At 46.2% G+C, this 60948-nt stretch overlaps 1 protein-coding gene across 1 annotated transcript; it reads left to right on the top strand.

Annotated features, from left to right (window-relative positions):
• The first annotated feature begins 6129 nt into the window (after nt 1-6129).
• On the top strand, nt 6130-25911 carry CYTH4 (cytohesin 4). The gene is made up of 13 exons (XM_062569300.1): nt 6130-6208; nt 12036-12118; nt 14424-14524; nt 14784-14850; nt 17160-17278; nt 17653-17733; nt 18174-18286; nt 18874-19022; nt 20948-21059; nt 21545-21621; nt 21986-22057; nt 24482-24636; nt 24960-25911. Exons 1-13 carry the CDS (start codon nt 6190-6192, stop codon nt 25030-25032), a joined length of 1221 nt encoding a protein of 406 aa, XP_062425284.1. The 5' UTR covers nt 6130-6189; the 3' UTR covers nt 25033-25911.
• Nucleotides 25912-60948: the final 35037 nt, after the last annotated feature.

The following is a 60948-nucleotide window of genomic DNA, read 5'->3' as shown; positions in this document are numbered from 1 at the left end:
CTGGGTAGAAGTGGTGCCTCCATCCCCCTCCTGGACAAATTACCTTTGGAAGATAAACACCTCCTACGGCAACTGACAGTCAGTTCTCTTACAAGTCGGAGGTCTGTGCTGTGAATTTATAAACATCTCTCCTCTACCAGTGTCTCTGCAGAGGGACAATAGGGTTTTATATGAAGCTTTTTGTGTAAGGGTTTTCTTACCATCATATTTAAATTACTAAAAAATGGAAAACTACATTCAAATAGCACACACTGTAACAATAAAGCTGCCAACTCAAAAAATTCAAAATCAAGGAGAGGCTCTGAAAACAAGTGGTACCTGCTACCTTTACACCAGTCAGTTGCGCTTCCTGAAGAAGGGAACTGCAGGCTGGTAATCCTTAACAAGGGCATACAGATCTGCTGCTGCTTTGATCTGCTCTCACACCACCAAGAGGTGCTGTTGACATGGGTTCCTTTCTGCACATGCCGCAGAACTGAGAAAAGGCAGGCATCCATCTGGGGTTTTTTGTTCCCTTTGCTGAGTCTGAGGAAGATGTTAATAGCTGAAAGAATTGCTCAGTGAAACAGCCCTGTTCTGAGAAATTTCCAAGGCCCCTGGCTATGTCACCTCTGAGGCACTGTGACCCACGAGTCATAGGTTTTCACAGCCCCCATGTGGAAATGTAGGCAAAGGAGGAGGTGCGTGCCAGATGCAGCATGAAGATCCAGAGCAGAGAAGAATTTGAGTCACCCCATTGCTCCCCCTTTTTCTATGATGTTTTGCTCCCTCACAGAGAGGAAAAGGCTAGGGGTGGGTCTGTGAGTTTGCATCTCACAGCCCACCACCAGAGGGCAGGAGCAGAGCAGTAGGCTTGTGCTCTAGCCCAGACGAAGGGTCAGGAGAATCCTTTCTTGGGGGATATATGAGGCTCATTTCTTTGCACAGGGCATGGTCACAGCAGGTAGTCTTATTACCCTGGGCCCTGATAGAAGCTACTTTATGTGAGTTATTGCTCAAACAATTCTATGTGGCCCTGAGACCTTTCCTGTGTGTGCTTGCCCTCCAGCAGGGAAGGGAGTATTGCATTTAAGCCAGACTGGGCTGCAAACTGTCCCCTCTGGCTTTATTCCCCTTTTGTGACTTCTCACTTCCCTATTTGCTCAGCTTCCTACCATCTGCCTCCTGCTTTTAGTTCTTGCTTTGCTCCTTCTCTTCTGCAAATTTCCCACCCCTCCCTTTTGCTGCCACTCTTTCCCCTCACTGCTGTGGTTTTTCACTGACTGCCCTGCTCATTTGAAAAGCCTGGCCTTCAATTCAGAACAGAAATCATAACTAAAATGGGTGTGATGCAGCTCAGGCCATGATGTCCTGCAGCCCCTGTTAGAAAAGTTGTGGAGCTGCTTCATTCAGAGTCTTGTTTCTAACATGGCTGTATTAAGAGTTTCTCTAATCTAAATTTTAACTCTCAATCAAAGCCCAGAAAAATGGAGTTTCCAGTCTTCCTGCATCCCCCTCCAGCCCCCTTGAAACATAGTAACAACAAATTATCTATGTTTACATTATACAAAATTTCACCTTCCTAGCAAAATTTAATTCAGCTTGCAAATGATATTTAAGTAATCTTGGATCTACCTTGCCCACGAGCTTTTCTGAAGACCAGCTCTACTGCAGTCAGGAGACAGGTCATCCCTGATCCATTGTGTCATGGAGGCTCATCTGTCTTCAGCACATGGCTGCTCTCAATCTTGCCCTTTTTGGACAAAAGAGTTGGCCCATGGTCATCTTCCTGTCTGGAGCACTGATAAGGGTTCGCCTCCTCCAGCTCTTCTCCATGAAATGCCTGGGTAAGCAGAAGGTCATGGCACAGCCCTTTGGGCATCAAGGTCTCTGCAATGGCTGATTCCTTGCACTTTCCTCACTTGAGAAGTTGTTCCTAGAATCCTAAAACATACTGAACTTCTTTTTGGTTTGGCTTTATTTTTTTCTCTGTATTTCTGCAAGTCCCCAGTGACTCTGATATCAGTTTCCATTCTTACAGTTTGTTCTCAGCAAGTGACAGCCTCCACCTTGCTGATACCATTCTGTTTTTTTAATGCTGATAAATACAGATCAGTATCTGACTGTGCATCCTTTCTCACTAAGTGCTCAGTTAGTTCAACAGCATTTTCCACCTGTGTGTTGTAGTGGGGGAAGTAACTGGGACTAGAGATTATACATGTAAACTCTAATTTGCGTGTAAACTGCTTGACTTGTCTCCTGAAGACCAGGAGTCCTCAGATGTTATCAGATGTTAGATATTTTCTCTTTAGTAAAAACAGATCTAATATATGTCTAGCATAGTAAGCTATAGTATCTTCTAGGAAAGCTGCAGTAGAGAAGTAAGAAAAGCTATTTACAGTAGTAAGGATTACTAACGCTACTCTGTTTTACAAGACTAATATTTCCTGAATCACCAAAATGGGCATTTTTGACTGACTACTACTTTTTTTTTGCAAATATACAAAACTTCAAGCTTGCTGCATATCTGAGCCCAACAAAAGCTATCTCTGGCTCTTAGTTCAGATCTATCAGAGTCTAAGTGACCATCCATAATCTTTATAACATTTTTTTTTCATGTGGCTTTTTATAATCCCTGTCTTTCTACCCTTAAAGAAAAAACAGACTCCAATTCCTTGAGTTAGTACAAGCACATGGTAATAGGCTATTCCTGCTACTCTGCTCTAGAAGCTTTACTCCCTGGCTGCATGTTCTCATCCTGAGCTCTTGTTCTAGCAGATTTCATGTTGCTCCTCACAGTGGACAAGGATTATTTTATTATAATTGTTATATACAAAATTGTGTTACTATGTTTGCTCTCATGCTGTTTTACCTTACATGGCAGCCTTGACCTCCCAAAGGAGCTACTGAATTTGTACAAACCTGTGCTTTGTTTCTGTGAGAATAGTTGTCAGAGTACAGTTGATATGTTCAGCCCAGAGAGATTTTGGCATTGGCTTTGTCACTTTCTTTCTCTCCTAGTATTTATCCTCTTAGAAATTAGTGGAAATATTTATATTTCTTTTTTATATACCTAATCATCTGAGGCCTGTAACAATGAGTAGAAAAGTGCACCTACCCTGTTGGCTCAGTATTTTCCTTTATGACTCCCAGAAAAACAGAACTTTCCAGTTCCAATTTAAATTCCTGTGTAAAGTCAAAGAACTGCTCTGGAAGCAGAGATGATTCATGGCAGAGGCAGGATAGGCAGCAGCCAGAAGTAGTGGCCTGCATCTGACCATGCATGATGAAATGCAAACTGCTGGTCCAGCCTGGATGCCCCTACACACACTCCCACTTCCAGCTTGCACAGCCCCAGCCTAGGGCCACAGGGAGAGACAGTATGTGAGGTTACCACAGCTGGAAAGAAGGTGCAGCAGCAGTAGCAGTTACTGAATCTAACCCCAGGCCTGTGCCAGAAGCCCTGATCTCCAGAGATCGCCTGCCTCTTCCTCTCCCTGTTCCAGCAGCTCTGGAAGCATAGGAGGCATTCTCTCCCTCTTTCTGTCTCTCTCTTTACCTCTCTCTTTCTTTCCTTGCTCTTTTTTTCCCTCATTTTTTTTTCTCTTGAAATAATGAAAGGATCATGTTTTAGCCCTCCCCAAGGGTATTTTCATGCCATGACCACAGAAGATGCATCATGTACTTAAGGGCATTTCCATGTTCTTTGCCTGCTGGGATACTGTTGGTACCCACCATAGGTTCAATACATGTCCATACTGTCTGTCTGGGGTGCTCAAGCAAACTGAGGCTGTAATCTGGGTCCAAATCTCCTCTGGAGAGAAACTGTCTGCTTTACTCCAGAAGGGAGCCTAGAAGCAAACTTGTTTGCATGCCATATGAATGAGTGGGGGACCAAGGACCTACGATGTATTAGGGGACAAACCAAGGAGACATATTTATCCTGTATTTTTGAAAGAATGGGAAATGCTTAATTTAGTCATATCATAGAATCATAGAATTAGTAAGGTTGGAAGGGACCTCTGGAGATCATCTAGTCCAACCCTCAAACGAGTGGCCCATATGGAGATCAAACCCACAACCCTGGCATTATTAGCACCACACTCTAACCAGCTGAGCTGAACTTATGATCCTGTCCAAGTTCCCGCATGAAAAAATCTCTTGCATATGTTTCCTTATTACATGAAATAGAATTATGCAGTTTTGTAATAGTGTGCTTCCCATTCAGAGCCCCCTAGCTGAATTAACTGAAAGCATTCAAATTTTATCAAGGCCAATCAGTGTTAAAAATAAGGCTACCAGAACTAGGAGAATGTAAGTAGTGGAGATCATAATTGAAATGAATTAGCAAGATCCCAAAATAGGATAGTCAGGGATACCAAAAGTGAGGCAGGAAAAACTGAGGGGAGAAGGAAGCATCAGGGAGTTAAGAGATTAAGCAAGTATGGATTAGAGTCAAGATGGAGGCCTTGCTTTGTTCTCTGTTGGAGTGACTGAGAGGACTTCTGCAGTGTACATAGGCATCCATTTTGTTGTTTGCAAGACACTGTGGTTTGGCCTGCTCGCAGACATATGGATAAGAAAAGCCCTGATCAAGCTACCTATATATATAAACTACCCTTGCAGCAGGCAAGTTCAGGGTTTTCAGGGAAGTACCCTAGGTTGGTGCGTCTGTTTGACATCGGCTGCAACATTGATGAAACATATTTTTGTGGAAAACACAATGATAGCAGGGACCTTATCCAAAAATTTTCAGGTGTTCATCCTGCTTTTCACCTCACAGCTTTTAAAGTGTCATTTTTTTCTGATGGGAAGATGTCAGACCAATCTGAGTTAATGGGAATGTGAGAAGGTCATAGCTCTTCCTTTGCCAGTGAGTCCAGAACTTTCAGTCTCACAGAAGCCTGTTTTAAGGGATGGCAAGTGTGCACAGATGCCAGCTCTGACTCCATAACATGTCAGAGAGTGCTTTCTTGTTTTTCGACACATACAATGCTGTTGCACTCTCTATCCAGCTGTCCCTTGTTGCACTCTCTATCCAGCTGTCCCATGGACAGAGAGCAGACAGAGGTCTGGACCTGTTTTGCAGTCCTGCTCAAGGCCTGTTGTGAGTGCAGCAATAGCTGGCAGGGTTCAAGTTGTGATTCATGATGTGTTTCAAAGGTAAGTGCTCATGTTTTATGGAAAGGAGTTGTCCCTCAATAGCTTCAGCCCTGCCAGTGGAGGGAAGAGACTTTCCTGGGCCTCATACCTGGCCTGAATTTTACATTGACCTATTTCTTCATAGTCAGCAGTTTTTCTGGCTCTGATGTGGTGCCTTCTTGCACACTTTATTTTTTCACATATCCCCTACATCAAAGATCTACCACATAAAATAATAAAGACAGTGCATATGGCAACCAAGTACAATTAACTCTGTCTCTCACATGAACTGAGTAGCAAAATTTCCCTCAAAACTGTCCTGCTAATGCCAGTACTCTCTACTGGTAAGAGTAGCTCTAAATCTAAGAGAGGACTTCTTTCCTCCTCTGTTCCGTGCATCCTTACTTACAAGGATTCACAAGAAAAAAATTGTTACGGGAAGATGGGAACAGGCTTGGTGTACAGGTCACTCAGGCACTCGGTGGGTAGTGAGGGAAGAAAAGAAGAAGAAAAAAGACCCTTTTATCCCCCCCACACACACACAATCAAACACCCTCAAGTTTTTGAGTACTTATCTCCCTACAACCTGCTGCAGAATTAACACAGGAAGAATATTTATGTTAAGATGAAATCACTTCCCAAATCAGATGGGTTTTCTTAATCAGGAACTTCCTTTTTTTCCTCTCTTATCAGAGTATCTCAGACAAAATCCCTCACTGCCCATTTCAGTCCCCTCAAACACACACAGAGTCTGCCTCCTCTCAACAAAAATGCTGCTGGCAATGGAAATGCATTTGTGGGCTTGCATTTCAGAAGTAGTCAAAGAGCCTCTGTGAGATCCTAGCAGAATACACATAAAGTTTCTTTTACTGATGTTAGCTCGTACAATGTGCTGATGTGGTCGGCAGGACGAGGAGAGGAAGGCGGAGTCACAGGGCAACCCGCCCCCCTAATGCTGCTACGATTTTGGTCACTGGTTACAAGTCACTTCAGTTTTGTGCAGCATCTGAACGAGCAGAAGGCAAGGAGGAACAGTACCTGTGTGAAAAATACACTGGGCTCTTCAGGATGGACTTTTGTCCTGTGGGTAAGCCTTGACCATCTTTTGTCTTGTTTGTTGCTAAGGCTGTTCACTTGGTTTGATGGGGCATAGAACCCATGAAATCCCAGCAGCCAGAGCAGACACTCAGGCTGGTGGCAGAAGGAACCAGACAGTGGAGGATCCCTGGTGGTACAGCTAGTTGTTGTCACATGCAGTCAGCATGGTTTTCTTTTTACTTTTGTCCCCTGAGCAAGTGCCCTTTACATCAGGAGAAAATTTCCCACTGATCTGAATGGGCCTTGCGTTAAAAGTCTCTATGGCTGTGGTCCGCTGTGCTGGTGATTTTGAGCTGATCTGTGGAACTGACTTAGGGCTATCGGGGTATATGTGGCATGTGAGATGAGCTCCCACAAGCTTTGGCTTCTCTTCATGCAACTCTGGCATGGTTTCCAAGCTCTTCAGTGACATTTCCCTACAGCCCCAAGAGCTGTTTTGCCCTTGCAGAACATCTTATGTAGTTGAGTTTCCCAGTTCCACAGGCTTACAAGGCTTTTGGTGGGGGCATCCTTTCTTGCTTATCACCATGTTAAGGTAAATGACTATATTAGGATTCTAGCACTTCCAAGTGATCTGCAGGTGGGCCTGTGTGGTCCAAAAATAATCTCAAAAGGCAGGTGTGGGTAGAAGGGATGAGCCACATCTGAGGAACTGAGAGAGATCTCAGTTTTTATTTCCTACTTTGGCAGGTGGTGGATAAAGTGTTTGGGATTCGGCAGATCAAGGGATACTACTGGACAGGCTGTTTCCAGCCTCTTTCTGGCTGGGGAAGCTTTATGCATGTGTATGTGTGAGGAAAGGCAATGGAAAGGGAAAGCAGAGAGGATACAGGCTGAAGAGGAGCAAAAAAGGGATCATTTTGCAAGGACGCTGAATCTCAATCTTAGCAGGCCTCTGTGACAGAGTGAGGGGAAAAAGCAGTACCCAATTTCAGCAACAGTTCTCCAGTTTTTAGCTTATATCTGGATAGCAAAGGAACAGGCCAAATCAAATCCCATACCCAGCTTGCCTGTCAAGGAAATTAGTGGGACTTGTGCGAGCTGAGCTCTTGTCAGAATGCGTCTATGCGTGTAGGTGAAGGTGAAGGTGGGTGTCTTCACCCTGGCATCTGGCCCTCGCTGCCTGAAAACAGCAGTAAAGAAAGTTGCTGCAGAACAAACCAAGGTGGGGATAAAGGAGGTATCTCATATTTCGCTATCAGTACACAGCTTATTTTAAGGTCTGTTTTCCACAGAAACTGTGGTTCTCAGAATGGTCTGACAGTCACTTGGTTGAATTATGTGTTACTGAGTTAATTATGTCTAAAAATTATGCACAGCAGTGGTGCAAAGGGATCTCACTAAGAGGCGATGTGAGTTTGCTCAGCTCTAGCTAGAGGCAGAGCCAAGAGACAGGCAATACCTGAAGAGATACACTGTTTTTGACCAATGTCTTTGTTCAAATCCCAATCTGTCACTTCACGGTCTCTTTGGGAAGTAGACTTGTTTGATGCTTCTCCACCTTAGGAGCCAAGACTCCCCACAAATGCAGGTTTCCAGTGGACTCTGGAGCCCTGGATGGGTTTCAAGTTGCTCAATTGTAGCATGATTCGTCTGAAGGACATGGATGTACATACTCCTTGTGCTTTTTCTGGAGTCCCTCCTACATAGAAAAGCAATGCCCTGCTCAGGTACCTGCCTGCTCTGGCTGGGTGCAGTAGAGCCCTGTGTCTATGGTGAGGCCATGCAGTGAACTTCCTGTCTCAGCTGCCTTCAGGACCCTTGAGTGACTGCCTGGTAAGACCACAAAGCCAATGTGCCAAATCATTGAGCTGGGCATCAGGAGGTGAGGGAGCAAGCCCATACCTCTCTTTCACGTGCTAGGATGTGTGGGGTGGGAGCCCCAGGTTAAAGTGGCTGGAAACTGTCCTGAGTGCTGTAGGTTTTCATGTGGGATAAGGGGACTGATAGCCAACATAAGATCTTCTTCCTACCTTTCCCCACATAGCAGGAGAGAGCAATTTCTACCTGTGTGAGGTCCCTATTGAATTTCTTCTGGAACAAGCTGACAGAACTGTGGAATGGCTGCAGGAGATAAACAGATTGGGCTGGAGGAACTGAGTAGCTGGTAGGTCCTTGCCCTGGTAAGGGCTGGGTGGGTGGTCATCTGTGCTAAAGATGACACGGTCGTGTAGCCCAATTCAAAAGAGAGAAGGAATTTCAGGTGAAATTCTTCCATTACACAGCCTCAACCAGGCAGAAGGTGCCCAATAGGCTGCTCTGCATAAGGGTTGTCATGGCTCAAGGTGCCTAAAGTCTTTTGTGACCAAAATGGTAAATACTATTTACTGGCAAAAGGGCCAGCTGAACCTCTGCTGTCATACTGCAGGTGTGCACATGGATGCACATGGATGGTCTATAACAGTGCTGCAGACAGTAATTCTTGATAACCCTCCACTGCTGCTTCCACAGTCCATCCTTCCAGTTGTTCTGTGAGTACTGCCCACTTACTTCTATACTCTAAAAGCTACTTTCTCATTTGTATACTTTTGCTTGGAATTGAAGGCCTCACTTTGCACCTGGATAGCTCTGTGCAGTCCACTACAATAGGAAATGAGCCCAGTACCTCTATTACTCTTGGCTGACCACATGAGCACCCAGACTTTTGGGTAATTCCAGGCTGCTCTCCAGATCAGGAGGCTGAAGGTATAAGTCACCACAATTGGAATTGAAGTCTCTGTTCTGTGTTGAGATCCAGTACTAAAAATACACAACTGGGTGATTCATGAGCAAGTGGTAGGTCTTTCTATCTGGGTCTGTCCTGAGAGGGGAAAAGCAATCTCCAGATCACATGTGAATCCTACAAGTGTGGTGCTCACATGCTCTCCCTCCAGATTTTTCTCTGGAAATTAGGTTCCAAGTAGCTACAAGTCCACTTCAGAGGGTACTAGCCAGTATCACAACACACTGCTTATGTGTTGTGTTCTTGAGAGTAGCTTGACTGTCAGCATCTTCCTGAAACCTGTGGGTGTTTTCATCGGGTGCTCTTCAGCAGTGGATGAAATTTCCCCCTGTGCAGAGAACCTTGACATGGGCTATGCACTGTGTGTGTCCTGATCTGACTGTAAAAGGAAGTGGAACTTGGTGGTATGGACAACTTTGATGGTGCTAAAACCCTGCCCCAGTCTCCCTGCACAGGGATGAATTCCCTCTGCCACTCCAAGAGTTTGGAGTGAATCACTGAGAATCTCCTTCTCCTGCTGACTCAGGTTGTTCTGAAAATGGAAAAGGAAGGAAAGGCAAAGCAGTCTGCTCCCATTACCTCATCTGCTGCTTGCCCAGCTGCCTCTGGAGCTTTCTGTGACTGTCTGTAGACGATTCCCCAAACAAGACTTCTGTGTTCACTTCCCCTAATTGTAGACCCCAAGGCGTGCAATAACACTGACAAATAGCCTCAATATATCCTGGAGCAAAGCATCAGGCCTTCTGTTAGAGAAGCAGAGTAACATACAAGAACTGACCTCCGAGTTATTTTTCAAGGCAACAAGGCACTTAAGCTGTTTAGGCCACTTATAAAACCTTACAAGGATTCTGAACCTTTAGGTACCTAAATTGCTCTAAAAGTTTGGTCCATGCATTATTCTTCCTTCCTACTTCACCCTTTCTGTTTTTTTTTATCCTTTGATTCCCTCCCTTTCTCTGAAATACTCACATGCTTTGTCTCCCCCACCCTTCCAATACCTTCCTCATTCTGATAAGTTGGACAGGTAAATCACTTGGGGTTTTCAGATGTTCAGGAGGAAGCAGGACTGAGTTATTTACAGTCTCAGCAGGGGTCATGTGGGTGAGAAAATGTCCTCTGGGAGCCTCATGTCTCTTTGAGATGTCTGAGGCTGCTTCATTAGACACAGAGCAACTGAAGCAAAGCAACCAGCCATACCACTGACTTTGCTGATGGGGCAGGAGAATGGAAGATTCCTCAGGTGAGTCCTGCTGCAGTGCTTTTGTAGAAGCAAGTAGAGGCCAAGGAAATTTTAGTGATAATTTAACAGAGAATGACTCCAGTAATTCCACAATTAGTCCATAATTATTGGACCCCAGGGGTGAGGGAGATAAAGCTGGGGAGACTGAGAGGCTGGCTTCATCTCCTTCCCCCTAGAACTGAGGGAGACATAAAAGTTAAGATGAAAGACCCAGATTTTCTTGAACACTGCTCACAGGCCAGGCTGACATTCAAGAGGAAGTCAGCAACCCGCCCAACAAGCAGCAAAGCCACTGCATGGATTTCATTTATTCATTTTTAATTTCTGCCCCACAGATTTGGCTGTTGCAAGCTACTGGATATCACAGATTTTCTTCCCCTCTTGACCAACTTTAGCAGCAGTTAGCTTCTTTCAGCTCTCCATGGGGGGTCCTTGTAGAGCTAGGAGGGAATATAAGCCCTTCCCAGCCCAGATTTCCCAATGTCTACTTGCCCCATGCTTTCCCCTCAAAGGTGTGGAGCCTCTCTGGGGAATGCAGTGCTTGAAAACATATGTAGGACTGTCAAGGAGAGGCTGCAGTCCAAGAAAGGTGCTAGCGCAGAGTTAGCACGTAGAAACCCATCCAGTCAGGACTGGGGAAAAGTTAGAATTAGGGAAGACAAATCTCTGAGATATTGTGAGTGTAGCAGGAAAGAAGCATATGGACTCCAAGATGACTGCCTTTGTCCCCTTTACTCTCATCTGTCATGACTGGCTCCTTCCCCTTCTCTCCCCACTCATATTTATAGCATTGTTTTGCATGTGAGATTCACACTAAGAAAATTTCCAAGGCAGCTGGTGCCACTTCCCCTTTTTTCGGGAAGATGGGAGGCCCAGGGGTTAGTTTATGAAACAGCGGAGCAGTGTATCCAATGGCCTGACCTGAGTTGCTGGGGGAACTTTGTCTTCCAACATCAACGACTTTGTAAGTTTTGCAGTGATCTCCCAGGAGCTCCTATACTCTCAGCCTTGTGTCAACCCCCTGTTTTTCCTGGGGCTCACCATCCGCTTTGCTTTTCTGTGGCTGCAGCCTCTTCTTTCTCCTTGCTGAAGATGCTGTGCTCCAGCTGGATTATATTTAGTAGCACCACTGTCATCACCCCAATTCTTCAAGGTCTTTTATGAATCATTCTGTGGTCTCCTTGGCTCTGCTGGTATGTATTTGACTTCCTGTACATTACAAGGAAGCCTGCTCATATTTCTGTACTGTTTGTAGTCCACAGTGGGGGAGAAGAGCAGAACAACAGTCTCCCAGAGACACTCCTTCTTCAGCAGTGTTTTCATCCTCCCAGATCCTGCTCTCAGACTTGAAAAATCTGGATTCTCTCTCATAAGCCATTTCTGTCTCTAGCTGTGGTAGATGAAGTCAGTGGCTCTTCATGGGAGGTTCAGATTTAGATGGAGTATTTAGGTCACAGCTTTCCTGTGCCCCAGGTCTCGTATCTAAAGGTGACTGACATAAAAATCACTGAAGACCTTTCAGTGACATCTCTTCACGGTGCTAACAAAGAGTAAAATTGGTTGACTAGGAAGGGTAGGTGGCTGCAGGGGTAGATCAGAGGGCTATTAACAGAGAAGCTGTCAGCCAGGAGGGGCATGGTGGGCTGTGCTGCTGGCTTTGGACTGAAGATCATTTGCAAGACTAATCTGAGGTGTAGCAGCTGCAAAAGCAGGGGAGGCTTGAATATGGGTGTAAGAGGAACTGTGGCATGATCCTAGGAGAAGGAGAGGATGAGCACTGGGAGGCTGATGCAGCTTTGCCTGTGATGTGCTGGCCTCAGTACCATTCTCAAAGCTACTTGTTTGTTCTTCCAGTGTCATCTGACTTGAGTGAGGCTGAACAAGCTGAAATAGAGACAATCAGGCAGCATAGAGAGGAGCTTTTGGAGGACATTAAGGTAAGAATCATCTTGTTTCTCTTTCTGCTTAGCCTTCTTGAATATGCATTCACCAGAGAATCTCTTCACATAACTGTCCAGGCCAGAAGTGCTCCTGCACAGGTGATATTTGCTTTGGCATGATCCAATTTTACTTCTGAGGTTCAGGCAGCCCCAGCATGTGTGTCACCAGTGTTCACCCAATTTTTAGTACTCTCTGCTACAGGAGTCATCAACTACCATAATGGGGCATTTGAGAAAGGCTTCTCAACTCATCAGAAGGGATGAGTTAGGATTCCATACTTAGCATTAAGAAACCTTCACTAAGTCATACTGGCAGAGACCTGGCTCAGCATTTATGGTTATCTCTAATTACTCACTACCCGATAATAACATATAATTCCTAGTTACCTCCTGCATCCCTCCAAGTTTTTCAAAGTTTTATTTGCTTTGTGGACCTCTAACAAGTCCTCCATGACTCTTTAGAAAGGTGTAATGGCAGGACTTTCCACAGAAGTTTCCAAGGTTGAACTTTTCTTTTTTCTTTGCTTTTAGCAAACCTGTGAATTTACTCTACCAACTCCCCAAAAGTCTGCAAGTGACATATTCAGAATTACTCAGTAATACCACATCACACTCATTCATGGTGCTGTGCAGTTTTTATTCTGTTTCTGGCTTCCAATTGAGAGAGGTTATTGAACTGAATCATTGGACTACACTGATTTTCTGACAGCATGAAGATGTTCAGATGCCTGGGGAATGGGTGCACTATTTCCTTTCATAGGATAGAACATTGAGCCAAATACCTATCACTTCTCAGGCTTCCAGACATAACATCTTTGCTGCAAAATCAGAATGATGTCTTATCCCTTCTTGCAAAATAGGCTGTGGTTGTTACCTATTCCATTTCCAGAGTGAAGAGTGGGCAGTGTAGAAAGCAGGATATGTGAATGGGAACAATACATGTTTTTACCCAATATGGCCAGAGAAAAGGTAGACACATATCCTAAACCTTAAAGCTATTGATCAGTGGGGTATCCATTGTTCAGTGGAGAAGGATGAGTTTAGATGAAAGGGTATCTAGCACTAATGAAATTTTCCCAGGGTGGATTTCTTCAAAGATCATCTAGCAATATCCTTTAACACAAAGACCTAGAAAGATGGCTTGGGGGAAAAGGGAAGGAGGGAGAGGAGGGAGGAGGATGGGTCTAAATTTGCTCGTTACACTGAAAAAAAGACAGTAATGAGGAAAACAACAGAACTGCAATAATCATTTGTAATTTAGGAGCTATGATCATGGCTTTGTTACATTTGTGCACCACCAAAACTTATTAAGGAACATCCCCAGTTCTGGCAGACTGATGAAGCAAGACAGAAGGAAAGCAGGAAGCAAAATCAAGGTTCAGATGATCTTTTAAATGGTGGAATTCCAGAGAATTTCACAGTTCCTGTATTTGGGTGCATACTGTGGCTACGTCCTCACACTTTGTTGAGGCAATATCTGGGATATAACATCCCTTCTTCTTATGACCATTCTGGTGTGCATGGAGAAGAATCTGAGTGATTCCTGCAACAGACCTGTGATGCACTCTGACTCCTGGACAATGAGGGGTCCAGAACTGCAGGATGGAAACAAGGAGATCATAGTGATATTGGTTTTCTTGCTAATCTGGAGAATTCAACCAGGAGGGTCGCAGTCTGTCATGGACTTAAAGGAAGCTGAATACTACAATTAACACTCAGAATCAGGCAGTAATTCCTTTCCTTTCCCTTCTTTTTTCCCCACTTAAAGGCAGATATACACTCACTGGTATTTGATTGATAGGACATTAAAAACTCTATTTTACAACTTGACCACTTCAAGTCCATTTCAGACTGCCAGTTACTGGTTCCACTTCTGCTTTGCTGGATGTGTAACAGAGCTATGCAAAGTAAAAGCCGGAAGGAAATGGGCATGATAGAAGGAGTCTCACAACTCCTTTGAGGAGTTGAAATGACACTAGGCTGAGTTCTCTCATTTTTCCATGCTGTATTAGCATGACTTTCTAGCTCTGAATGACAACAGGCCTGAGAACACCTTTTTGATTTTCTCTCTCATTTCTTTCAGCTAGAATTTGTTTTGGATGGACAGGGTCACTTCAGAGCAGTACCCATTTCACAGAAAACCTTAGCTGGTATTTCATCCGTGGAGGATGCAACGAGTTTAACTGACCTGCTCTCTATCAGCAGGGCTTCTCCTATGGCTGAGGGGAGAAGTAAGACACACTCTGTATGTGTCTCCTGCCTTTCCCTCCATCTCCTTCATCCCCTTGCTTTTTTCCTGCAGAAGCTGAAAGAAGAAATTGCTGAAGTGTTTGCAGAGATAGAGTGCTTCCAAAACGCAGAGGAGGGGCGAGAGGCAGACCTTATCCACGGGGAACACACCAGGCAAGTGGGACACGATGGGTATCCCTTTGTTTACAAAGTCTCTCACTGGTTGTTGAGTAACTAAGAGCACCAATGGAATCTGGTCACATCAAGAACAGGGAAATCAGGCCAGGAATTCCCTTCTCTCCTCTGAAATTTCTCTTTACCCTGGACAGTCAGACATCTGTCCTTGGGGTTCCTTGAGCTGTCTTGTAATTGTCCTAAGTGAAACATGTCCTTTTATTCTAAATCTGAGTTTCCTGCACCTTTGTGTCTGCAGCAAATTATCACAGAAGGATAAACTTCTGTCCCTGGGCCGGAAGAAGTTCAACATGGACCCTGCAAAGGTAGGGTTTGCTCATTCCAGCTGTGAAGGTAAAGCTGGGAAGAAGAGCTTCTGTTGGCTACTGGTCCACTTGCAGCTACCTATGCCAAAGGAGCTAGAGCAGGGGACCATGGGGCTCATTTCCTACATCACTAAGACTGGTTAATAACATCCTCCTTCCTTTACCTGAATGAGATCTTCTTACAAGGTGAAGCTTTGTTGCCTCCCCCCATCATGTGTCATAGAGCATCCCAACAAATGCAACCCAAAACTAAGGAGATAAAAAAAGAGGATGATTTAACTATGCCAATGTGTCAAGAGAAACAAATACACCTCAGCCTAGCCCTTCTTGCATACATGAGGCTGAAAACTGCCCACAGTATGGAGGAGGAGAATGAGATAAGGGGAAGGTGAAAAGTTCTGAGACTGTGTCAGGTTCCTCAGCTCATTCCTCAACAGAAGAGGCGAACCTGTCACTGCTGTTTTGGAGGCAAGTGGTACTGTTTGGGCTATGGAGCGAATCTAGGCTTTCCACTTCCTGGGACTCTGACCAGTAGCCTCCAGACTCTATAGCCTTCAGTGCTCTGCAGAAGGCTCTAAAATCAGCAGTAGAGAAGATGTGAGAAAGACAGTTATATCTTCCTTCTTCTTCACTGGTGCACCATCTTTCTGAACTCTGTGAGGAAAACCACAAGCTGAAATTGAACAACTGCTCATCATCAGCTAACCACAGCTAGTGTCTTGAAGGCTGCAGCTCTGAGTAACAACTTTTTATGTTTCCTCCCCTGCCTCACTGAGACCCTCAAGCTTCCTGCCCCAGTGTCCTCATTGCAGCTGGAAGGCATGACAGTCCACTGGCTAGCCCTCTGCCAGTGCGAGCCATCTTAGAGCACCCACATCAGTATTTACAGCCCACATGAGAACTGGCTTACTTTTTGTCTTAAAGTCAGAGCTTGATTTGAGGCCCCAGTGGCATCTCTCTCTCTGTGGCACAGTGCAATGCTGTGCAGAAATACCTGAACTAATTCTGACCCCAAAACAGTCTAGCTTTTTTAGCTCAATGCTGATCTGCCTGGCTGGGATGTCATATTAAGTGCCTGTATTGTTTTTGGTTTAGAATAAGTCCAGTCAAATCTCTGTTTCTTGGTTCACTTTATGCTATTTGCCATAGCCTGAGAGGTGTTGATGCAAAGAACTTTATTTGTCCCTCCCTATTAAGGTTCCATTTAATCCCTGTAGTGCTGTTAGTTTAAACGAGTTCTTACCCCCAAGAGCACAGGCCAGGTTCCTGAGGTGAGGGGAGATAAGGATTAGAAATAAGGCTGAATAAAACCTTTTGGGAGAACCACTCTTTTTCTGGAAAGTAGAGCTGCACTGCAATGTTCTGCAAAATTACATTGATCTTACTGAAATTTCATCTAGGGGAAAAGAAAGAAAAGTACTGTGGAAAAATCCCCTGAACATTTCGATTTCTTCTCTTGAAACTGCTTTTCTTTGGGGCATTTTAGAAATAGGATTTTTTGTATATTACATGCCAAAGTGAATTGATTTGGTTGAAGTAGAACAGTCTGATGGGTCCAATACAATTTTCATTCTTTCATTGCATTTCATACAAAGAATTGCAATGTGTTCTGGAGATTTACAGTGATTTTAAATATTATTATGAATTTGAATAAAATCTCAGCTTTCCTTGATTTTGACAATCAGGAAATTCTCTCTAAAATAGAATGCTGGCTATTTGTGCAGTACAACTCAGATTTTCTGTATTCCTTGAAAAGTGTCTTTACTTGGCGGGGAAGATGGAGCTGAACAGATTGCAGACTTTTCTGTTCTGTGGCTTAGAAAAAGTTTAGGGAAAAAAAATTAAATAATCTCAAGCCAATTTTTTGTTTGAGCGCATTTTTTGATTATATCATTTTATTTTTTTAGAACTATTTTTCTGTAAATATGTAAAAAATACATTTGGGAACAAAACATAAACATTTTGATTAAAAATGTTAAAATAAACTATTTTGACTTTGCCTAAAATCTACCTGCCTTTCTGTTTTTTTTTAACCTACACAGAATTTTTTGTTTGAGTTCCCAGCTCAGTGAAACATGTTTATAAAAGTCTAGAGAGGAACTGGGAGTGGGACTGACTCACAGCAGGTAGATGACAAGGGAAGGAATAAGGTGGGAATATGGTCATGTGCTCCCATGGAGGGACAGGGAATTTACTGAGAAGGCAACACCGTCAAAGCCAAGGAAGCCTGATATCAGAATGTTTGGGTTATGCTTTCTCACTAGCTCCAAGAACTGTCTTTTTTCGCTGTCTTGCTTCTCATCCCACAGGGGATCCAGTACCTCATAGAGCACCAGCTGTTGTCTTCAGACCCTCAGGAGATCGCCAGATTCCTCTATAAGGGTGAAGGCCTGAACAAGACAGCCATTGGGGATTATCTGGGTGGGAGGTGAGCAACACAGGCAAGCTGAGGATGTCCTTTGGAAGCTCTGTCCTGCCTGGCCCCTCTCAGCTACCATTTTAGATGAGTAGTCAGGTGCCAAATTTGAATGTGGGCTCAAACTGCAGTGGACTGGGTGGCCACATGCACTTGGAGTATCCCTGTGAGTGTGGCTAGAGCTAGGCCCATGGGCTGCCTCTCCTGCCATCTGTAACACGGTCAGTCTTCCTAGATAAATAGTGGCACTCATGTTGCTTGGCTTCTCATGTGGCAGAGGGGAAGGGGGGGCAAGATGGAGCCAGGTGCATGTCACCATGCCAAGTGGCATCTGAACTCAGCAGAGTCAAAGTCTCCTCTCACTTTTCCTTCCTGTTCTTTCCCAGGGATCCCACAAACCTTCAGATTCTCCAAGCCTTTGTGGTGTGTCACCAGTTTGCCAACCTTAACCTGGTCCAGGCACTGAGGTGAGTGTGCAAGTGTTGCAAGGAGTGGGTGGAACAGAGTCCGCTTCAGCCACTGGTTCCACTGGGAGGGTTGTGAGACCTCACTGGGCTTCCCCAGAGTGAGACTCTAGGCCTGTCTGGGCAGCATGTCCTGTTGCTCTGTGAGATGTGTTGACATGTTTTCATGGGAAATCTCCTTCCAAGGCACATCATTAGGGAACAGGACCTATGATTTGCAGCATTTTTAGTTCTGCTACCTCCTATTGTGATGTTTGAGGCTGTTAAGCCCAGGTAATTTCTAGAGAGAGGAGCTACTCCTGCTTCATACAGGCAAGTTGTATTATCTTCTCCATGTGGAAGGATGACTCCCTTTGTTTTTGTAGTATCCCAAGGGCTGAGGGAAAGGATAAACATCTCTTGGATACAGTCTGAGTAAGTCTCTGGCATGGTATTCCCAACAGACAGTTCCTGTGGAGCTTCCGGCTGCCTGGAGAGGCACAGAAGATTGACCGGATGATGGAGGCTTTTGCAAACTGGTACTGCAAGTGTAACCCAGGAGTATTCCAGTCCACAGGTAGTTATGAGGAGAAGGTGGCCTGTGAAGCCAAACTCCACTGTTTACTGGGGAGAGGAGCTTTCTTTTCCCAGTCACAGAAAAACAGAGGGCATCACTTGGGAGTATGGTTGTTGCTCTTTGTATTCTCTTCTATTAAGTCAAAGGAGTCAGTGCAATTCCTGTGAAGGTTTTCAGTAGACTGAGGGTCTCCAATCCTGCCTCTGTTATTATGTTCCAACCCATCACAGAAGGTAATAGACTTGAGAAGTGCTCCAAACCCCATGTCACCCCTCATTACTGCGGAACAGAATACCCTACCAGCACTAGCACTGACAGATGCTGACTTGTAGAAATGCATCTGCTGGCACAGTCATTACATGACCAGAGCTTGTCCCATCAGGGAACTGCCTCATCATAGCAGAGCAACTGTCATCTAGCCCTGTCTGTCTCTCATATTCCTAGCAAAGGTGACATCTCCCATTCCTCCTACAGCTGAGGGGGCAAGGCTGTTCTGTGACTGAAACCCAGGCCACCTATTAGGATATAGACAGATTTGCTCTCTAAAACAACACTCCACCCATGCTGGGTTTTTTCCTCCTTTGCAGATACCTGCTATATACTTTCCTTCTCTATTATTATGCTTAACACCAGCCTGCACAACCCCAATGTGAAAGACAAACCTCCCTTTGAGAGGTTTGTATCCATCAACCGAGGCATTGACAATGGAGGTGACCTGCCGGAAGAGCTCTTAAGGGTAAGAAGGGCTCTGGTCTCCCATTTTCTCTTCAGTTCCTATTTCCTCTGTGGCTTGGGGTCCACTGAACACCAAAGGTCCATCATTACCAGTGATTACAGATCTACTGGTCTTTTCCCATGCAAGGGGAAGGGCTGCTCCAAGAAAGAAAACAATATGTGCAAAAGCAGAGCTGGAAGATATAGAAAGTAGTTAGGACAGGGGCAGCACATGCACAGGTGAAGACATAGAACCGGAGAGATGAGCCTTGAGATGTGCAGGCAATGGCAGTGTGGGTGAAAGCAAAATTGCGTGTGTGAGTGTGTCTGTGTGAGAAGAACATATACTGTCACTGTATGAAAGAAGAGTTACTGAAATATAGAAATACAAAGTCAGAATGTGTGTTTGAGAATATACACAAAATACAGGTAGAGAATAGACAGATGCCCTTGGGGGTGTGATGTAAAGACAACCTGCAAAAGCAGTCTATGAGCAGACTGGAGAGTGCAACAAAACATGTGTGGGAGGTGGCTGAGGGCTGGGCTGTGGGCGTCTGTATGTTGTGTAGGTGTGAGGCAGGTTTCCAAGCTGGTCAGTGAGTGCTGTGAGTTTCAAAGAGAGACTAACATCCTGGAGCCCTAAATCTGAATGAATTTTTCCAACGGGTCTATGTGAATGGGGTATCTAGCCCTTTTGGAGCTGGCTGGGCACCTGGCTCTTTTGGCCAGCTTTGTCCTAGCATACGAGGCAAGGACTGTTTTTTCTGGGGTTCAGGGGGGCATATCACTGTGGCCCAGATTATTAATTCCTTTCTCTTGTTCCTATCTAAATGTCCCAGCTGACTCCAGTGTTCATGTAAGTCTAGACACCAGAGCCAGGACATGTCTCTATATGAACAGAAGTCCCAGAAGAGTGTCAAGGTCTCTTCCAGCATCTATAAAGCTCTCAGCAGGTCCATTGTGTCTCTGATCTCAAAGGACGAAGATACAGAAGTGGAGACAGAGGCAGCAGAAGTAGTGATTAGCAGACCTGGAGCAACCATTATCCCAAGGGGTTAGCAGTCAGGGTACCCTGCCCTCTGAGGCAAGGTAGAAGTGGGCAGCCTGCCTGGCTGTGCCTAGTCTCATCCAACATGCCTGTGGGCAATAACTTGTGCCTTGTGTCAAAGAGGCTGCTAGCACCTTGCACTTGGGTTTCTTGAGCAGCATCCACTCAGGTTAAAGGCTTTAGATTCTTCTCCATTGTGTCATTTTTTCTACGCAATTTAAGGGAAGTTGCAGGTGCCTGTACTTCCAATTTTATTCATGACTTGGGGCTTGGCAATAAATGATGACAAATGTCAATGATGCAAATGACATCTTTGTATCACTTTAAAGCTAGTAACCTGCCTCACTGCCACTCTGCTGTTATAAATGTCATACATTGTGTTCCTCTGTGCAAATGTCTCTGTTCTGTGAAACGTGTCACCTTGTGGACCTGTGTGGGGATCTGCGCATGTATGCTCCCGACTGAGTATCTGGTTATTGGATGGCACTCAGAGCCCAGAGACAGGGCTGCAGTCTCTGTCACCTTCTTCCTCCCCTGCCCACTTCCTTAGTACTACCCACAGTGGCACTTCTGTGACATGCTGGGTTCAGGCACTGCAGCCTCTCTTGATGTGGGCATGCACTTATGTGCCTATGGATTTCCAAAATGGGCCTGTTTCTACAAAAGGTGCAGAAAAAAGGATGGCTGCTCAGTTTGAGATGTGGGGTGTACACAGGGCTGCTGTATGCCCAGTGCTCACTACTCACTCCTCTCCCCATTCACCTTCCTGCTCCCATGGAAACAGAGTGATGAACTGGATGGACGCAGGTTGTATACAAGCTTTGCTAGAAAGATGTCTTCTTTTCTCTTTCTGTGTCCCCTCTCCTCCTCCCCCCCCAAAAAAAACCACTTTGGGGCAGAGTCTGTTTGAAAGCATAAAGAATGAGCCATTCTCCATACCAGAAGATGATGGGAACGATCTCACACATACCTTCTTCAACCCTAGTCGTGAGGGCTGGCTCCTGAAACTAGGTAAGTGGAAGGATTCCCACAACTCACCTGAATCCCCTCCCTGAATGCACCTCCTCCTCGCCTCCCCCTTCTCCCCCGGGCCTTGCTTCCCATCGCAAATATTCCGCAAGAAATCCCAAACCCAACCAGGCAGCAGCATTTCCACCTTCCTGCCTTCCTTCCTGTTGGCTGCAATGGGGTGAGGCTGACACCTGCTGTTGAAACCAAGCACTTGCTCTCTCCTGCCAGCCCAATCCTGTACAGTCTGTTTGCTCCTAAGAGGACCCAGAAGTATATCCCTCACATCTCCCCATTCCTAGCCCCATCAGAGCGTGACTGGGTCTTTCTGTGTGTGTCCCACATGTGGCATCAAATCAGTGGTGAGCACTGCAGTTGTCTCCTCGGGACTGATCTATTGGGAGGGATGAGAGAGTGTGCATTTGTGGAGCAGGGGAGAAGGATGGCAGCATGTGGGACTAATGGCTTTTAAACCTCACTGCCTTTAGGAGGACGTGTGAAAACCTGGAAACGCCGTTGGTTCATTCTGACCGATAACTGCCTGTATTACTTCGAATATACCACAGTAAGGGCTTAAGTCCAGGTTGGGAAACTGCATCCTAAGTGGTTAAAAACCTTTGAGGGGACTGGGAGGTGCAGCGGGCATGGGGCAATTCTTCCTTTCAACCCTGCATTCCCAGCCTGGGTTCAGACCTCATTTCTCTCCCATGCTAGCTCCAGTGCTGACAGTGATGGAAGCTGCTGCTAAAGGTTTTGCTGTGATTTCTCATTATCTAAGCTCCCCAATGTATAAATGCAGGGGGTCTTCTCAGGCACACACAGCTCTTGTACCCCCAAACCACGTGTGTCTGGAAAAACAGAGAAGTTGTAAATCATGTCATAGGTGTGGGGAGCATGTTGGGTGTTAATTTGTGTTTCCTTGTTTTTAGGACAAAGAACCACTCGGCATTATCCCACTGGAGAATCTATCAGTCCGGAAGGTGGATGATCCCAAAAAGCCAGTAAGGCTCCATTGTTTGGTAATTTGATCAAAGAGACCAAAGCAGTCTCTCAGTGGAGTCAGTGGGAAGAGAGAGAGAACTCTCTGGCCTCTACCCTCTTGCCTTCACTCTACAGACTTCTGTTGGGCAAGACCTCTGGCCCTACACTGCCTTGGATTATACAGCACACCTGCACACACACAGCCACACACAGCCCTATTACGGGACATTGTCCTGTGATATTCTTAACGTTCTGCTTTAGAGCTGAGGAGAGGCATTGGTGCAGTAGTTCAAGGAAAAGCATCACCTCTTTTTCTTCAAGGCACAACCTCTGCCAAAAAGTGCTTCCCATCCCCCCTGCCTGTACTATTAAGGCTGGTGGGGAGCACTTACCAGCTCTAAGGTAGCAGGTAGGAGAATAAGGGCAGTTTCTCAAGCCTGTTCTCTCCATGCTTCTCAAAGGGAAGGTACCATTCCAAACTGTACTGTCCTCCCTCTGAACATGATTGCATTTTACTGGGGATGAACTGGTGTGAAATTAGAGCCATTTCCAGTTTTGTGCAGTTCCTCACTGGCAGCCATTTTGCTCTCTCCCTTGGCTGGCTGCGCTGCTTGTGTAGGGAAGCAGAGATGAGTGCACAGAACTGACTTTTACATACTGCTCTAGGAGATATGGTTTTGATTTCCCTCACCATGACTCTCCGTAGTGAGTTACAGCATGTGTAGACCATACAGCACTGTGGTGTTAGGAAATTTCCCTGGAAAGTGGCACTCTCTCTCTGTGCATTTCCTATGGATACTCACTCTTCCAATGTGGCATGGATCTAGAAGACTTGCTTTCCTGTCTGTGTGCTGTCAGGCAGCAGAGAGGATGCTGCATTACATGAAAGGGGAAAGGTTCTTTATGTATGGAGCAGGGTGATTAGTCCCACAAGGTGTTCTCATGGGAGCCTTCTCTGATAGCATGACTGGCTGGGGAGATGAGGGAAGAGCAGTGGACATTGTGTACCTTGACTTCAGCAAGGCTTTCAACACTGTCTCCCCTAACATCCTCCTAGATAAGCTCAGGAAGGGTAGGTTAGATGAGTGGACTGTGAGGTGGATTGAGAACTGGCTGAAAGGCAGAGCTCAGAGCGTTGTCATAAGTGGCATAGAGTCTAGTTGGAGGCCTGTGGCTAGTGGAATTCCCCAGGGCTCAGTACTGAGTCCCATCCTGTTCAACTTACTCATCAATGACATGGACGAAAGAACAGAGTGCCTCCTCAGCAAGTTTGCTGATGATACCAAGCTGGGAGGAGCGGCTGATACCTGAGGGCTGTGCTGCCATTCAGAGAGACCTCAACAGGCTGGACAGCTGGGTGGAGAGGAATCTTATGAGGTTCAACAAGGGCAAGTGCAGGGTCCTGCACATAGGGAGGAATAACCCCATGCACTAGTCCAGGCTGGGGGCTGACCTGCTGGAAAGCAACTCTGCAGAGAAGGACCTGGGAGTGCTGGTGGACAGCAAATTAACTATGACCCAGTAATGTGCCCTTGTGGCCAAGAAGGCCAATGGTATCCTTGGATGCATTAGGAAGAGTGCTGCCAGCAGGTTGAGGGAGGTGATCCTCGAGCCCTCTACTCAGCCCTGGGGAGGCCTCATCTCGAGTAGTGTGTCCAGTTCTGGGCTCCCCAGTACAAGAGAGACATGGAGCTACTGGAGAGAGTCCAGCGTAGGGCTACAAAGATGATCAGAGGGCTGGAGCATCTGCCCTATGAGGAACAGCGGTGAGAGCTGGGCCTGTTTAGCCTGGGAAAGAAAAGACTGAGGGGGGATCTTATCAATGTCTGTAAGTACCTGAAGGGAGGACGTCAAGGGGATGGGGGGCAAACTCTTTTCAGTTGTGCCATGCAACAGGACTAGAGGCAATTGGCAAAAAATGAACCACAGGAAGTTCCACCTGAATATGAGGAGCAATTTCTTCACTGTAAGAGTGACAGAGCACTGGAACAGGTTGCTCAGAGAGGTTGTGGAGTCTTCTTCTCTGGAGAGATTCAAAACCCACCTAGATGCACCCCTGTCTAACATGCTGTAGGTGACTCTGCTTGAGCAGGGAGTTTGGACTAGATGATCTCCAGAGGTCCCTTCCAACCTTACCATTCTGTGATTCTCTGGTAACTGCTGATGCTCTATCTCTCCATAAAGCCTGTTTTAGTGTCTAGTCCTTCACAGGAGGGGTGTGTTTATCTAAGAGGGGTGGGCTGGAGATCTAATTTATAGGAAGATTCTTGGGGTGAGGGAGGTAAGACTTTGTTGTATTTCAAAGACAGAGAGCTCTCCTTCCCCTTGGAAGCCTTCTGATCCTGTCACCCATGGCTGGAAGCAGCAGTTCTTCCTTGCCTGTCCCTCCTTTCCGCCCCTCACCCCCACCCCCTTACTATTCTATTTTATTTCCTTCTTGACAGAATTGCTTCGAGCTCTTCAATCCCAACTGTAAGGGGCAGAAGATCAAAGCCTGCAAAACAGATGGGGATGGGAAGGTGGTTGAGGGCAAGCATCAATCCTACAAGATCTCAGCAGCCACACCAGCAGAACGTGATGAGTGGATTGAGGCAATACGGTGAGAAGACCAGAACTTGAAGGTCTGGAGTTTTCTTTGTCCAGCCCTTGGGAATGCCAAGGAACACCCTTTGTCCAGCCAGAGAATGGAGCCTGGAAAAGGGAGTAGAAAGAAGTGTTCACAGCCTAGCAGCTATGGTACCCCTTTACTCCAAGGGGTTTCAAGGCCCCTTCTGGAGAATCTGTAGCCACAACTAAATTCTCTGCTATGGCTCTGCAGGTCTCCAGTCGTACTTTCTTGTGAGTGGTCTCTCTATGCAGGATAGATTGCCTCTGCTGTTCTCCAGCACTAAATCTCTTGCTCTCATGTTCTCCTATTACCAGGACCAGCATCACACAGGATCCTTTCTATGATCTTGTCTCAGCCCGTAAGAAGAAGATTGCCAACAAAAACTGAATCCTGACCAACAGGAACGTGCAGTTGTTGAGCAGCTTTCTTCCCATGCTGGGCTCTACCAGTGAAGAAATTTGGGAGTATTGATGCGCTCTACCTCCCACTTGGCAGGAAGATGATTGACAGAACAACTTGCCAGATATGTTTCTTCCCTTTCCAAACAGAAGGCAGAGGCACAGGGTGCATTCCAGTGAGGACTGTCAGAGCTGTAGGCATGGCTTCTCCCATGTCCTAACATACACTTGACTGCAAGATGACCTTTGGATTTTCACATACAGCTATGAGGCATGCAGGACAGAATCTGAAGAGAGACTAGAATGTCTCCAGAAAGTCTCCATCCCCAGTCATTCTCTCCAGACATCAAACCAGGCCTGGATGTTGTTTTGTGAGGAACCGAGCAGATGCTTTCTGCACAGCCCAGCATGGTTCAGTCAATTGCAGAATAGAAAAGCCCCAGTAGTTTCTCTTCCATGAACAGATGGGCACTGATGTTGAAGGGATATTGGTATTTAAGAACCACAATGTGAAACTGGAGGCCAATGGAAGATAAGACCTCTGTTCATAAGAGACCTCCACCTCTAGCAACAACGAGGGATGCAATTCTGGAAGGTCTCTGTAGCTGAGGAAGTAAAAGATGTTGGAGGAAGCAATAAAGGGAAACTGTATGTAGAGAGTCTGTGGACCAGAGAAGCAGCTCTATGTCTTTGTCTCTATGTTTTGGTGCTCAGGGGCCAGCTCAGGGCTCCCTAGGAAAGAACACCAAACTCTAGCTTTCTTCCTGGCTCCCAAGCAAAGATTGCTTCCTTGCACTATTTAAGAGGGCTGGGTTCAGTGTCTGGCATAAACAGCGTGCGCGCGCACACACACACGCGCACACACACACACACACACACATGCACGCGCGCATGCACACACACACATACACACACATGCACGTTCGCATGCGCGCGCACACACACACACACACACACACACCATCTTCTTGTACTGTTTTCACCTGCAGCCTGTTTTCTTTTTCCTCTTGTTTAAAGAAAGGATGATCTTTTAAGTGGTAAAAGCAGAGGATGTAAGAGAAGAGCATCATGTTTCTGTGCCTAGCAAAGCTGCCTGAGCACTACTACAGCTCTGCAAGCAGATGCAGGCAAGCTGAAGGCATGGCACAAGTAGGCAGCTGTTTGATGGTGTGGGAGGGGGGCATAGTTAACGAGCAGGTGGAAAAGTACAGGGAACTGATACTGTGCGAATGGGGAACAGCCTAGGGGCATGTGCTAGAGAACTGCTAGACACAACTGCATGGGCAGGCTTTGGGTTAAAGGACTTAATAAACCATTGCTATCTGATCTGATGCCTTTCAGGCCTCTTCTAGAAACTCCGGATGCCATTCTAGTCTCTGCTTTTTTTCTTCCTGCAGGGGGCTCTATTTACCAGGAAATCTGCAGCAGGGCCAGCACAGCCTGATTATTCATTTTAGTTATTTTTGTCCAAGCCACCGGAATGTTGAATTAATTTCAAGAGGCAAGGAGTGTATCTCAGAGCTGAAGCACACGCTTACTCCAGAGAAGGAACGTGAAGGTTTTCTTCTGCTCAAGCCTGCAAACTGTCTCCAGCATTGAATCTCCTTGTAACCGATGTGATAGGGAGTGAGTTTTCTGCTCAGTGCTCTGAGGCACATGTGCTCATGTAGGCATGCACCCTTGCTTTGAGTTCAATACATGGGGGAGGAGGGGTCATGTCCACAGGTGGAGGAAGAAGTCAGGATCTGGCCCTTCACCTTGGCAACTTCTCCAATATATATAAGAAATATAAACAGGCACTTGACAGGGCTGGTAAAAGATGCGCCAGAGCCTATGTTCTGGGTGAGAAATACCTATTCTAGTGCCTTACAGGCTCAGGCTCAGAGTGCCAAAAGCCATCAAAATGTAGCCTGGAGTATCTCTTCTACCCACAGTCTGGTCTGGGGTGAGAGAACCCAGGCTAATCTCTTCCCAGAGTTTACCTGGATTATTCCTTTTAGGGCAGGCTCTATCCAGGTTCTTCCCAGTCCCTTCTCAGGCAGAATCTTTGCAAATCTCTTCAGGCTGCCTATGTCCCTTTTCTTCCCTTCCCCCCCCCCCCCCCCAGATACCCACATACTCTAAAGCAGAATTATTCCTAGCAGGAGGTGAAACAAAACAGTGCAAGGAGACAAGCATTGTTCATTTCCATCTATCAAACTAACTGAAAGAGACAGGTAGAGATGAACCACGTTTCCTCTCTCCTACCAGCTGAAGCAGGGAAAGAGACAAGTTTGAGTTTTCATTTCCTTTCCTTGGCTTCAGCACAGAAGATTCATCTCCATATCCTTTGCTGCACCACTTCTCAATCTCCCCAGTACCATGAACACAATGGCACCTGATGTGGCCCATCAGCAGCACAACACAACATGTGCACTTTCTGAGTGCAGTCCCTGACCACATGACCATTGAACAACATGTGGATGTATGAGAAGGGAGCAAAATGATAAAAACTGTCCAGAGTGTCTCAGACTAGGTCTATAAAACTTGTACACATGCTCATATCAATGTGTTTGACAGGCATGCTTGCAGCCCTCACAAACTTATGAAAGGAATAACTCACGTAACTATAATGGCACCAAGCAAAATGTTCACAATCATGTTTCCTTTGCTGAGGGCAGCTGCAGTAGCATGCACGCAAATGCATACACAAATACACACACACACACATACACACAGCCCTTCATGTACTAAATTTGACAGATTGTTCTCTGGTATGGATGTGTTCTTTCTCCTCATAGGCAGCATGGGTCACACAGATATACACACGAAGACTGCTATTTATTCTCTGCCCACCCAAGAGCTCCTGCACACAACCAGTAATTTGTTTTTATGGTAAATGTCCATCTGTTTTCATTGAAGGGCTGGGAGAATGCCACAGAACTGTGGAACACGTCACATCGTTGCATTCCCTTTCTCCCATCCCCTGTTTATCAGCTCCTTTTTGGAAAGTTAATACCTTTTAAAAAGGCTTACTTGAAATTAGTTGCAAATGACAGGGATGGAAGAGCTGGGAGGACAGCCAGCAGTCTCACTTAGGTGTTTCGCAGAGAGTAGAGAAAGACTTTGGGAGGTAGAGGGGAAGGACAACGTAAGAGACAGACCAGACTGAATTCAGGGTTCACAGCTGATCAAAGGGCATGAGCTAAACTTGTCTCTATCCAAAATGTGAATGATAGCTCCCAATAGCTGCCTGCAAGGAAGCTCCTGAGCAAATAGATGTCTATGGGAAGGCAAGTCTCTTCTGAGTGAGCTGGCCAGTGGTTGTGGTCAGTGGCAGGGTGAGAGTGCCCATTTGACACAACTGCTGTGCCTGGCTGGCCTGAAGCTGCTCAGCTGTGTGTTGTACTCCCTTTAGTACAAGGGGAGAAGCAAACAGCTCTTTTCTGCCACCTCAAGCGGGGTTTTTGGAAAAGGAGTGGCAGACTTTCAACTCTCTCTGTGACTGTTGTGTTATATGAGCCTCTACACTTCACCCCTCCACAGCAGTGGAAGAATTGTGACCAAGAGGGATTAATAGCTTGTGTCTTCATGAAATCCAGAAGAAAAGAAGGCTGTTACAAGGGACTCAGAGGGATGGGAGCCAGACTTCATACTGTCTGGAGTCTGTCCTTTAAAGGGAGAGAAGCACAGCCTGGATGTATTTCAGCTGGTTTGAATGGTGCAGTCAGCTTTTTGGAGGCTAAAGGAGCAGTTCTTCCCATGTCCCATCATTATGGTCAGTGGCTAGACAGCAACTAGCTACCAGAGAGTGGGGGGCCCTTAGCTGCACTTCTTCCCTCCCAGGATTTTCTTTAAATATATTTCATACAGAAAATGCAGAGCACACAGCTAAAGGGCAGGATGGCTCTCAAAGGCACCATGACCTCACTGCTTGCCTTGTTCTGGCTCACTTCTGCTGTCTGCAGCCTGACAGAGGGCCAGTCTCGGGGGCTGGACAAAGCCCAGGCAGATCAGGGTCGAGGGCTGCACAGGATTTCCAGGGGTATCACTGCTATCACATATCCAGTGGCTCTGCTTTAAGTGTCTGTGACAGAGACGTGCTGCAGTTTCATTTCGCCATGCCGTTTCCAATCCTGCTGCCTCCCTGTGATGAAGATGAATGTGACTTGTCCCAGGCTATTGCACTCTTGGGTGTGTAAGCCTGCACACAGATTATATTTTGTTCCTGAAGATTGATGCTTTCAGGTTAACTGCAGGGAGGCATGTATGGTAGGACAGAGGGGATTTCAGGGAAGGGTCAGGGAGGCTGGAAGAAGCTGAGTCCTGTGTGGAGAAGTTCTGCTTTATGGAGTTTATGCTTGTGGGAAGAAAGCCCTGTACCTGGGCAGAGTTGAGGAAGGACTATGGAGACTGTTTTAAGGAACATTATGAGGTGAAGCATTTAACAGTCCTCTCTTCCTTCTGAGGGACTAGTCTGACCTAAAGATACCCACATGGAAGAGACTTGTTCTGTTGCTCCTTTCCCTGTGGAGGGTAGAAGCAAGATTCTTGGTGTTGGCTGAAGAGGTGGTGATTTGGAAAGCAATATCATATTATTTCTATGAATATTTATTGCTCAGTGACAGTGAAACTATCTGTCTGGAATTATATTCACAGCTAAACCAGAGCTTCATCTGTGGTTTACTGACCCCCTCTCTGAAGTGGTATCACTGAAAATTAACAAACTTAACCCATGACTGAGTTTGAGCTTGTAGGGCTTTTTCATGCTCTTTCATTTATCTTCTTTGCAACAGGGGAGAGGAAATTAAAGGGAGAGAATTACAAACTCTTTCAACTGTTTTGAAAAGTCAAGTAATAATCCAGGGGGAAGGAGTAGAGTTTAGGGATGGTTTCAGGCTTGAAATTTACCCCTTCTCCCAACCTGGCATGAAGTGTAAGAAAACTGGTATTTTGTTTCCTCAAGAAATATCACTTTTTGGACTTATTGTCATCCTAATGCTTCTCAACTTTGTCCATATTTATGCTTCTTTCCAGAACCTTCCCATTTTCTCTTTTTCCCTCCCCTAATCCTTTCACCTCACATCTCTCTCTGGCTTTTCTTTCTCACAGTCGCTCCTGTGTACTGTGTTTTCCCCCTTCAGCTCAATTCTCTCTATAAATTTGCTACTGTCCTCTCACCTTCACCAAAGCTTCCTCTGTCTTTCTCCTGGTAAGAAATACTGCTTTTCTAGCTCTCTCTGCTCTTCAGGGATACTCCGCTCTGGGAGCTCACGGTCTGCCTTGGCAGAGCTCTGGGAAACCCCTCTATTATCAGTGCAAAGTGAGTAGCTAAACCTGAGCCAGTCTTTCCAGCTCCTTCTGATCCCCTGCAGCTTGAATTTGTGCTGGAGGCTCTGCCAACAGCCTGTTATTACCTAAATAAAAAACATACACAGTCCTCCCTGAGAAGGAAAAGACACAGATAATAGTGATTTGTCTGTTTCCTGCTGCTTTTTGACTGGGAAAAACACCCTAAATCCTAGCAGGGCTTCCAGGACTAGCCCTCAGTGGAGAGAAGCGGACAGAAAGCTCTGCAAAATAAAGGCCACATTTTCACCTTCCTTTTGGGTGGAATTTTGTAATTTCAGTGGGAAGTTAAGGAAGGTTCTTTAAACTTGCACCATAAATATTTCCTTCTTCCCATGCCACTGTGCTTGGCCTGAGCCCGTACAGGTCTGGAAAAATACAAAAATGGGAACCAGATACAAAAATAGACCCGGAATAAATAGCAAGACATCAGGGAAGGGAAGAGAAGGTAGAACTGGTAAGCCTGAAATCATTGTCAGAGCTCTGTTCTGCAAGAGTCTGACACTATTTTTCTATGTTGTAGACTTTGACTTTCCCCATCAGCTCTACCACTCTGCTATGGAGTTGTGGTTTCAATATCCAGGAGCTAATGTACTGCCTGGCTTTCTCTCCAGGGGTGTTCAGCAGAAGACAGTGTGGCTCATGTACAAAGAGGCCACAGGGACTTCAGGAAAGGCAGTGAAAAGGGAAGGGGGGAACAAGAAGCTCAGTCATGTGCTGGGGGCATATGGGCACTCGACAGTTCCAGCTGGCCCTAAATCCCTAATATATGCAGCTTGACCCGTCATGGCCTGGTCCACACAGAGTGCTGCCTCTTTTCTGAAGCAATTAAAATTCTTTAATGGTACACAATATGCAAATTCACACATACACATTCATTTTCGATCACAGCACTGGCTTATACCCTTATTTACCACTTATTTACCAAGTGCTTATTTACCACTTGACCACATCTCTTCTGAACCCAAGCTAAATCAAAATATCACTGACTTCCTCAAGCATAAAACTGGACTTAAACAAAAAAAAATACAAAAATGTAAAAAAATGAAATGCTTCTGGACTTTCTATTGGCCTCATGTCCGAACATTCAAAATGTCCAAAGAACGTTTGGTTATATTTTGAAGCTCTCCCTCTGGATGAGAGAAAGCAACTTGCTTCCCTCCTTCCTTTTTTTTGTTTGGTATGAGAGTTAAAATTATCATTTGATCCCTTAATACAAGGTGCTGGGGCTTTAAGAAAAGTATTAAGTATCATGATGCTCAGGACAAAATGGCAAGAATCTACATAACTTCCCTGCACTCTTCCATCAGCCACCTCTACTCCTGCTGTAAGGCATGCTCTTACACACATCCTCTCCCAAATACCTGCTCTCCTGTGTCCCTCAGCACATGCCCAAACCATAACTCTGTACCACATGCAGCCCTCAGTCCTTTGTGATCACACACAGATTCTTCTTTTTTAAGAAGGCCACTGTTTAAAGTGTGGCTCCACAGGGCAAGATGCAGGGCCTTTTCCTAGCTTTACCACACACTCTCCCAATGATGCATTCTCATGCTTGTTTCCCAGATTCATCAAGGAAGAGAATGTACCATGAACTTTTTAGGAAAATAAGCACTTATACAGCCTTACATGGAAATACTCAGCATGCTGCTAAAAGATCCTAAATCATTCAGTCCAATTAGGAGAAAGTAAGCCTATCACTTCCATGTCAAATCTCTCTACTTGCACACCCCTCAACTCACCTTCCTCCTGGAAAACCTCCGGCTCCATAGCTATGGGATACTACCTACCTACACCATTACACTCTGAGCACTGTGTCTTCCAGAACTAGGCTGTTGGCTTGAGTGGCCAACATCAAGAGCTGTAGGCAAAACCATGGGGTTCTGGTAACACCAGCAATACCCTTGGGGCTTTGCTGTGGAGGAGAGAGGGAGAGGAATAAGAAAGCCTTTGTCCTCTAGACAGGTTTGGGACCTGTTGCATGTTTTCTCTTCTCTCCCAAAATCAGGCAGGCTGCTCCTTTGAGCTGGGAATTGCTAAGAGATCAAAAACCTGTTAGTATGAATTCAGAGATACCTGGCAAGGACAGCCGAAGCAACAAGGGTTCAGTGTGTTAAACTCACCATAGTAAAACCATAATAGGATTTTGCATGCTGCTGCGACCAGAATATCCAAACAAGCTTACCAGGTATACTCTCAATACTTTCTTCCTGATACTATTCATCTCCCTGCACCTGCAGTATGTGCCCTAGTCCTAAGGTTTTGGAAGAATGTCTGTCTCTACAGGGAGAAGGGGGCATTTTCCCCTTCAGGCCAACCCAGGACCTATAGGTATGTTTACTTCTTCCTCTGTTCCTTTAGGAATATGATTAAGTATCATTTATAGGTGGGAATATGTTGGTGGTGAAGGTGAGAGGGAAGAATTGTGAGAGATAGTGAAGGAGGAAAGGGACAGCAGGATAAGGAGACCCTTGATTCTAACCCTAGCTAAATTAGGCTCTTTGTGGGACCCTCCCACATTAACTAGCAACCTCCTGCCCATTCTGCTTGTTCCTCTGAGCCCAGAGACTGCTCGTGTGCCAAGAAGGAAGGCACAGCTGGCCTCCCCTTACTAGGGAGTGAAGAAACCTGAGCTCCTCCATCTCTGCTGGGAACTGGGGAGTGAAAAGAGAACCTTCTCCCCAACACACACTCTCTCTGCCCAGCAGCATGTTCAGCAAGAGCTTCCTACAGGATTTCCTCTACCATCACTATAGCCCCTTACCTTGCCCTTCTCACTTTCCCCTGTTTCTGCACTAGTCCTTCTCACTCAGCAGATGATGTGGTGCAGCTGCAAGACAGAGGGGTAAGTGCCCCTCAGTGCTGCAGAAGCTTGTCATCTGTGGTGATCAATTTACAGGGAACTGGTGAAGGTTTCTGACTGTACCAGGCAGCTCCTTCATACATAATCTGCCATAAATTTCACTCCTGGCTATTGGTGGGGCCTGGGGTTTGCAGCAGGGGGACATATAAAGGGTAAAGACATGAGATCCCTATGTATCAGGGAGAAAACAGGTGATGGCAGGGCTTTTACAATATGGGAGAAGCCTAATTAGTAAATCTATTCTTGTTTTCCTGCGTCAGTGTGTTGTGAACCTGCTTAGACCTGGAGTATGAGTCTGCTGGGAGCCCAGAATGGAAAGGAGGAGTACAGATAAGATTTGCATTGAAAGGAAAGGTCCAGGAGGAAGAACAAGTGAAGGGAAAAGCGAAAAAGGAAGCAGACAGATATACAGAGGGAGGCACCGTGGAAGCTGTTGTTCATGTTTAACTAGGTGTGTTGCTATGGGCTCCCTCTTTTCCTGATTTCCTCAAAATTTATTGGCCACTCATCATAGCATAGGATATTATACAGGAAGAAATCTGCCAGCCATCAAGAGAGGTTCTGACTGCCAGAAGCAACTAGAGCCCTGCAGCCCCTTCAAAAACACTCTTAAAAGCATGAAGGATTTTTTTTAAACCCTTGAGCACCTGTTTTGAGGCCCAAGACTTAACCTTTATGAGAAGAGAGTGAATTGCAGTTGTGGAGAGCTGAGCCTCAGGCTTCCCAGCATCTATAGGGGCTAGTTATTTCATCTCTTCCTTTATGTTGCCTTTGTAAAATGGGACATTATACTGGAATAAACCTTTTTATTCTCTGTGGTATGCCTCATCTATTGAGCTGCAAATTCTTTGGGGGTACAGCAGTGGCTACAGCTGGACAGCGCCTAACACGATGACACTGTTATTTTTGTTGGGACTACTGGGAAGTATCCTGATATACATAACTGAGAGGGAGTACAGCAGATTCAAGGATATCTTCTTCCTCAAATGTGCAACTGAAATTTGAATTACTGTCAGGAGAGCCTAGTTCCTATCTATGTGTAGTTTGCTTCCTATCTCCTCCTTTCTTTTCTTCTTTCCTGAAGTTTTGCCCTCTCCTTTTCATGATTTCTCCTTATCTCTCTCCTGAACTCTTCAGTGGAATGGCATCTGGCTGTCTCCTGGCCAACATGGTTCCCTTTTCACTGCAATGAGGAGGTAGGCAGAGAATGCATGTGGGAGGGAATCATCAGCCTGCCTCTGGGGAACCTCCTCACCATACTGGCTCTGGTTATCTGCCGTCAAGATGCATGCCCCAGAAGCCTATCTGACCCAAAGGCTTCGCCACCTTGACAGAGAGTAAAAGCTAGCTTCCCTCCCTCTCCAGCATTCTCACCCCAAAGTATAAGCCTAAGGGGAAGGGAAAGGGATGTGGGTCAGTGAGGGAAGACTTGCCAGGGTCAGTAATTTAGTAATTTGGAGTATTGGAGTCTGACAGGGTGGGAATTAGCATAAGGAATGCATGAGGTGTTTCTGTGCACACTGCTCCCTTCCAGCCCTACCAGGGGTAGCTTCCCCCCAGGAAGCTACTTGAAAGTTTGCTCCTCAGCTGTGAGTTAGCTTGCAGTTGATCACATTGCTTGGGTCACTGATGACTTGACTGGCCAGAGCACTAGGGGGAATGATCCCTGGCTGGCTGGGTAACAAGAGCATCTGTCTCCAGCACTGGCAGACAGCCAGGTACTCAGGTAAAGGATAGATCAAATCATACCACAGTCAGGGAAAACTTGAAAGGCAGATGGAGCCCAGCTCTGTTGGGCCATGCTTTGACTGCTTAGCAGCAGAAGGAGAAAATTCAGCTGAGTCTTTGGTATCCTGGAGGCTTGCACCTCGGTTTGGATAGATAAGGAAGGATCCTTGTGTCATTGTGGGCAGGAGAGGGTTGGGGCATCGAACTTATCCCTCCCTCAACCTTCCCTCCCAGCACCCAAACCAGACACAAGATGTCATCATCGCTGTACCAAAAAGCCCCCACCCCAGGTGCAAGGGGAGGGCAGGGCAGAAAATTGCAATAGGTGTATTGCTCCACCTCTCCTTAAAAGCTCCTTTCCTTCCCGTCTTCCTTTTAATATGCCATGTGCTGCTGTCTCTCATCTTCTCAGTGAGGAGAAGCAAGCAAACACCTTCCTTATGCCACATCTCCACACAGAGTCTCCGAGGGCTCTGGAATGGCAGCATTTCATTTCCTGGTGGTTTGCCACAGAGCAGAGAAGTTACACTCAGCTAAGTCTGGTACTGCCACCAGGGCAGGCAAGAAAAATCCAGCTTACAGGGCTCCAGTCAGCAGTCAGCTAGCTGCTCCTGCCACATGCCTCCACTTCACTCCAGTCCATGGGGTGGGGAGAAGTGACTCTATATCAAAGCTTCCTCTTTCGCTTTCGTGGATGAGCATGTCTCTCTTTGTTCATCTCAAGGGCAAAATGGTGCACTGAGCATAGAGGAGGAGACCAGATCTGAGTGTCTGTGTGGGGAATGGCTCTCCAGCTAGAAAAAGGCATGCTGTTAGCAAACACCACTGAATTGTCATGGTGCAAGGGGGAATCACAGAGTGAGCTCCCCGACAAGAGGAAAGGACAACTCCATACCCAGCATGTACAGTCCACTGGCAGTAATTTCATACCTGCTCTGGGCTTTGTATGCCAGATGAGATGGATCAGGAATGGTACCATTTTGCTAAATCTTGAAGCTGACACTTTTAATATCCATTAGCATTGCTACTCTGCCAGAGAACATTAGCTAAGATACATGTACTGCTCCCTACTTCCCTGCTTCTGTCCCCCCTCACCATCCACCCAACCTGGCTGCTGCTTCTGGCACTGACAACATCACTCAGCTCAGGTTTTCTTAAACCATCTCTTTGACAAATCTGTCACTGCCATCTTTTACTCAGATCCTTTCCAAGGAATTTTGTCTCTTGGGGAAAATACCCCACTCGCACCCAGGCACACACCTAGGCAAAAGATAGAAGGCAAAAGAATCCTCTAAAAGGTTTGTGAGGCTGTGTGGAGCTGAGGGCTACCCTTCCAAAGGAAGGCATTAGATTCTTTCCAGAGCTGCAGAAGTGTAAGAGAACTCCTGCAAGGGCTGTGTGTGTGCATCTGTGTGGTGAGGGTATTCGAAAGAGAAAGTGAATTATGCACAGGTAACTTACTTTCTTCTGCCTCCAATGAACAAGCAGATACAAACCAGCAGATACAAAAGCAGATATGTAGCAAGAGAAGGAAAAAGTTTGAAATGCAGATTCTGGCATTCTTTCTTGGATGCATGGAAGAGGTCAGCAGGATCCTCCGCCAAGATTTGTTTGTGAGGTGCTGTGTGAATGCACTTCCAAAGCCAGCACTGCCATCCTTCCAATAGCTTGGGCTACTGACCATCCAAAGGCAGGATGGTTATTTTTCTTCTGCAGAGCATGAACAGAAGTGAGGAGGGAGGGTAGTATTTGCTCTGGATATCCATGACAAGGCTAGAACATGGAGCTGGGCTTCAAGGTGCCATAGATTCATCAGACTAATTGCCAAATCCAAGTGGCCTGAAACACCTTAGTGTTGGATAGTTAAACTCTCTTCTCCTTCACCAGAACAAAAGGGTCACTTAATGACCCCTGTCATAGGCTCTCTCAAACCAGGTATGAACCTTGTACAGCAGAGTGCTGAATTGCACAAGTCATAGTCTTGTCCAGAAGTGAGCTGACAACTGAAGTGTAGACAGTCTGAGAACAGTGCTCAGGTTGTCTTGGCTGTTTTCAGAGTAGAGGTAGCTCCAAAGGATTATGTGTATGTACCTTCATAGTATTCCGGGGATTGGAGAGTCTATGAGGAAAAAGGAAGGAAAGAACAAGCAGGAAAAATGCCTTCTGCAAAGGACTTTTCTAGGGAGATGATTTTAAGTGACTCAGACAAAGAAAGGGAGGGATTTTGAAGGCAGTCCTGTTTGTTCTTTGGGTTGCAGTCAAACACAAGAGAAAGGAGAAAGATTCTCTCTCTGGATCCCCATTTTGTCTGAGTGACTATGAGCACCAATGCATGTGCGTAACTAAGAAATAGCAAGGACCGGGAATCAAGATGCTGCAGACCTGCACACCTTCCCCATAGCCATTTTGATCTATCTTCTTGTCTTAGCATCAGGATTCACCTTCCTTCCCTCTTTGTCCCTCACTGAGGTTCAGAGAAAAGGACAAACAGGGCTATAGCTATTCATCATACATACCAAGCCAAGATCAGCATAGTATCACAGAATCAGTATCATAGAATCAGTAAGGTTGGAAGGGACCTCTGGAGATCATCTAGTCTAACCTCCAAGTACATCACAGGCTTTATGTTACCTAAACAAGGAATTATTGGGAACACATTTTGGGGCATCAGCTTAATGCTGGAGAAAGGGTTTGTAGCAATACAATATCATGTACTTCTATTGCTTATGCTTATAGTGAATAAATAAACACCTGTTTTCAGCAAAACAGTTATAAATGTGTTTCTGTCATCACCTAGAAATACTGATGCTTTTCTCTCCTCTCCTGTGCTTCATTTTTCAGATCCTGACTGGACAGTTAGGAGTAGTGAACATACATTTGCTATGGCTGGAAAGAGAAGAATATGCCAAATATCAGCAAGTTGCAAGAATAGGTCTGCTTCATGAGAGAAGCTGAGCCAAAGCCAAGTGCAACTCAAGCATAGGCAGGACAGTAACCCCATTAACCTGAGTGCAGTCCCATAGCAGCCAAGCAGAGCTACTGATAGTAACAGGGTCTGTAAAGAATCTCAGGCAAAGCAACGTGACAGTCAGCTCCAGGTTCCACCCAGGAACAGCAGGAAACAGAACTAGAGGCAAAATGATAATATAAGACTAAGATCCATGCAAAGGAGAGGATCTGGGACAAGTACATCTACACAATAGCTCACATCAGGAGTAGTGGTGTCAGCTCAAGCTTAAATAGACCTCCTGGACCATGGGCAGAGGATGTGTGTGTGGAGGCCACAGGTGAGACAGTTTAGGGCAATTAAAGCCAATCAGCATGCTCAGGGGCTTGGTTAATATTAATTAATATCTCTGAACGTGGTGCTCTAAATATGGTTCTGTGCAGTGGTGGATATGCTGGCCAGTGCAGTTTGACTGGGATGCACATGTGTATGGATAGCAGCTATGCTTTGTGATTTGTGGTAAAAAATGTTTGTGCCTATGTAGCCTGCCAGTCTGCTGGTGTGAAACTGCGCCATTACTGACTCTAAGGCAACCAGTATTGCTGGAGCTGGTAGAGCTGCTTCCATTCATTAAACCACTCCAGTCTCCAAGGTCCATGTGAGTTATTTTTATCTTTGCAATTGCTCCCAGCCCTAATGAGTTGATTAGAGGGAGATTAGCTAGCTTGTGTAGGATACAGATAATCAGAGCTACAAGTAGTATGTACATCACTTCTTCATACTGTCTGTTGGAAAAACCCTTTAGAGGGTTTATCTGTCTGAAATCTGACAACTATCTAAAAGGCTTTTGAAAAAGATCGGCCTCGCTCCCAGATTTGATTTCTTTCTCCCTGGGTTATTAGCTTCTCTCGTGGAATGCTTGACTGTTTCAAACATGAAAACTGTCAATTACTGTTTCTGGAGTTGTAGTAGAACACTTACGTGTATTTAGAGTCCTGTCCTGAAGACAGTTTTGCATGTTGCTGGTTGGTGACTGTTCTAGAAAGAGAAAATAACTGCTTCTGGCTTTCTAGAAAGCAAGAGAGGCATTCCCTTTCTGGGTCCTACCTTGTGAGGAAATATTAAAGAACCTCTTACTTTCAGCTTCAAAGGGAGGAATTGTCATCTTGGCCCTTGACAGCTGGGGCTTATAGATTATTGCACCTGTGTAGAGTCCAGCTAGAAGACAGCAATAATTGGGAGAAGCAGAAGTTATTCAGTATTCAGCTTCAGAGGAATTTGCAGGACTCTGAAGGAAGCCTTAGTATATAAGAGGCAGAACTGAATGGCATGCCTGGATAAAGGAGCTTAGTGGTCACAAATACTCCTAACTCAGTGAACTTCTTGAAGGGTGTTACTAGGTATGTAGGTGAATGAGTGTGTGTGTAGGGGGTAGAGTGGGGTGTACATATATATATATGTATGTATAGCAAAGCACAGGTGTGCACACTGATTGCCAATGGAGTACAGATGTGACCATTGCCCTTCTGGTTTTGTAATCTATTTGAGAAGTGGTGTAAATAAACACAGAAAAGGAGAATGTCATGCAAATAACAAGGCACAAATACAAATAAGTAACATAGAAGAAGATTTATTTAAAAGTAAGTAAGGCTACTCAATGAGTTACTTCAAATAATGACCCAGGAGTCTAGGAAGTAAATCCACTACAGCAATGTGACATTGCAAGGCAATAACATTCTCCTAGTAATATGAAAGGCAGTTCCTGTGACTAATACTTTCCAACCCTCTACTGATGGCACACAATTCCCTGTGACAGTACCTATCCAAAAACCCTCAAAGGGTACCTTCAGACTTTCTCTTTTTCTCAACCCTAACCTTAATGATAAAAGGTTTTCCAGGCCAGTGCAAGACTAAAGACCGCCATGTGTGGCCTAGATGAGAAGCTCCTCACAGGAACCATCTCTGGACAGTGCACACCTTCCTCTGGTGGCCCCTTTCCACACCCATGACAAAAGCACCTCAAGGCTTTTGCTTTCTGTCAACCCTGAGCCTAACTCAAACCCTAACCTGAACCTGAACCCTAAAAGGTTCTCCAGGCCCATGCTGTGGGGGAGGCCCCTATGTGTGGCCCAGACAAGAGACTTCTCACAGGAACCATCTCTGGGCACCTTCCTCTGGTGGCCCTTTTCTGCATCCACGATGATGGCACCTCTAGGCTTTCCTTTTCTGTCAACCCTAACCCTAACCTTAGCCCTAACCCTAAAAGGTTTGCCAGGTCGATGCAGGGCCAAAGACTGTCATGTGTGGCCCAGACAAGAAACTTCTCATAGGGACTATCTCTGTCATCTCCATCATCTCCCATCACCATGGTCTTCTGGCATCAAGTAGCAAACTCTTTGTAACCTCTTTTTCTGACAGCAGACATGGTCAAGTCTCCTGGATGAGCCAGAATGATCCCTCCCCCAGGCCACAGCATGTCCAAGAGCAAAATGTAGGATCAGGTGTGGAGGACAGATAGATGATAGGGAGAGTGAGGTCTACCTACCTGGCCTTTCTGCCCCCCTGTTTGGTCCCTGATGCTGGAATTACTCTGAGATCTGTATTTCCTCATCCCACCCCATTCTAAGAGCCCCTTTTAACGGCACTAGAATGACAACTTTAAGTGGTGAGATTGGAAGAAAGAACAGCTGGGTCTGAGGAGGCTACATGAGAGTGGCAGGGCTTTGTGCCATTTCCTACAAGCCAACAAGATGAAGTTGACAGGTGAGGGCTGACTGGATACAGCAAGGCTAAGCGTGTGAGCAAATGAAACAGGTGAGAATGCAGGAAGTTGTAGAGTGATGTCAGATCCTTGTGGTGATACTGGATGGAGTCAGGAGGGTATGATGAAGCTAGTAGAAAACAGGCAAGAAGGGATCTGATCCTTTATCTGAGAACACTTAAGAAGAGGAAAAGTACTAGCCTGCAGGGCCCTTCCATTGTGCATCCTCCTATCTGCCAGGTGGGTCATGGAACAAGCAAGAGTTCCAGAACCCTTTAAGCTGAGTTCCTACTTAAGCATCTAAATTTGCACTGATTGCAAGGGAATATAGGTATGAAAACTGCAGTCACTTCCTAGGTCTTGCCCTTACACATTACAGTGAGGGAATGATAGAGAGACAGAGAGAATGAACAAATGAACGAAGCAGCTCTGAATTCATCTCCAGTTTAGCAGCATGCTCCTTTTGTCCCCAGGAAGTAATAGGCAGCACCTCAGTGCTGACCTGTAAGCTCTACTTGCTACTATTCCAGGCAACCCAGAGTTGATTGCCTGGTTTTGAAGCAACTGCTATCAAAAACACAAACCTCACAAGGTAACATGCCTTCTCATGAGAGCTTCTCTTTTCCCTTCTCTTTTCTGTCTGTTCTGCAACTTTAAACCTAACCAAGGAATGAAAACCTTTTGCTAATGATTGAAATAAGGCAGATAAGAGGCAGGTCTTCAAATTAGGAATCCAAGACTTGATTGCAGCTCTTATCATATTTTTCCATTTCCCCCCCTTCTTCCCAACAGAAAATGAATTGCTTCAATAAATTACATCTTTAATCTGCATAGGGGAGCAGCAGACTGGGCTCTCCTTTTAATATTCTCTATGGCGAGATAATCAACCCCTTCCTCTCCTCGCATGGAGCAAACTAATAGATTTTAAACAATTCCATTATTTGATGATTTCTCCTATTATTAATATAAATTGCCTCCACTCGCTTTCAATTAGAGCATTTTTATTTTCTAATAAATCCCAATCAGATTCTCTCAAATACCACCTAAACACGGGGAGACTATAGCACTTTCCATTTAAACAAAGTACCCATGAAATGCACACACCTTGCCTCCCTCCAGTTCTCATGACTTTTCTCCTTCAGCATTCTCCCTCTTTCACCTTCATCTCCTTCCTCTCTCAGCAGAACCCACTTATTTTCTGCCCCACTGCCTTCTCCTAAATCTAATTTTATGTCCCCATCTCAGATGATGAAGTCAATAAGACTCCCCATTAATGGTATTGATTTCTGCTCTCCTATTATTTTGCCTGCATTCCCAAAAGTGACACAGCTCACAACTGGCATAGATGCCCTCTCCAGGGCCTCTTTTCTCTCTCCTCACACATCAAAATGAGAAACTCTGTTAACCTCTAAGTAAGGGTTGCCTCTGTCCTACTGCCAGCTCTGTTTTCAATCACAACAGCTGCAGTCCTCTGCCTAGATGTTCATGATGCAACTGTGCAAGGGTATTCCAATCCTGAAGGCAGGACTTATGTGGTCATTCATGGGGATAGGACTCTGGAGAGTGGAGGTATTTAATCCAGGTCTAGTTGTAGCAAGGATAGCAGAGGTTTCTATTCCTATTGTTACTCTCGTTGGTTTTGTTTGTGCCCAACAGCCCACTCTCCTGCATGAACTGTTGGCCACACGCATTGGCTCTGACAAATATTCACTCACATTTTTGGGTCTCTAACCACTGAACAGAGTGGTTGTCCTGCCTTGAACACTGACATGTGATCACTAGACACTTTGTTATTGTTGTTGTCACTCAAACAGCACAAGGAGGTCCACATTCAAATGAGGCAGGGAGGATCTGTGTGTATGCCACAACACCTCATCCATGAGCTTAGGACCCTGACAGTAGTGGATGAAGAGGCAGCATTTTCACCCTATTTTAAAGCTAGAGTAGAGAAGTGTGGTTTTCCCCACAAATGATGGAGCTAAATTTAGATCTCTGATGCTTAATCTGAAGATTTGAATTTTTGTGGAAAGGTCTTGAATCACACAAATAAAAGTCATTGAAGCGCTTGTGTGAAAGGGCTTTGGGAAGATGCACTAAGACATGATGAGACAATAAAAATGTAAGAATTGCTTTCTGGGGGAAGATCAAAGGTTCAGGATCCTATCCTCTGGAAGAAATGGCTTAAAAAGTGAAGCACCATCTAGTTAGAGGACACTAGCCGTTGTACAAAATAACACCGACTCTCCTCTTGCTCCTGTTTAAGTGCATTCCCTAAGTGATGCTGCTTGGAATAGACAGAGAAAGCATTCAGCTCACACTTTAATGCAGCTGCTTCTGGGGTGTAACCTGACAGCGTATTTGCTTCTACAGTGCAGCAGCATGTCTGCATGACAAGAGGGAAGAATGAAGATTCCCAAAGAGCTGTGATTCAGCATGGAGTTTGTCTGCCCTGCCAGCTAGGAATGGGCTGGAGCACCATTCTCAAGTTCCAGTCCTGCCTGTTTTTTAATGCAGTCATAGCACAGCTTAGCTTTCAGCCCATAGCATAGTACTGCTTAGCTTTCAGAAGGGTGAACCATTGAATACAACCCAGCAGTTGAGCAAGACTGGTTGTGAGTGAGGAACATGAAGCACACCTCATATACCAGCAGCCCTCCCCCAGCAGAGTATATGGATATTCTGAGTACTGAGGTGACTGCCACCAGACTCAGGTGATTACCATGTGAGTCCTAGGGTTCTCTGTGGTGAAGTTTTAGTCCTGGGCCTGAGGAAAGATCTCTGCCTGCTGCATCACCCATCCAAAGCAGAAGCCTTATGCATATGGCCAGTGTATTTGGCATTGGAAGCTAATGAGAAACTTCAGTCTTTCCTTCAGGGAGGGCTGAATCCATGCTGCTGTTGCGTGGTGGTGTTCCTAGGAGACAAGGACACAAATGGGCCATAGGTTTCTTCCTACAAGCCAACTTTGTTACTACTGTGGCCTCCTGAGAGGTAGAACAGGTGAAGTTGTCAGCTGCTGTGGCAACCCACCTTGGATGATGAGGAAAAATAAAGAATAGGAGTGGAGGCAGGGATTGGGAGGGATTGCCCACCTACATACATTCTCCATGAGCATCATTTCAGCACTCCTTCTTGACACACACAAACTCGTATACCTTTGCCTCTACCTGCAGACAGGTTTATAATGCACATAGATTCACTGACCAGCCTTGCACACGCACATTGCCCTATAGCTGCAAGGCTATGCAGATGTGGTCCCTTGTCTCAGTGCAAATAGTACCTTGTGCCTATGATCCTAGCTTCCAACACATACACATACATACTTCACAAACAGAGAAAAGCATAGCCCTCTACTCCGAGGCTTGCCCTCTGCCATGTTTGCATATATTGTTATAGCCTACTTTCCTCCTCCCGCCCCCCCCCCAAGTAAATTTGCTCAAAGCAACTCACTTCCCTAGCATACACACATCTTCCCCTCCACCCCAATCCTCCCTCCTGCCATGCCAGCCAGCGCCAGCCGCCCACGCAAACACACAGGATGCAGACACAGAACGATGGCAGAGTCCTCAGTGAGCTGCTGGAGCAGAACAGATGGCTTAGCAACCAAAAAAACAGTCATTCGCTCCACAAGTTTCTTCCTCGATGTTCTGTTTGTTTTCAGAATGCATTCATCGCCAGAATAAAATCCAGGCAAGATGGGCTGATATAAACACCCTAGTCTTGTTCCCACAAAGTGTGAAATCCCACCTACTTTTTGCACCTTTTTTCACAGATCTCAGCTAACTCTTCTTGAGGCACCCTCTCCCAGCTCCCCTCCTCTTCTCCAGTTGCAACATCCCCCAGCCCCCTTGGCTTACAGGTTAATTTCATGCTCCTTTGGAGAGGATACCCCACAGCAGGCCTATTTCTTGTCCCCAGCTGGCCAACACTCTCCACACTTCACAATGGCCTTTTTTTATGCATCAGGTGTGCAGCTAAGCCAAAAAAGCACTTTGACTTCTGTCTTGTGCTGGAGTCATATCCCTGAAGAGCCCCTGTTAGGGGCTCAAGGAAGCTGCTTGGTGTATGGGGAAACCACCAGCAGTGTGGCTGTAGACATAGTATCCCTAATGGTAGCACATTCTGTTAATAGGAAGGGTTGAGGAAGTGGGGATAAGTTGCAGCTGCCTCTCCTCTGTGATGAATTCCTGCCTGAAAGTTGGGCTGGCAGGTAAAGGGAGATTCATATGACTGAGAGAAAATATATCACAGGTAGGAAGGAAACTGTCACATCACACCATTCTGAAGCCCTGCATCACAACCACATGGGAGCTGTATTTATTCCCTAACACACCTTTGATTAATCATCAAAGCTGTCTCCACTCAGGGTCTGTGCCAAAGGAGGTGTGGTGTTAATCCTCAGGGGCTCTTTGCCCCGTGTGGGGCAGCAAGGTGGAAGAAGAAAGGTATTTCCTATGCCTGCCATACATTACCAGCTGAGCAGTCCTGTCTATCACCCACCATCCCAGAGGCTCCTGGGTCATGCTGAGCGCATCCCGAAAAGCAGGAGAAGCCAGGTGTTTTACTCCCTCTAGTGATGTATCTGGATTAGGGCCTCATAGACCCATCCTCTAAACCTTTAAAACCCAGCTCTGTGGGCACATGATGTAGGGTCCAAACTCCCCTGCTGACTCAAACCAGGCTGTTTATACAAGCAAGCCAATTAACAGCTCATATGTTCATTCCAACATTGAGACATAATGATGCCTCCTCCTGGGAAAATTCACTGAATGCATAGCGTGGGAGGGAAGGAAGCCCCAGGAAGACAAACAGCTGGCTCCAGTGTGGTAGGAGCAGAGAGGAGCTGAGTTAGGATGCAGTTGCTTTATGCCTTCTGTGCAAATTGCCTCAGACACTGCCTTCCCCCTTAAAACAGGCATCTCTTCCCTTGCAATGTTCTTTGTAGTAAGGGAACTGCACATTTCTGTTTCATCTCTGAGAACAGGCCCAAAGTGCAAGAATACAGCCAATTAAAAGCTATGCAGTGCACAAGCAGCCTTTGTATTTCTAGTAGTGGATGGGATAGCGCCCTCTCTTCATGCCATCTCTCCCTGCTCCCCTTCTCAGGAAGAAAATAAATATAAAAAGGAAAAGCTTCTGTGAGATGAAAAAGAATTTTTGAGAAGAACAGCTACATGAAGAAGTAGTTGACAGCACAGCTAGTTTGAGGAGAGGCAGAGAGGGGCGAGGATGATGGGAGCAAATGGGAGTGAAAAAGAAAAGATTTGCATCAATATTTCATAAAAAGGAAGTGATCATATGATCTGAAGATTGGTGTGTTCAGCCAGTAATGAACAACAGTCCAGGCCAGGGCAGGGAAGGAGAAAAGGGTGTCAGGGCACAGCCTGCTTCTTGACAAAACATGGCCCAGCTAGGTAGACGATGTGATGAGACTAGAAGTTAGGAGAGAAAGGAAAGGAAGGATTGGAAAGAGAAATGGATCCTTTCTGGGAGATCACTGGGGACTGAGGAACACAAAGGACACAAGATAGGATTTCTTAACCCTAAGAAAATGTTGTGTTCTCACACCATCTTGTGTCTAACTCTGATTAGGCCATCTGTTATACTTAGATCCTCATACTCACAGCCCATCTGGGGAAAAGAGAAGTCTCAGTTCTGCTCACATAATAAAACTTTTTGTCACATAACTTGGACACATCATGGATAGACTGTTTATGTTTGTGTACTACCAACCTCTGTTGATGACAGGTTGCCTCCTCTGTGAGACCCAACTGTCCTCCTATAAAAGCTGCATCTAGATTATGCTGCAAATACAGGCAGCAGCATGTCCTGGTATCTTCATCGTACATCTGCACAGCCAGGGAGACTTGACTGTAGCACACTACAGCTCCCTGCCCAACCTCATCCCTGTCCTGCCACATCAGGTGGGCACAGATCGCATAGTCTGACATGGACTTAGTACAAGACAAGGATACAGAGCAGAGACCATAACTAAGAAGTCTTCTGGGGTTCTGCAGCTCAGATTTAGCCTGGAAGAGCTTTTTGTTTTCATCCCCAGGCACTCTGCCAGGACGGTAGGGTGGGAGCACCAGCCTTGCCACCACCATGAAATTGTGAGCAGTTGTGCTATGTGGCATGGCAACAACCGTGCATTCCCAGGGGGTTACAGATTTGTTATACTGTAATATATCTGGGTCAAAACTCGGCAGGCAAGGGGAACTGATGGAAGAAGGAGAACTGAAATTCTTCCTCACAGACTGCCTCCCGTGCGAGCAAGGACCAGCACCCATAGTGCCAGGCAGGCTGTGATTGGGACCTGCTGCTGGACCTGTCTGCAGCTTTTGTCAGCAATGGAGAGAGGCACTGTCTTTGCCCCAGCACTTGTTGAACAGCTAGGGTCCCTCTGGACTGCCCCTGCACCAGGCAATGTAGTAGCTGTCCTTCCTTGGATTGCAGCAACACTTGGAGGCCTGCAGCTGAGGCCAGAGCAAGGAGGGGAGGCCACAGCCTAGCGAGCCCAGTGTGGGTCACTGCCAGCTCTGCCATGCACTGTCATGACATGTCAGGACAACTACAGGCAATAAAATGGCACAGCAACCTGTAGGCTTGGCCCTGGTGCCGAGACAGGGAGAAGAAAGGTAGAAAGGCATTCCCATTTCACATGTTATGCAAAAGCCCACACAAGGTACACCCTTCCATATCTGTACAGGGGACTGTTTCTCTCCCTCAGCTTCCCACTCTTGCAGCTGACATACTTTGGGACCCATCTCACTCCTTTTCCTCCAGTTCTAGCATCTCTATTCATATTTTCAGGAGGGGATTGACCCTTCTGTCAGTTTTTCTCAGTTCCTTCTTTCATCCAGTGCATTGACAAAGCAGAGGCTGTTTCTCCATATTGAATAATCCTTTCCCAGCAAATGGTACTGGCTATGCATATTTGCATCTACAGCCTCTAACACTGATCACAATGTCATTCTGTTGCTGGATATCCCCACCAGCTGCCAGGCTGAAAGATTAGGGAAGAGAGAGTTGGAGCTCCCTGGAAAAGTTAGCAGGTATCCAAGATGCCACAAATGACCCCTCATCCTTCCATGGCTGGTCCCAATCTGCTAAATTCCCTACTCAGTTAGTGATAACCAGAATTTCCTCTGCTTCCTTCTAATGGTGGGGAATCTTTCTCTCCTCTACCCATCTCTCAGCACTGCTCTCCCCTACACATGGAGAGGGGTCATGTCCCTGTTCCATCATTGTAGAAGATGCCAAGAGATTAGGTCTGGGGAAGAAGGCTGAACTTCCTGACAAAGGTGGCGAATGCAAATCAAGGTTTGGCACAGCATATCAACATTTGGGCCTTCCCTATGTTTAATCCACTCCCTACTCCCCTAACAGGCTTCCCACAGTCACTATTCAATGTCATATGTCATATGACGGTCTCCCATATTGTTGCCTTTTTCTCCTCAATGCCCCTCTCCCCTAGAAATTTATGATCATAAAGGGACATTATGGATAAATGATCTCCTGATAGCTCCATTTACCAAGGGATGGGGAGGAAGCAAGAGCCTGTTTGTGTGGAGGTGGGGGAGAGGAGCTGTGTTCCAACTGACATTAGCATCCATCCACATAGCTGAACAGGACTAATTAATGTGCAGAGATGCTGCCCATGGTGGTTACTGCTACAGTAGGACATCAGCAGGGAGGCAAAGAGACAGGGAGGAAAAAGAGGAGAGGGTAGAGATAAGTGGAAGAAGAGGGATAGCAGGAGAAGGGGCAGGGGAAAGAAGGCAGGGGGGAAAGAGCAGCCCACCACTTCTCTATCGTCTTAAAGGTGCTGCCTCCCCCTGGCTTTTCCTAAATAATTACAGCAGCTTTTTGTTTTTCACCTGATTGATGAGAAGTAACAGCTCTTTTTGTAATGTTAATAACATTTCAGAGCAAAGAATGGCAGCCAGGCTCTGCAAGGGTAATGAGAGATGAGAGGGAAGGTAAGGGGGAGCAGAGTGCACAGGGATTTGTCTCTTTCAGATGAATTCAGAGACCTTGTTTTTGTTTGGCACAGAGTCAGCAACCCCACTACAGGACCGAGGAACCAGGCCATAGCATCTATAGACACGCACATCTGGCTGAAGGTGAGAGAGGCAGGGGTGGAGGAGTACAGAAGGGGAACAGAACCACATACCTGGGCATATATGGGTGGCAGGAGCTTTTGACATGAAAAGAGCCAAATCAGACCATTTCATATAGTTGACTGAACAGGTAACAAAAATCATGACGGGGAAGGGGGAAGGCAGCATCAGACATCGGAGAGCAAGCTGTATATACAGACTCCAAATGAGACGGGCAGAGAAGAAACTTTGTGATATGCCTATGCATGCCTATTCACTCTGTGTGCGTGTGCACACTGCTTGGTGCCCCCGTGCCATGTGTGCCGGTACCAGTCTCTCAGTGCCCTTGTGCTCAGACTCGTGTGTGTGCGTGTGTGTGTGTGTGTGTATGCGTGTGTATGCACACACACCCTGTGTGCTCAGTTGCTCACTACGAGTCTGTGGGAATCCAAGTGGCAGCTTGGATCTGTGCCTGCAAGGTGCTAGGCCAGGCTGTCATTGCATAGTCATGCAGCTAAGTGTGTGTGTGTGTGTGTGTGTGTGTGTGTGTGTTGCATGTGTCTGCGCACAATACATGTGCTGCTTTCCTTCTGTACCAGCTGAGTGCCCACGGAGCTGCAGGGCATACGATGTCCGGACAGCAGCTCTGTACTCAGAGATGCTGTGAATGATACAGGCTGGCTGTGGCAGTTCTCAGCAGCTCAGGAGAAGGCTCGTAACTCACACAGACAGCCAGTGCTGGGGGCAGCTGGCAAGGGGCTGGAAGCCAATCCATTGTGACAGCTACTCTGCCAGGGGTGGTTGGGGGCTTTCTCTTTTCTTGTTTTCGCTACAGACTGGTTACCTAGTGTGAGGCTAACAGGGCTGCTGCTGCATCTGACAAAATGGGATCTAAGCAGACAGGCATAGAGTGCATTAAGTAGAAGATCATCACAAAAGCAAAGCAATCAAGAGCAGCCTGCTTCATAGTTCATGAGCTACTAATACACATGCCTCTCCTCTTATGCGTGTTTCCTATCCCATGGTCCCTTTTCCATTCTCTCCGTCATTCCTCCTTCTCCCTCAACCACATCCTTCTTGCCATTTCCCAGGGGAAAGACTATCCAAAGCTAGACCTTCCAGTGTGGCTGGGACTGCCCCCTTGGCTATCTTTTAGCAGAGAAATCTGAGAAGGGACTACAGCTATCCCCTACTGTTGCTTCCCTCTGTTCTACATCCCTGACCATTGTTACACTGGGAGGCCCAGAGCTAGAGAGGTTGTCAACTACCACAGAAAACTGCTTGGTCTCTGCTTCCCTTCAGGTTCCTGACATCACTACTGAGCTCCTGCTATGAATAAGGAGGAAAACAATAATATCTGTGGACCTACGAAGGAAATCCAAAGGGAGTGATATCTTGACATAAAGTCCATCCCTGTGGGTAGGTAGCAGGGAGGAGGGTCTGAAAGTAAACAGGAAACCTGGTGCTCTGGATTAGTCTTTAAAACTTGCCTTGGTCTACTTTGAGTCTTTCTATCCCCTACATGCCCCACACTGATTCTTTCTCTGCAGTCTCCCTCTTTTCCTTCAGTCTGGGAATGCTGGTGCCTTTCTCCTATCTCACTGACCAGTTGGAGGAGCCAGTGAAGCCCCAAATTTTTAGCTCCATGAAGACCAGGAAAAAGGGAGAAATAGTAGGGTGTCTGACTTGGCAGATAAAGCAACTCTGTCACCCGTCACCCCATAAATCTCATGCCTGTCAGACATTTTAGTGCTGGAGTCATTTAAAACCATGGGATTTTATTGGGCTAAACTGATGAATGGCACTGAAAGAGGCAACAGCCTAAAGCAATGATGGGAGACTGCCTTCTCTCATTCACATTCTGCTCCCTCTCCTCACTGATGGGACCTCTTCTCTTTAATCAGAAAGTAAATGTTCTCCAGATTCCTGCCTGAAACATTTAGAGACTCTCTTCAGAGAGAACCAGAAGCAACAAAGCTAGCCTCAGAAACTCTTCAGTCAGGAGAGGATAAAAGGAGGGAAAGGACTCAGAGGGTTACACTGTGCCTATGTGAAGAGTAGTGCTTCCTCAGGTGTCAGCTGAGCCAACAACAGTCTGTCATGTTTTTTGAGAAGCTTGAGGTCAACCCAAGCTTAGTAACAAGGCTGTAATGAGCATAGCAGTTCTTAGAAAAGGCCATCTCGAAAAAGACTGAAAAGACAGGCCAAAAGAATAACCCTCTTGTTCTGGAAGAGGGGAATATACTCCTGGGGCAGCATTGTAGAGATCATGGGAGACATTCCAAAGCAGGCTTCTGACCTTGCTGAGGCAGCCTTGGAGGTCATATTGATGGAATTTACTCTTCCTTAGAGCCTATCTTTGGCTCCCTAGTTTCATCCCTTCTCAATCTGGTTTGCTGATGTAAGGGAGAAATAGTTTCTGAAGATGTCTGTCTGGCTTGGCATTGTTTCTTCTCCCACGGTAATCTAAGTAAGTGCTTAAAAATGGCAGAACATCATATAATCCTCTGAAAATCCATTTTCTACTTCCATTCTGGGATAAGACAGTCCAACATCTTCCCCGACTACCTTGTTACCTGTGTCTGCACAGCACCGAGTATGGAATCTCTGAGTTGCATCAGTTCCACTGTTATTTTGCCCCTCTCTGTTCCACTCCTTTCCTTTCAGTCCTCAGCCTGAATTTCCTGCTCTGCCACTGCTCCTCAATGGCTCCCTTCCTCTGTTAGCTTCCATTTCCATCCTTCTCATATTTCCCTGCCAGGCACTGTATTTCCCCCAGTTTTTCCCAGGCAGTATTTGGAGACACAAGCTCCAGTCATGGGGTCAGTATAGCCTTCCCCTCCAGATCTCAGTCCAGGTGGGTAGGAAAAACACAATGACTGCAGTCAGGACAGGCTTAAATTGAGGGCTGAGCCAAAGTAATCCCACTCAAGGGCTACTGAACTTTAAATAGCTATGTCCTGTGTGGCTGGGCACACCTTTGGAACTGCTGAGTTTCTTCAAGGAGCAGGTGCAAGTTCCCTTGTACGAGAGTAGCCTTGGAGCATGGCAGCACAGGAAGTTTACACAGAGGTTCAAGATCCATGCTCTTTGCATGCCCTTTGACTTAATGGTTCGCCAGGTTTGGTGTATACAGATGTGATCCTTCTTCAATCAGCCTCCAATTTCCTGTTCAGTGTCCTCCAATTTTTCTACAATGTCTCAGCCACCCAGTCCTCAGCTTGCATCACAATAATATTCTCTACATCTTTGCAATTTTTCAGATATACCCTTCTTTGAAGTATCAGTGAGTTGAGGTAGGAAGGCAGGGTGATAGGTGAACTCTGCATGTGGAACAATAGTAATTTTGTGTCACTAAAATCTAAAATCTTTGGAAATGAGAGGACCCTGGAAGAGTCTGTAAACCAAATGCCCCTTTCAGAGTTACAGAAGTGCTTTGGCTGAGGTGTTCAAAAGAGGTCTAGTGTGATTTAGGTATCTAGATCTCAACACTGCCATCAGTCTTCTCTCCTTTAACTCCTAACCTCTCACTCAGCTTGGCCCTGTGCACTAGGGTTTCTGTCCCTGACCCATTTGTGACTCTCTTACTCTTTTGGACAACATAGAGTCAGCATTCATCACCTATGCCATTTAGCTCCCAGAATCGCTGCCATCCACAGTCCCTGGGATGCAACCAAGAAGCTCAGAGGAAGACTCCTATGTTGGAGGGAAGCACCAGAATTAGCATGCACCACAGGTGCTTCAAGGGAGATCTGCTGAAATAAAGGCAGGAGGGAATGTGTAGGACTCCTAGAGAACTCACAGCAGGTAAGCTAAATAGAGCAAGGAAGTGTGCTAGATATAGAACAGCAAAGGGAGGAGGGCTGGAGAGGGGAAAGGGATGGAGGGGATGCCTGCAGAGGGCACCCTCCCTGCTTGACTGCTGGCACGCAAAATGACATCAGCCCTTCCATGAAGGGACCCAACAACAGGATAATTTCAGCTGTGGCATTTTCTAAATGCTGGCTGTGCTGATGAGCAGTGCTATGTTGCTGAGCTTGCCCTCTGAAGAGAGCATGTGCAGTGTGTGTGTGTGTGTGTGTGTGTGTGTCGGGGGGCAATAACCATTATTTGGGATAGAAGGATGTGCCAGTGACTTTGAAAGGTTGCAGCCTCCAATTTCCTTTGCTTGTGTGGCTGTTTTGGGATGGCTGCTTTGGGAGATGGAGAAATGGATAGAAGCAGAGCCAGAAAGAGGATACTTTGACGTGCACGGCCCCTGAAGGTAGTGATATGAATAGATCTTCCATTCTCAGCCAAATGGCTCCCTTGTGGTGGTGGGACCACTTTCTGAGGTAAAGGAATCCTTTTCCTCCAGAGCCAAACAGGCTATGACAAGAGCCTGTGACTATGCCTGTTTCGTTGTCTTTTCCAAGGACCACGGCTCTCCTAAGATGCTGAGCTCCAGTGTCTTCCCTTTTGCTCTGTTCTCTCTGGGTATTTTTCCTCCTTTATATCAACATAAACCCCTTAAGCAGCAAGGAGCTCCTAGTATCCTGATATTCTATTTGCCTAATTCACATGCTGCTTAAACGGATTCTCATTTCTGAGGTGAAGAAGACAGAGTGGGAGCTCTGTCTCAGTATATGTGTTAAGAGGCTGCTCTAAGGGACAGTGCAGGAGTGTGGCTCTCTGTATGTGAGTCACTGTAGGGAATAGTGTGGGAGTGCTGCCAGAGAGGGATGGCCAGGGAGGGCTGGTAGAGCAGGAGTGGCTGGAGAATGGTGAGGGTTGCCATGCTGCTGACCCCACATCATGCCCCCTACACTTCACAGCTGTTGAAGGTGCTGCTGCACGCACTCCATATGTGCTGCAGTGTGTGGAATCTCCACATCCTTCCAAGTCAGTGCCTCCCCTTCCCCTGCAGCCATGTGTAATAGGCTCCACACTCAGATGGCGTGGCATAATTCACTCCTTTTTATCGCAAGGCTCTGCCTGCCTGTTTCATTCCCCATTCTAATCCTGATAAAGAGGGAACCAGAATGGTAAGATCCTATACCTTTCCAAAGACAAGATCATTTCCTCCAACAACAGCATGAACATTTTGCTTCCATTTCTCTTCCCCTACACCTCTTTCTCCTCCTCTGTTTTCTGTGTACTGTATTTTTTCTTCTAATGAAGGCAACACCAGCTTCCCAGCTTCATTTGAATTCCTGGTCAATCTTCCTCAGTAAGTGCAACAGAAGCTCAGCAGAGGAGTTGAAGAAGAGGTAGCAACCACTGGAAGACATGTCTTGATGTTGTAGGCAGAGGGTGAGCCACAGCAATAGGTCTCTTGGCTACAGGTAGGAGCTGTGCTGGGAGTGGGGCTATTTATGAAAGAGATTTGCAAAACTCAAAGGTTCCTCTGGCCCTCAGTCTCTGAATGTTCAAGATCTAATGCTCAGATTGTTGTACCATCCCTTCACAGGTTATTTCGTAGTCTGTGAATTTCAAGAGTTCATGGGAGTATAGTCCTGTGCAGCCTAGTAAATCTGGGGGACATAAATTTGGTATAAATACTGCATCTGCATTTCTCAAGGCTTTCTAGTGGATTCTTTGCTCCTCTAATTACCCAACCAGCCATAGGAAGGGATGCCCCATGTCTCAGCTTGTAGCTGAGTAAGACAGGCCTTTGAGGAGGAGATTTGAACAGGGAAATGCAGGGGAAAGTCAACCTGCCTGTTGGCATTTCCTAAGAGTCTGGACTAGATTCTGTTCACTGAGAGGAAGGGCCGAAGGCTGAGTGTTTGTGAGAGCAGTCCCTGGTGCCAGAGAACCCCTAAGAAGCTTTGTTCTGAAGCAGAACCTTCATCTTTTTGCTGTGCAGAGTTGGGTGCCTGAGCTGCATGGCTAAACCTGGTGACTGTTCTAATTGGGAGTACAGGGAGAGGGGACAAGATACATCAGGACTAAGGCTGCACACAACAGAGTGGTATTGGCATTTTTCAGTGGGGCTCCAGGGACCCATCAAATATGTTAACAGCCTTTAGAGCCCCAGGTGCTAATGCACTTATTTATTCATTAATAATGTAATTACTCCTTCCCCCAGTCTGGTCCCATGGGGGTTGGGGAAGCCTGACCAATCACTCTTCAAGCACAGATCATGATGCTGTTTAAAGAACCAGGCAGCATTTATCAAGCAGCTGTAGTCAATAGGGCTAAGGTGAGGAAATAGGAGAGCTAAGGGCATGATCTCTTCAGTCAAGGGACTGTGGTCTCCCTTACAGGATGATCAGATCTCTAGCTCCCCAGCTTTTGCCCTCACAGCTTATCTGTGCCTGTGTTTCATCTCATTCTGTTTTCTCCTCACTCAAATGCCCTGGCCAGCCACAGTTTCACATTTCCACTAGCCCAAGTCCCACCATCATCTCTAGACCCTGTTAAATCTGCCTTCATTTAGCCTTGCTGCCCTCTCCTCCCAAGCTCTTATTTCTTTTTCTCTAACATTTTCCTTCTTCTCCCGTCTCTCTATACACCATATTTTATGGCACTGGAGCAGAAGCTTAGAAGAATCAATGTGGAGCAGTGCAAATTAGTTCCAAGTTCTGCCCTTACTTATGACTTGTCTTTACCTGCTGCTCATTTCCTTGCATCCCAGGAGGAAAATTCTCTTCAGAGCACAGGGTAATGTCCTTTCAGACAGAAATACAAATACTGAGAGTACAGGTGGTGCTATGGCATTGGGGCCTGCAGGTTGGAGATGCCAGGTACTGGGCTGCAAAGAATTAAAATATAGAGGGATAGATCAGTGGGTTTTTTTCATCTGAATCTGCCCTCATCTTGTAATACAACAGTCCTGACCATTTCCATCCATGAAAAACAAGATGGTGAACTTCTGGCCTTGAAAGCCCTGAAGTCTAAAAGCAAAAGAGATGTCACTGTGGGAGAATCAAGAGTGCTTACCCGCAGCAATTTATTCCCACTGAGAAACCTGTGGCTTTCCAGTGAGTCCAGGTGGGCTACATGTATAGGAAAGCAAGCAGAAGTACTTCCATACCACGGAAGGTCCTGCAATATGCCACCAAGCCTGGAGTACTGCATCCAGTCTGGGCTCCCCAGTACAAGAGAGATATGGAGCTACTGGAGAGAGGGCTACAAAGATGATTAGCGGGCTGGAGCAACTGCCATATGAGGAACGGCTGCGAGAGCTGGGCCTGTTTAGCCTAGAGAAGAGGAGACTGAGAGGGGATCTTATCAATGTCTGTAAGTACTTGAAGGGAGGGTGTCAAGGGGGTGGGGCTGAATTCTTCTCAGTCGTGCCAAGTAACAGGAAAAGAGGCAACAGGCACAACACAGGAAGTTCTGCCTTAATATGAGGAAAAACTTTTCTACTGTGAGAGTGACGGAGCCCTGGAACAGGTTGCCCAGAGAGGTTGTAGAGTCTCCTTCTCTGGAGAGATTCAAGGCCCGCCTGGGTGCAACTGTGTCTAGCATGCTCTAGGTGACTTTGCTTGAGCAGAGAGGTTGGACTAGATGATCTCCAGAGGTCCCCTCCAACCTTACCATTCTGTGATTCTGGGAGCCTCCTTCTGCCTCTGGCACTTGACGAAAGGTCTCCAGAGCTGAGGATATTAGACAATCCCTTTGTCATCATCATGACATATTGCCATTGTGATCATCATCATGCTATGAGACTAGGAGGTTTTCCTGCACTAGGCTGTGCCTCCTGCTTTGTCTGAATAGTGCTGACTCAGCTCCTGCAGGGTAGAAGGAAGGATCATGCTACATATAGTAGCTTTCTTAGAAAGAGAGAGCACGTGCTTTGTGGGAAGGTAAACCTGCCAGGGTAAGTTCTTTGAACGCAAACTGGACTTGCTTACTGTCCACATCAGAGCTCCTCACACCAGTGCTAAGTGGCTGCTGGAGCACTGTGGAAAGGATGTCATTGCCTGCATAACAACACCTTAGCAGGCCCATGGTCTCACAGTTTGGATGCAATAGGACTCATCCAAATGCTTGCTTCAGCATGGTTCACCACCAACACCCAGAGCAGGGTTCTGCCTAAGCTCGTTGTGGGTGCATTAAGTCAACCTAGAGCCATCAACATGGACAAAAACAGCTCTGTGCCACACAGTTTGGACAAACCTCTGCATGTCTCTACCAGTACATCTTTGTCCTACAGCTTGATGGTCAAACTCCAGTTTTCCCATGGGAGCCAGAGCTGGTCACAGAGCCATTCCACTTTGGTCACTTGGGTCAAAAGTGTATCCTTGGAAGAGATTTTTTTATCTGCCCCAAATCTGTTCATCATCCATCTACCCCACCTCCAAACTCCCATCCTAAGAACTGAAACAAGAACATCTCCCCACCCTGCTCAGCACCCTCCCATCCCTCACTGTGCCTGCTACCACTCCTCATGAACATCATAGCCATTTCTGTGCCTTTGGCACTGTTTGTTTCATGCTTGATTTTTCACAAGTGATTATCAGAGTCAGAATTTGTCACCCACACAATGAAAGGAAAATGAACCTTCAATCATAGATGCTGCTCTACCTGCTGAGAGAAAGACAAGGAGAGAGAGAGGCCAGAAAAGGGAAGAGCAAGGAAAAGAGGGTCATGTGGATGAGAGGAGATCATGAACAAGTGACAAAGAATGAAGACAGGTTCCTCAGAGAGAATGGCAGGTGAAGAGACTGAGACAGGGAGACTAAATGAGGGAGAGCAACCAAACCCAACAGGGTAAAAGATAATGTGAAAAATGGAGTTACATTGTAACAAAGGAGAAATCCTCATCCTCCTTTCTACCCCATTTCCCACATGAGCTAAAACTATTACCCCCATGTTCTTTGGCTTCCAGCAGGTTTGGTCCCTTCTTTGGCTTTGCAGATCTCCTCAGTCTGCAGTACATCTCCCTCTAGTGGGATACCAGGTACATCCAAACAGCAGGTGCTCATTGAAGAGGTAGGAGCTGCCAATGATGACACCTGCTAGCCTCACTATGTGCTGCTGCTTGTACCTTTCGCCATGCAAATCCCAGCACAGATGTTGGGACCCTGATTTATTCTGGCCTCCTGTATATATTAGTTCATTCAGTTTTCCCCGTATTTGCTAATGAAGGCCAAAGAGTTCATCTAAACCTGGTAAAGTTACTGCCAGACTAAAACATGTGCTGCTCACAAGGTCTGGGAAATAACAATATGCCAGTTCTGCTCAAGGGTTTCTAAACCTCCCTCCTGGAGCATTAAGAGGACATTCTCACACTTGTTTCTCTCTTCCATGTGTTTCTCTCATCCTTCTTCAGTATCTCATCCCACTCTGTTTGTCTATTTATCCTGCACTTCCTTCTCTTCCTAGCACTTACCTAGCCCCAAATTGAGACCTGGAGTCTGAAAAACCTCTGCTGTCTCTCCCCCTTCCTCACAGCAGTGTGTGCACAACAGGTCAGCAATAGCTAGGGAGAGGACAGAGAACTGCCTGAACATCCATTCCAATCTTTGACTAAGCAGAGGGAAAAGGAAAAGAAGGTGACAGTACCGTTCAGAGAACATGAGAAGAAACTCACCTGGGCCCTTGCCATTTCTCTTTACACTGACTTACCCATCCTCCACCTCCTGCTCCACTGTAGCCAGAGGGATTTTTTCCCTGTTGACTTCTGTGGCAGCAGGAGCCAGCCACTAATTAGCAGCCAGTATGACAAAGCACAAAGTAGCCTGAAACTGCTAGACCCAGGCATTTAGGGACAGAGGAAACAGCGCCTGCCCAAGGATCAGTTTCATTAAGAGGAAGAACAACAAACAGCTCTCCCTGAACTGACATCCATCTGTCAAAAGAGCCTGTAAAGAAAGGCAGAGTTGACAGGGGCCCTAAGGAGAATCTCATTAGAACAGTTTTGGAGGGACCTCTTGATGAGAGAATGGTGGGGACTAGCCTCTCCCTCCCATCAGAGATCTCTTGTGCCTGTCAGTTTGTTGTCTCTGTTCTCTGCAGCTGATGGGAATGGACACATATTACTGATGGAGGTCACGGACGTGGGGAATGTGACCAAGGAGGAGGCACTGGACAGAGGGAGAAATAGTAGAGCAGGGTGTCAGAGAGCAAGTGCACAGCAGAAACATTCAAGGCATGACTCTCATCTTGGCTCTGAGGAGAGGGAGTGGCTGTGAAGGCAGGTTACTACAGCAAACACCCCAGCACTGTTCACTCAGGTAGTGCTGGGCAGTCCAAGGTGAGTCTGGATTGGTGTGAGAGTAACACTTCACCTTCTCATGCACACATATGCAGACTTCAGTACAGGCAGAGATCCTGCTTTTTGTTCATAGGAGGTGGATATAGTTTTCTTTCCAAGGGCGTGTATGCATATAACTAGAGGTTCATCAAGACCTCAGCCCAGCTGAATTAGCCCACATCCCAGTCTGATAGGTAAGGAAAGTATTCCTCTTCCCTGGGAGCAGCAATGAGGAAGGACCACTTTACTCCACAGACAACAGCAACATGCATATTTGAATGGAAGAGGTATAACCCCGGGTACATCTGGCTTTCTGAGTCTGAGCCACAGGCATATGATCCAATATGGATCAATGATTTCCAGGAGGCTTAAAAGCAGGCATTTATCCACAACTATGCCTCTCTCCCAAGGCTCTCCTGCTAGTAACTGCATTCAGATGCTTGCCCGGCAGTGCAATGAGAATGTACTCAAATTCCCCAGCTAGCTCTGATTCAGTCATCACAAGTCCTCATTAGTGCCTGCAGGGACATCCTACTTATTAGAAGTGGTCAGCTGGGCGTTGCACTGTGTTCAAGTGGTCCATCAGTCTTTAGCCTCTGCAACTGACCTTGCAATTGACCGCTACACAAGTTGATGACATCATTTGGTGTCTCTAGAGGCTCACATGAGTGACATCATTGCCTTTTTTAAGCCGCTACTCACAGCCTCTTGGTGTAAATTGAAAGTATGGTATTGTCTTTCTGTTCCCTAGAAAGCACATGCTTATGGTCTGTCTTTGCAGTCATCCTTGGGGCTGCCGCATATGACCTCATTCTGTTTTTCTAAAGCAAGTGTGGAGGATCTAAAGCCCATGAACTGGATAGGACCTGCAAGTGCTCATGAGCCAGGAACACATCACAGACACTAAGCACAATCAAAAGATCTGCATCTGGGCAATGCAGGTGATGCCCCTGGCACAGATCAGTGTCACTGCATGTATCAACACCATCTCAAAGCTATAGATCATAAACCATGTTCCCAAAGGGCAGTGATTATCACACAAAAAAAAAAAGGTACTCACAGGGCTCTCAGAATCTCTCTGAGCAGCACTGAAAGACACTAAATGTTTTCACCTTGTGTTATTGCTGTATAGTGCTAAGGTATATGTGACCAACTAAAGGTGCTGGAAAGTCCTCTTCTGTCCCCAGGAAAGAACCAGCTCATCAGCCCTGCACCAGGACTTTGCAGTGATGACATCACTCAGGCTTTGAAGAGCTCAGCCAGATGATGTCACATGATGTCTCTGAAAATCTGCAGTGCTAATGCCTTCCCTGGTTTTAAGGGTTTGCACAGATGATGTCAGTCAAGGAGTGAGTCAGACACCCAAATACTGGTGTTCAGTGCAAGGTCACCCACCTGGCTTCAATTTCTCCTCCAGAAGATTATGTATATCCCATAGGTCCCTTGTGGTGTTTACCAGGCCTGAGCAAAATTTTTAGATACTAAAGGGCACCAAAAATGGCCCTGGAAACCAGGATCTCACCTTTTAGATCCCTGAGGGCTGCAGCAATGATGCCATCCCCCATCTCTAGCACATTCCTGGAATGCGGATATCATTCCTCTAGCTCTTCCTCTCTTCTGAGGACAGCTGTTCAAATGCAGAGAGCTCTTCCTGGCCCCTGGCTTGCTCTGTTCACCCTCCAGCTGGCAGACAGCTGAGCTGCATTTTACAGTGCATGAGCACTTGTTTCTCTCAGCCTTGCAGGACTTAGAAAGGGTCCATCTCTGAGCACTGGCCAACTAGCTATTCCACGAGCACTGGGATTGAATCCCTAACACTCCATGGGCTTTCAGCAACAGTGGAGAAAGGAATCTGAGCAGTGCCCTGGACATTACCTCTATCCATCAGCTTTATTACTTCCAGGTCCTTGGAAACTTCTATCTTTGCATCAAATGTAGTGAGGGAAGCACTGGGCTGGGAAGGTGAACACAACTGTCAAAACACTACTAA

This window comes from Rhea pennata, chromosome 1 (genome assembly GCF_028389875.1).
Source record: "Rhea pennata isolate bPtePen1 chromosome 1, bPtePen1.pri, whole genome shotgun sequence".
Classification (NCBI taxonomy): Eukaryota; Metazoa; Chordata; class Aves; order Rheiformes; family Rheidae; genus Rhea; species Rhea pennata.
The sequence above is the reverse complement of the archived record's forward strand: the minus strand, read 5'-3'. Positions and strand labels throughout refer to the sequence as shown.

What these genes read in the sequence shown, in the direction of transcription:
- CYTH4 (XM_062569300.1), top strand. An exon ending in AGCTTTTGGAGGACATTAAG is followed by an intron (nt 12,119 to 14,423) that starts GTAAGAATCATC and finishes TTTTTCCTGCAG; the next exon opens with AAGCTGAAAGAAGAAATTGC. An exon ending in GGGGATTATCTGGGTGGGAG is followed by an intron (nt 17,279 to 17,652) that starts GTGAGCAACACA and finishes GTTCTTTCCCAG; the next exon opens with GGATCCCACAAACCTTCAGA.